Genomic DNA, 56,879 nt, shown 5'->3' on the forward strand with positions numbered 1-56,879 from the left:
ATGAGAGTCTCTGTGAAGTCATATGAAGATATGAAAAGCAACAGCGATCAGTAAACAAAATACTGGCAAGACAGAAAGCTAACTGATCAAAAGAAGTAAGAGTAAATGGTCAAAACATAAAATGACAGCGAGAATGAGATGCAGTTTCCTTTAAAATGTGACCGATCTAATCATATGGAACTTTTATAACCTTAAAAAGTGTCATACAACATATTTACCTGCTTAATTATTGACTCAAAGTCAAGTATCCCATACATTATGACATTATGAAATGAGAGAATAAATAATTAAATGTAAATTGTTAAACTGTTTAAGACACAGTTAGAGCAGACTGAGCTGCACAAACACAAAAACTACACAATAAACTAGTTTGCAGATCCAAAAGCAGTGCAATAATAAAAGAGCACAATTTTAAAAAGTGTCTAAATCAAATAAAGATACTTAAGGATCTAGATACAGGTGAAGCCATAGGTAAAAACTATAGGTGTATATAGATAAGCATCAAATATTATCTTGTATTTGTACATAATATAAGTATGCACAGATATATATATTTTTTTCTGCTCCTTAAATTCTGCAAATAAAATACTGAACCATTAAAGTTTATTATTATTAAAGCTTTCATACAGGCTCCTTGTCATCACGAAGTCCATCACTGTGGCCAAACAAGGGTTATAACCAGCTTCCAAATTATGGCATGCAAAGTCTTTTGTGACATTGTTAAAGTGATTAATCTAGATGTGAACTGAATTGGAGCAAAAACCGATGTGTGCAATCAGGCAGTGTGGGATTTTCCTGCATCAGATGTCCTGATAGTGGCTAAAAACAACATTGTAGGTGATGTGATGAATTGGTAAAGCTATTCCTGGTACAGACATTTGTAATTTCCACTTGTCCTTTCAACAGTGAAAATCCCCTGTTGAATGGCATTTACTTTTGAGTGACATTTCCTCATGAGGGATTTAATTAGCGTGTGTATGAAAAGATTTCCATTTCAATCTCACAGAAATATGATAATATTTCCCAATCAAGCATATAGTACATTTGAATCTACGTCATTAAAGGTAATTTGTGAAGCTCCCTGCATTTAGAGACTTCTCATCCATCTGTCTCTCCTTTCTCAACTCATCGGCGGCTATTTAGGGGCAGAACTTTGTCCTTGTAACCATTTATGCAGACAGACGTAAAAGCATAGCTGAAATAGCTGACATTTTCCCCAAATCTTGTTTGATTACGTGAGAAGGGTTCTAATGAGAGACTTGTTTTCCAGTCCTCCTTGTGCATGTCCAACACTCCGTCCAGGACCCATCAGGCCCATTCCTCCTGCCGGTCTTTGATGCCAGTGCAGAGCAATCAGACTAATTGTCCATGGCAATGCTGATCAAACATTTCAGAAGGGAGAAAAAGGAAACACAGGCTTGGAAAACTGAATCAATATCATTAATCACAGGCAGGAATCTGCATTAATGGTGTCTGTTTTCGATTAGGTGCCGAACACAGACATGAGCTGTTCAGAGGGATGGGGATTATCTGGCTGGTGCTGTGACCCCAGCTGTCCTCGGCATGACCAGACAGCAGAGTTCATAGCAGACAGCACAGCAGTCCCCCCAAAAAGAAAAATAAACCATACACCTGCTGGTGCAACTGCACAGGGCGTTGGTGAGAGAACTTAGAGGGTTGTAAGATTCACTTCCTGTACAATATAATATGCAGAAGGAAAACATGTGTGTGTATGTTTGTGCATTAGACACAGCAGATGGGCTGACTTTGAAGGACAGAAGATATGAGCGTCTCTTATATTCAAAACAGATAATCATACTTCCAAGGCTGTCTGGACAGTTGTTAGTATTGTTCTCCTTTTCTTTTTTCTTTAATCAGTTAAGTCTGTAAAAACAAAAGCCATTTCTTTTTTATTGCACCATATTAGACTTTGCATACAGTAATGAAAAACCAAAGAATAAGCACCGTGTCTTGTCGAGAATGGAAGAGGTGCTAAAAAGAGCCTGATGTTAAAGTAGGAGATCAGTAAAAAAGGACCTTTCAAGACTGCCAGGGACTTTATGAGAGCCCAGTAGACCAGGATGGCAGCCTGGACTGCAGTGACACATACAGACCATGGTGGCTGTCCCATCAGGAGCGATCCATCCACCAGAAACAGACATTCCTTCAGAACCAAAAGAGAATAGTGAGAGAACTACCTCAAGTGGAAAGTTTGTTATGCTAATGTGCAGTGGGACTGCAGGGAGAAGTGTCAAGAGTGAAGGGTGTATGGCTGTGGAGGCTAAATAGTTAGGCTGCCTTCCCAGCTCATAGCTCCAGTGCTGGTGCACCCGGGCAGTGCGTGCCTGTGACTCGCCAGAGGGTGTGAAGGTGGAGCGGGGTGCACAGGAGCAGTACGAGCCGTACCCCTCCTTCCTTTCAGTCACTTTCTCTGTCCCTCTCCTCCCTCTGCAACCCCTGACTTTGATGTAGCGCTGCTGCTTATGCCATATTTTTCTTGGCTTTTGAATCTGAATGGAAAATACAATGTAACAAAGTTCTCAATGCTGCCCAAGTGCATAGATTTAACTTTTTATGTGACTTTAAAAGATGGAGGAACTATTTGGAGGTGACACTGGCACTCTAATTCCCCCCTAATCCCTAACTCAACACAGAGCTCTTTTGCAAATGAGAAGTCTCTTCCACACTCTATTTAATACTGGAGCTCTCCTTTGTATGGACGTAGTGACATCATCACTACAAGACGTGTCCATTATCAGCCACCTGATGACATGTGGGCAAGTTGAGTTTGTTGTCATGGAGACAGAAACACTACTGTATATACAATGCATAGCTCTGTGTGTAGAGCAGCAGCGTTCACTGGTGGGGTGATTTTACATATGTATGACAGCCGCCAGAAGAGAACAAATACTTTGCTACTGTTTGTAACTAGACTTTTCAGGTATCTGTACTGAAGAGTTTTGATTTTTATTTTATTTTTGGACAACTTTTCACTTTTTCCAGGAGCAATTTTAGTATATAGCAACATTATTAATGCCAGACCTTCACCAGGGTCATCTTATCACTTTTATATTTTAGCACAAAAATACTGTACTTTCATTCCCTTTCCATTTAAACAGGCTTTTTACTCAATTTTAATGTATTTGAAGTGCATTTTTATGTTTATTTTATGTTGTTGTACACCTGTGTGTATACATAAATATGTAACGACAAAACAGAATTTTGCATCAGTTTTGTTGTTGACACTAGAAAATGATTTACAGTGATGACAGTGCTCATTCATTCATTCATTCATTTATTCATTCATTCATTCATTTATTCATTCATTCATTCATTTTCTGAATGGTTTATTCCTTGAGAGGGTTGTGGGTGTACAGGAGACAATCTATGAACAGGCCAGTTCATCACAGATCTGACACATATAGAATGACAGCCATTCACTCTTGCGTTCATATCTGTGAGTGATTTAGATCAGAGAATTAGAACTAGAATATCACTCGGAGAGTGCAGACCTCCACCAAGGCAGATCAGTGCCCCCCCCCACGATCACCACCAAAATTTAATCATTTGTTCCTTGTGCCAGTATCAACATTTCCTGAAATTTTCATCCAAATCCGTCCATAACTTTTGAGTTATTTTGCACATGGACAGACAGACAGACAGACAGACAGACCAATGTCAGCAAAAACACAGCCTCCTTGGCGGAGATAATTAACCTATTAAGGTGCATGTCATTGAATGGTGGGAGGAAGCCAGAGTACCTGAAGACAAGTCACATAGACATGGGGAGAACATGCAAACTCCACACAGAAAGGCCCACACCAACCGGTGCTGGAATTAAACCCTTCTTGCTGTGAGGTGACAGTGCTAACCACAGCACCACCTGCCACCTGTTAGCACTCATTACTTTCACAATATTGTTTTTTTTTAGTTGAAGTGAGAATAGTCCTCATAGAGAGCAGATGTCCTGCCCCTTCCACTGAGCCCCATGACACCTAACTCAAGAAAAAATATTAATGGGAGTGAATGGGAAGAGACACAGAACTTTTTTTTATTTTTATTTATTTATTTTTTTTTACAAAATTCTGTTAGAACTGTACCACCATGTGCACGTATGATGTTTGTCAATTGAAAACTATTTTATGACCCTAGAAAGTTGCAGCTTGGAGCAAAGATAATATAGAAACATGTAGTTTTGTGTTAAGCAGCTAAAATGACTGCATATCTTATGTCTCTCTATGTCCTGGAACATTCTAGTCTTTGAGAATGAGATTAAAAAAGAAAAAAATCAGTATTAAAAGTGGTGAAAATCACTACAAGTCTGATCATGGTGAAGTTGTGCAGATGTCTTAAGTGACTATGAACAGATTGTGGAGAGAGTCACAGTGACTCTCTTGTAACTTTCTTGACTTGCAAATTTATCTTTTGAATTGTCAAATATCACATGTATAAATAAATTTTGGCATAATTCAAGCAGGAAGAAAAAAAATTACTTGTTTCTCTGCATTTATTATGGCTTTTTTTCCCCTGAAAAACGGTACCATGGGGCACAACCAGAAGGGGCAGGACTTGTGTATATTTATATGATGTGCTTTGGTCAACTTTCCACAAGAACAGCCAGTGGGAATGCCTTCAACCAGCTACTTTTTACATTTATACTTTGATTGCTTTTCAGAGCTTGTATTTTTTTATATTTATTTGAGCAAAACACTTGGAACAGTATTTTTTTGTACGTGTACTTGAGAAAAGAATGTGTGAACTTCTGCCACTTCTGAGTGCCACAGGGTGAATTTATTACAGATGCCTGTATGTAAGATTAGATGCTTATTGGCTAAACTATATGTAATGATAACAGTTGACAAAACAATCTCAAGAATAGCTAAATCACATCAACAGTAGTACAACACTACTTCTTATTAACCTGATTAATCTGAGCCAGAGGTAAAACAGTTGTTCAGTAACAACTTTACATGTGTATCCAAGAGCAACATGTTTCTGCCCGTTCTGTTACTGTTTCCCATCAGTGAATCACACACATATTAAGCACTATTTATGTTTGCACTCCTTCCACAGTGATTACTTATGTTGTCAAATTTATAATAGGCTTTGGACTGGCATGCCATAGTAGGCGCTGGGGTCACTCTAGGTGTAATCTACAGCCTGTGTTAGTAAATGTATCTGTGCACTGGGGATTCTAGGGGTAGCACACCCCCAAATGGGGATTTACAGTCACACTGAGACCCTCAGGACCCCAGTTATGGTTCTGTTTGGACCCACGAGAATCTCTTTCCAGGCAGCTGTCGGTCTGGCCGGTGGCTCCTGACAGCAGTGGGACTATAACCCTGGATTCAACGCAGGGGAGACCAAGTCAGCTGCCAGGGTTTACATGACACTGCCAATGGAAAGAGGGAGCGTTTAAAATACATCAGTGGAAAGACCTTCAATGAAACCAACTTTCCCATACTGATAAAAGAAGCTACTGACCAAAAGACTTGAACAAAAATGAGATGAGTATTCTTTAGTTCATTGTAAAGCCAGTAAAGGCAATGAAATTCCTTGCCATTAAAGTTTCAATATGTAAGATTTTTGTGAGTCTGTTTAGTGCAGGAACTGGTTATTTGATGTCAGATAACTCCTTATGCATGTGAACAAATATCTTTGGTTGCATACAACACATCTGTAATAATAGCCTGCTGACTGATTTCTATATAGACGACTGGGATTGTTTTGTTTTGTTTTGTTTTTTTGGGAGGGGGTTGGCAAAAACCCTTACTCTTGCTCCTGAATTCATAATTTAATCTTCTTAATCTTTAATGCTCCTCTACGGTGACAGAGGCACATTCTAATGTTACATATTGCATATGTACAAACCTCTCATGTGCAAAAATGTCAAAAATGTCTCCAATGAAGCCATAACATTCTTTTTATATTGGCAATGGTCAGGTATTTGTTAGTAATTTTTATTATCACACCTGATTTCAAGCGTGAAGTAATGATGAACAAATAGGGAGGAAATGTTTCTACAGTATGAGTAACAACTTGCAAGACACATGGTTTATGTATTATTTTCTATTTTTATTAGCAGTGTCAGCTAATGAAGTGTTCCTGCTGGCATAGGCGGTAATTTTAAAGGCTCTGTTTGTACGGTTGGCTTTCTGTCTGTCTACACTTCAAAGACTCGTATGTCTCAGATACGGGGACCGGTCCAGGTTTCTTAGGGGGTGCAGACAAGGTCAACAACATGTGCTGTGACTACCAACCAGCCCCCTGCGGCTCCAGACTGCATCTGTTACATTCCTCGCAAAACAGAACAAAATGCGGTCACCCCGTTTGTTTTGGTAACCCAGAGCATGAAAACACATTAGTGCCTACATCAGGGGGCTTTGAATGCAAAGGTTAGGGTACCTCAGTGTGGTTTGTAACGCAGTGACTGTGCCACTTCACAGCCTTCACTTCAGAGTGCATTACAAACTTAATAGGTCCCACTTCTTCTCCATACACACTCAGCTAACTATACCTTGATCTTTCCTTTGTCACCACCCCCTCATATTCACGAATCATCGTAATCTCCTTTGCCTGCTCTTTGTTTACCCTCCTGTCTGCTCCCATTACTCCACAGCCATCCTGTTTCTTCCTCCATCTCTCTCTCCCACATTCATCTTTCTCAATGCTATTTATTCCACTCTGCCTTTATTCCAGTCTGCCTCTGTGACTTTCTGCCCTGTGTGTTAAATTGGAGCACGGAAACAGATTCCCTGAAGTACCTGCTCTGGAATCTCCTTCACGATGATAACTCCAGACCCTTTCCATACAGAACTGGGAAACTAGTCAGACTAAACTCGGATTGTCAGAGGGGAAAGAAAAAAACACAAGCCATTAAAGTGTTTTTGCAACCTTTGAAATATAAATTATTGTCATTGATGGGGTCACCTCTTCACACAAAGCATTTGTCAGAATATTTATGAGCATGTAAACTTGGAAAGCACTCTTTTGTGTATGGTTCAAATGGGAGTGCTCATAAATTACCCTAAGCTGCCGTAGCAGGAGACAGATGAGCTGTTGTCACCCAGATTTTCTCTATGCCACATTACTGCTCTGTCAGAGCTTGTTTTTTTGCACTATCCTGCATTGAAATAGTTGTGCACATCTGGTCCCAGCCATTTTGGTGCTGACACTTGGATTACACTTGTGCCCATCTCCACTGGTGAGTGAGACTTCTGCAAACGATGGATGTCCCAAAAACTGGAGGGTGGGCTGAACATAATGCCACCTGGATTTTTCATTATTATTTTTCATACAGTAGGCAATATGTCTGTAAAGTTTATGTACGCTTAAATAGCTGCACCTCATTAATCCTGAGAACAAGTGACTGATATATTGAGCTCTGTCTATATGTGTGTGTATGTGTGTGTGTGTGTGTGTGTGTGTGTATAGGCATGTGATGTGTATTTGTAAGAATGAGTGACACACACCAATGGGAGAAGACCGGTTTGGTCCCAAGTGAACCTACTGCGGCTGCGTCACTGGATCATCACAACCCAATGAGGCTTTCCACGGTTTACCTCAGTCTATTCCCTGCAGCACCATCAGTGTGTAATATGTTTTCTGAGACAGTATGGGAAAATGGGATGTTCCTGTATTCACGTTCTGGTTATTGGTCTTCAACATTTTTGCTGTTTCGACACAAGCAGCTAAGAAAAAAAAAAAAAAAGCCTCATTCTCCTTCTCACTTAAATTCATATTATTCAGCTTCATATCCCTAAAGGGGCTTGTACTCATCTGTATATTTTGCCTGTCTGTTGTACTGTGTATGTTGTGACTGTCTCTGTGTCTAATGGAAAGACTGCACTGTTGCAGACAAGCGTCCTTGGGGGATGCTGGAGGCTTGCTCACAATACAAGGCAAACAACATCTAAACCTGTGAGATGATAGACTTTCCATCTGTCCTCTGTGTCCAGTGTAACGCTTTTCCTTAGCCTCTGTTTGTGTATCACCAGTGGCACTTAACAACCACTTCCTTTCACTTATTAAAAGAGCATATATGGATGCAACCAATTGTATTTATGGAAAGTCAGAGTGAGGTGATGAAAATGAGGCTAGGTAAGAGGATTGTCTTTTGTTCTCACTATCTCAGAAGACAAAAGAGTTATCTAAAGTGCTCATTTTCCACGTGGTATTTTCAGTGGCAAAGAGGTGGTTAAGTTTAGACAGAGCTCAGGCGGTGTTTCAGCTTTCAAAAGGGCCCTTAAAAGTGACAAAGCTGCTACAATTGCCTTTTGATGTTCTGGTCCAACTATTATCATGTGGTTAGACACAGTGTATTACTTTATCACTTGGCAAAATGCAATTAATCTGTTTGATGACAAGTGCAGAGATGGAGAACAATGCTACTGATGAAATGCACTTTCAGTTGATATCCTGTCAACGTCAAGGCAGTGAAAAACACCTACATGCAGGTTTTCAAGACAGTCAGTGATACAAAACTCACCCACGAGTGAGTAACACATGACACGCAAACGGCGTAATGAAATGCTTTTATTAAAACGCATATTGCCCTCCTTGTTGCGTAGCCATTGAAATTTCCATGATTGTTGAAGACACACAGGTCTCCACCCTTGAGCAGATTTATTTTCACACATGCTGGGTGAGGTGTCTGCAAGTCCTCCCCACCCTGTCATTGTTTGTTCTGCTGTTAAGTGTGAATATGAGCAGAGACCAGGCAGAAATATAGCCTCGTTTAAGGCCTTCTCTTGCTCCACTGAGCGTCGTTTGTTGATGTCACCAATCCAACAGCTTTCCAGACGTCTGTAGTCCACCGTGTCCATCAGTGGGGTGAGAACCAACCATTGAGGCTCTGCAGTCATCCTCGGAGTCAGAACATTAAGCAGTATGATGTAAAAATGCAGAAATGGCATGCATTATTCTCCCTGTCTCCAGCCCGACATATTCATGCATGCATAATGCACAACAAGAATCTAGACAGGTTTCAGAGAAGTACATCGGTGTTAATAGGTTAATAGTAGAATGCATTAAGTCTTTTTCTGTGTTGTGTTACACTAAATTGCAAATGACGTGTGTGACAATGTTCTATGAAGTCATAGCTGTGTTTTCTTGTACTGGTCTGTCTCGCTAATTACTCTTGTGCTCATGTCTGATTTTTGCACACATACCATTTGTCTAAATGTGGGCAACTCAGAACAGCAGCCCTTTGATCACCTGGACGTACACCAATGACAATATGTTGAGATGAATGCAGACTTTCCAATATGTGCTCCATATTGACTTCAAACAGATGCACATGGGACAGAATTCCTTGTCCAGACAGTGAAGCATGCAGGGAAGGAAATGGGAACTTCTATCAAGTGCAATACGACATCATCTAAAAGAAAAAAAAAAAAGAAAATAGACACAGACATACAGTCTGCAAATGCACAAAACAAATAATACCTCAATTTCTCATAACACTTATGCACACAAGCATACCCATACGAGCCGTGGTGTGTCCCCACATGCGGAAACACACACACACACACACCTCCCAAATGAATCACCCTCCCAAGTGCTTAGCATCATCAGCATTCCCTGAATCAGCCGTGACTACAGAACACAACTGAATGACATGAGAGTCTCAGGGGTCAAATGAAATGCACACTTTAAGTGCCACTTCATCTTCAAGGCATAACGGTGAGCAGCAGCTCAAGAGCAAATGCAAATAACTCCGGGTTGTGTCGACTTTTGTGCCTCTCTTTCCAGTTAATAAGCCTCCATGATAGTTCATTGTGAACCCCAGTCCTTTCGCACTTCTATGCAGCCACGCATGACTTCTCCCCAAACGGGCTCTCCTCCAGCGCCTACTGTCTGTTTATGCAGACTACCACCAGGGCGGCATGGAATGCACCTCCAACACGCTCTGCTCACAGGCATCTCTGAAACGAGGAGTCTGCCTCAACCTGCTGATATGAGCTGTTTGTGTTTTACTTTTACACTGTGGTAAATGTTTTGATTAAAAGGCCGTTACTATTTTGCTAGTCACAATGGCTTTGTAGTGGAGGGGTTTGCTGCCGTGCTGATGGATGGACAGCCGCTCCCTGCCTCCTGTGAGCAGTTGAATGAGAGAAGAGCTGTCATCACCCGGCTGCCGACACTGTTGCGTGAAGAGAGAGGAAGGCAGAGGGCCGGCAAAGAGAGCAGGAAATGGATGGAAAGCCAACGACGGACAATGTGTTGAAGTGGGAGAAAATGTCAGGGGTAAGAGTAGGCCTAGAGAAAGAAAGGGGAGTCCATGTGTTATGGAAGGGAAGAGGTCAATATTGGGTGCAGCTCACCTCACACTCCTATCCCAGAAGGCTTCAGCACTGCAAAGAGGGAGTCTGCATTACGTAAACAGGGAGAGCAGGTGGTACTGTGAAACACACAAAGCCTCTCTACGAAGCCTCTGATCAAGAGTCCTGGTCCACAGTTAAATGCTCCAGTGACTTTGGGGTCCCACGACATGATGAAAAGCTTCAGTAATGGGGAGAGTATGACACTGTTTGCTTTGCGCTGTACTCACCAGCCACGTCAGCAGATGACAAAATGCCATAAATCTCTAGAACAAAAGGAGTAAACGAATGAAGCAGCATCTCTCCAAAGGGACGGAGGGGGAATTAATGGGCTATATTACAGATGAGAGTCGCATACTCGTAAACAGGGATCAGTGCTGATCCACTCTTCCAGTGACATCAGCTGTATTGGTCTTTCTGGCATAAGATCTGTTCACTTTTGTTAGGCTTTATTTTTTATGTGTCACAAAGATGAGCCATAAAATCACATGTTTATCCTCCAACAAGCCTAATTACTAGTCCCAAATATATTGATGTAGCACAAAAAACCCGATCTTCCCTGATGCAGATATTAAAACTTGCAGAGCAGGATAAACACTGCTAATGAGTTCACACCAAACCAGATTCTTTAAGGGGCAGTAAAAGGTGTGTTGTAGCATGCTGCTCTAATTATGCTGGTGGCTGGCTGCAGGTCATTGGTTTCTAAAACAGGCTCACAGTGCCTCCCATTGGCCTTTCCTGCATGGTGCACTTGGTTTTAGTCTGCAGTTAATTCCGATTGATGAAAGTATAAGTAGTAAGATGTAAGAGTTAAATCATCTTGAACACCAGTAACTGTAAATACCAGAAATAAATACAATTCTTAAGTATTAAAAGTCTAAAGTTAATCAGGGTGTGCTACTTATGGCATCATTGTAGCAGAGCTGTGGTTACTTATGAAAATAATGCAGATGTTACACCGGACAAACAGGATGGGTGAGATACTGAGCATGTTTTTTGCTCTCTTCAGAGGTAGTTCCCAGCCTGGACTCCGTACCCCCTCCCCTCAAGAGGGCGCAAAAGATCACAGGGGTACAAATGGCTTTGTTCAGCTTTTTCTGTATTGAGAATGTGAGGTTGTCAAAGTTAGATCTGCACATGCTCAGTAAAATCATAAATACTCACTCACTAGGTAATCAAAATTCTGTTTATAAAACTAGTCGAAAGTAATTGAGCTATGTTCAAAATGGAGACTAAAGTGTCCGTCGCTCTTTTTGGCTCTTTTTATGACTCCGGTCAGTTCAAACAGAACAAATCACATAGAATCTGAACTGTTCCCTTTTGATTTCCAGCTCCATACAGTATGTGGAGCAAAATCACATACTGGTCTCATTTTTTTACAATGTGACCTTTGTCTTAAGAGTCTAATTATAATTTGTGCGACTTCTACACTAGATCGGCATTTATTATGACTATGTGATAGTAGGAGTTGTTCAGTGAATCATCATCCTCATTCTTGTTCTCATCTGCTCATGCATTTGCTTCCACTGCATGCCAACTTAAACATGAAACTGACCACCGTGACCTTCATTTTTACATCAGTACAGAAGCACCTGATATTTGTCCAGTTAAAAAACAATGTGAACAGACAATCAAAAAAAAAAAAAAAAAAAAAAAGAAGTGAGGAATAAATCTGAATGGAGTACTAAGTCTTATAGCGTGAACAGCCCCTCTAAAGTCTTGAGTGTGTTAGCTAAACAGAGATAATCAGGACAAAACAAAGAAAAAAGGAGTGTAGGGTGGCTCCCAAAGAACAAAATGCTCTAAAGAATTTATTACCATGCATTGTCACTAACTGGGAGTTAACGTACTGCAAACCTGTTCCTCTGACTTCACAGTCAGATAAAATGTCCTATTGTCTGCAGTTTCTCTGACTGCACAGAAATGTAGATAATCTCTCTCAGTATCATAATGCACTCAAGGATAAGTCAGGTCACCTGTTGAGGACTTTACTTGAGGTAATGACAGTGCAGATTGCAGAGGTCTGGTGGAAAGCTTTGAGTAGTGCTAGGATAATTGTCTGACATCTGTCGCAATTCACAATGAGCAGCTAGAGACACTGTAATCCTGTACCTCAAAAGGACAAATCACACAGTGGCAGTGAGCAGCATAGAGAGTGCAGCTGACGGTTGTTGTTGACAAAGATCAGGCTATTTCAGTGTCTAACAGGGCATGTGCACAGCTGCTTTAGTATTATTTTGTTGTAGTGTTTGGCGGAAACAAGACAGAGGTAGTAGACACATGAGAAAAGCAGTGACAAGGCTGCCTGTCATGGGTCTAAAACCTGACACCAACACAGCTTTTGACAGAGTAACACACATTACCAGTGTGACGAGTGGATGAATCAAACACCTACTGCTTCCACTTTATACTTTGAAGGTGTGACATAAAACAGCTCCCTCTGTGCTGTATCACATAACATTCCTTTCACAGTTCACACAGTATATACTGTATGTGCTATTAGACAGGAGAATGAGGGCTGTGTGTGAGACTGGGGTATTTTCACATATTCCTTATAAACACAAACATCAGTCATTTTATTATGTTTAAATATCATGAACTCTATATTAACTATGTTGTCTTGTACCACATGCACATTGGAAATGATATAAAATATCAATACAGTAAATATATCATATTGCTTCCCCTTGCTGATACACTGGCTGTATATATATATATATATATATATATATATATATATATATATATATATATATATATATATATATATAATTTTTTTTTTTATCAAAGCATGCATGGTCTACATTGACTTCCCTTCCAATTTCATTTACAAGAGGCCCTTCTTGGAATATTGGCATACATGGACATCTGAATGGACATGGACATTTTTCATCTCATTTGTCAGTTCTGTTAAACTGACTCTAGACCTTTTGACTTTTAAGGGTATTTTTCTTTAAGGATCCTGTCATATCATTACTATGACAGTATCATATAGTGAGATACTCTGTGATTCTACCATTGTGATTGTCAGACTTTCTAAATCAGGGGTGCCCAATCCTGGTCCTCGAGAGCTACGATCCTGCATGTTTTAGATGTTTCCCTCATCCAGCACAACTGATGGTTGTTAAAAGGCTTCTGCAGAGCTTCATGATTGTCTTATAATTTGAATCAGGTGTGTTGGAAGAGGGACACGTCTAAAACATGCAGGGTAGTAGATCTTGAGGACCAGGATTGGACACCTCTGTTCTAAATTATATGTTAGATTACTTCAGAATGGTGAAACTGATGCTGTTTAATGTTGAACATATCAAAAAATGTGTGTATGTGATTCTCTAAATGGTACTAAATGGCACTATTCTGGTTCCATATGTAATTGTGTTGGGGGATAAATTACATATTTTGTCTGAACACTGTCTTGTATTATCTAGGTGTGTGGACTGATTGCATAATTATGGCTGAAGTATATCCAGTATAGAAGTCATAGTTGTTTCACACAATACATAATTTCTGGTGAGGTCAGTATATACCAATAAACGTCACTTGAAATGATGTCTAAAAGTGCTGTAAAAATTTTGGATCAGCCTCCTCTGATGGATCAGTAAAACTGTGGAACTTATAACCGACTGAGTTGAAAACATAACACCATTTTCATTTTAACATTTATCAAATCTTAAATAACTACAACCTTTTGAGCTGGGAATTTTTTTAAATAAAAATGTTCAATCTTTGTTTGGTTTTAATACTGACAAAAATACACTGATATACTACTACTACTACTACTACTACTACTACTACTACTAATATACTAATACTAATAATAGTACTGATCCTCTTCCACTTTAGGTCTTTAATTCGCAAACATTTTACTCTCAAATGACCAGAGGAGACTGTATAATTCTCGGAAGAAAAAGTGATTTTAGCTAATATACATTCTCAGTAATTTTTAAAATGTATTTATTTAAACTTTATTTAACCAGGCAAGACAGATTAAGGACACATTCTTATTTAAAACAGTGGCTTGGCATTACATAACAGTATTAATTTTATTTTATTTTATTTTATTTAACCAGGAAGTCCCATTGAGATTAGGAATCTCTTTTGTAAGGGAAACCTGGCCAAGGTAGCAGCCATACAAAGTCTAAACAACAAAACACATACATGATACACAATTAACAATAAAACACAATAAAAACTATTCAACCATAATGTATCCACAGAATGGTTCACATCAGAGTAATGAACAGTTACTGTTCTTTTGCTCTGTAGCTGAAATTGTGGCTTATAAACAACCAATTTCTTTTTTTCAGCCCTGAAATGCATCATCACACACATGCATTTCTCAGTGTTTGTAGCAATATCTGTACAACTGGGATATACAGTGAATAAGTAAACAATACTACAAACAAAAATGTATTTCAGAAAAAAAAAAAAAAAAAAGAATATTGTAGAAGCTATATGGGACCATCTAGATGAAAAAAAGAATGAAAGACCATGACAGCCTCTAGGATATTGTAAAGGTGTACAATGAAACATCCAGACAGCCAACCTAAGGGAGTTGAAGATTAACTGAAGACTTACCTGCAAAAGCTATTTAATTCTGACATTCTTTTGTGTGTGTCTGTGTGTTTCCATACTGTGCACATATTTATGCACGTCTTGTTAGAAATAAATTTTCCATTTCCATGTTGTGTCCAAGCACAGTACTATATATAGTAAGAAGTGATGCCTGTTACATCGTACTGTATTTTATTATATTATATTTCCATTGCTTCATTAATGAATCCATTTTTGTAAATAAAACAATGCATGAAATGACACAAAATGAAACTCCCACCTCTTTATATTATTTTAATACTTAAAGCCTCTACTGGAGAGTGAGAACATCACTGAAACTGAAAAATGTCAGTCCAGTTTGGGTCTCAGTAGAGGAAAAACAATTAGCTGATTGTGACCTGAGACCTGATTTGCACTTTCCTGTAGCTCCTGCAGCTGAATTAGCTCCTTAAACCCCACACCATCAGCTGTTCGGCGGCTGATCCTGCCCTGGTCATGCAGACCGGTGAGTCGCTCCCCGATCACACCGATGGATAAATCCCAGGAATAATAGTCGAGCGCAGATGAGAGCAGAGGTGAGATGGAATATGGCTCTCTCCAGAGGTTTGAGATGCTGTCAAAGGGTTTTCTCCTGGATACCTGTGCTTATAATAACCTCCGTGGTGTTGTGGTCGTACTACGCCTACGTGTTTGAGCTATGTCTTTGTAAGTATGAGAAATGGTGCTCGTTTGTTGTGATTTTGGCCGTTTTTTTTTTTTTACCGGAGACATCGCAGATTGCCGCACAGCAGTGTTGACAAAATTACCGTTATGGGCAAAGCATAAGCTAGCATACAAGGCGGAAGTGATTTGGGTGTGTGATTTCCTTTTCTTTTTTTAATTGCTCAGTATAATATTTTGCCTTTAAATGCAACACATACACCTGTTTATGTTGCCACTGAGGAGTCAGCATTATCTCTGTATTCATACAAAGACTAGCTATTGTTATCTTAGCTAACTACAACCTGTCAATCTGGCTAGGAATGTTAGCCGATTCATTGTCTTCCAATAGGGAAAAACAAAACTAATGCTTCCAGGAATGTGTTGCTTCACTTTTGCGAGTTACTGTCAGATTTATTAGAATTATTCTTGTTTTTCAGTTACTATCCCCAACACATTTGAAAAAGGTGAGTTTTCAGTTCATGTGCTACTAGCGTTATACACTGTGAATACATCAAATGGGTTGACATCATGGATTGCGGTTGTTTTGCATTTGCAGTGGCCTATCTACTTGTGTTTCATGTTTGCTTTGTGATGTTCTCATGGACCTACTGGAAGTCAATATTTACTCCTCCCGCCACTCCATGCAAAAAGGTATTATGAACATATTGTGGCTAATGTATTTTATCATACAGTGGGTCTGCTGAATGGGGCAAGTCTTGTATTATCTTTGACATGTGTTTGTTGCACTAGTTCCAGCTCTCATACTCTGACAAGCAGAGATATGAAATGGAGGAGAGGCCTGATGCTCAGAAACAGATCCTTGTTGAGATTGCAAAGAAGCTACCCATCTTTACCCGAGCTCAATCTGGTGGTAAACATTTTCTTTGTAAATCTATTTCTGTGTTTTTGTGGGATTATTGACTTGTTTGTAAAATGTGGGAAAAAAACCTGAGGTAACAGCACGGGCACATCAGCCACAGTTCATCATCTTGCACATAATCTGTGTGTGTTGAAAACAAGTAAGGTTGTGTGTGTGTGTACTCATGAGCATCCCCATTCAGAGTAATCAGCCAATGTATCTCTTTCATTAGTGCTGATTGCTGAGACTGAGTTCTAGCCTGCAGGAAATAAGTGAAGGGTAAGCTCGGCTCAAATGTCGTTCATTCAACTGGTCATCCTCTTGTCTCCAGCTATCAGGTTCTGCGACCGCTGCCAGGTACTGAAGCCTGACCGCTGTCACCACTGCTCGGTTTGTGAAACGTAAGTCACCCTTTCCTGCCCAATCCATTCATCTAGTGAGATTGCTCTAGGCAAGGAGATATTTGTTGGCCGGGAGCTGTTGTGATAATTAGAAGGTGTTTGTTGGCACACTTTGCTCAGAAAGAATAACCTAATGATCAATCAGAGCAGCTTTTTATCACACACAAAGAGAAATCAGCAGACTGCTCTCAGAATAAATGTAAAGCCAACTCTATTAAAAGTTGCGCTGGCTGTCACATGAACTAATTTTACTGTGCAAGTATCCCCCTTGCTTAATTTTTTTTGTTTTTTGCTTTAGCATTAAGTTTTTTTTGTAAGCAAACACGTAATTTTTCTGTTTTTCTTTCCAAGATGTGTCTTGAAGATGGACCATCACTGTCCCTGGTAAATATAACTCAGCCTCTTTGTTCCTGCTACAAGGAATTTATGCATTTATTTTATTCTGATTCTAGATTTGCTTTGTCTTTTAGGGTGAACAACTGTGTGGGCTTTTCCAACTACAAGTTTTTTCTTCTGTTTCTTTCCTACTCCATGCTATACTGCATATTCATTGCAGCAACAGTTTTTCAGTATTTCCTCAAATTCTGGGTGGTGAGTGTTACGAGTCAAAATTTTCATCACCATCTTACAATAACCTCATTTCACAAGTATGAATTGAACATAGTAAGCACTTCTGCCACATTATGAAATGGAAAACCAATCACTGTGTTATCAATTACAACATTTTAATCTAACCATTTTTTTCTCAAGCTGTGCTTCTCCTGTTTCTTTCTCCCAGGGGGACTTGCCAAATGGGTCCGCCAAGTTCCATGTCCTCTTCCTCATGTTTGTGGCGCTCATGTTCTTTGTCAGTCTCATGTTCCTCTTTGGCTATCACTGTTGGTTGGTGGCCAAAAACAGATCCACTTTAGGTGAGGCTTCACATATTTATAGGAAAACCCTTTTTCTCTTCATCCTCCTCCCCCCTCACTGTACAAATGGTAAGAGAGGTATTTGTATGATTAGTTACCTGTAACTTGTAAATCTTCTGTAAAGATGTGGACAGCACTCTATTTTTGCATTTCTAGAGGCCTTTTCAGCACCAGTTTTTGTCAGTGGACCTGACAGAAATGGCTTCAATGTTGGTGTACGCAAAAACCTGCAACAGGTATTTGGAGAGAATAGGAGACTGTGGTTCATCCCTGTCTTCACAAGGTGCGTCTGGAGGCATATTAGTAGTACATAATAAACTGACTCCCTGCTCTTAACAGTGCTGCTTACTTAGCTTTTTTTAATGTACATGTTCACTGAATTTTCTCACTTTTGAACTCCTATTAATTCTGGGTACTGGATAGAATGAACATTACAGAGTTGGAGCTGGAAAATGTGTTTGCATGAAGCAATATTTGAGCTGAATAAAATGTCAAATGAGCGGCAAGATCACATTTGGTAATAGTCTTAGATCCTAACAAACTTCCTTCTTTTTTGCACTGTGTACTTGTCAGCCAAGGGAATGGCCACTTCTTCCCCTTGAAGAATAGAAGTGAGTCCCGGAACCCCTTATTAGCTAATGAGGAGATGTGGGAGGAGTCAGAAGACTGCTCTGAGGAAGGGAGCCTGGGTAAGTGACATTGCCTCAAATGTATTCACATGATAGTGTAAAAAGTTTGCCTTTAAGGCTTTCTAAAAGAAAAGCTGTAAAATTTGTGGTGAGTTACTGTAAAGAGCGGAGAAGGTCTGCAGCGGGAGGAGGTGGTGGTGAATGACTGGTCAAACATAGGACTATCATCTAGGTGGGGTTTTATGTGGAACCACAAGTCAGTTTTGATAGTTAGTAAATCTAAACGTAATTAACTTAGATTTGAAATTATAAACCAGTTAATCAATTGGTCACTTGCCTGGAATTTAATCAGTGATCAGCAATGTTGTGAGCTGTTTGTCTAAATCACTTTTTACATATAAAAGTCTACCTTGCTGGTCAGAATATCACTTTGGCTTCTGTGACTGTGTGATAGACATTTTCCCTTGTACACACTACAAAGCAAAAATAAAATGTATGACAGTGATAATCATTATTTCTAGACAAAACTAATATGAAAATATCAAAAAGGATTGTAATTTAATAAAGTATTTTTCATAGAAGGAATCAGATATTTTTTTCCTAAAACCTTAATATTTAGTTAATTGCCACATTTATTTGGGACAATTTTCACATCTCCAATTGCTTGGCACTTTGTACCTTGTGGTGAGGCTGTGAAATGAAAATGAAATGTAGCGGTCTCTTCATTGTGGGTGACTGTGGCTCAGGAGGTGGAGCTGGTTGTCCACAAAGCAGAAAGTTGCTGGTTTGATCCTCGGCTCCTCCTGTCTAAGTGTCCTTGGGCAAGACACTGAAGGCCCAACTTTCATCATTGGCTGTTTTCCTGCTGTGAGTTTGTGTGTGCGAATGGATGGATGAGACCCATTCTAAAGCACTCTTGAGTGACATTAAGGTAGAAAAGCACTATATTGTATAAATACTGTCAATTTACCATTTACCTTTGAGGTTTGACAAATTCTCTGCAAAATAAAGATTGCTCTGTCCTTAATGTAAATAGGAATAGGAATATTAGAAGCCAGTTGTGTATTGGCTGTTGTTAATGATGAGATTCTTTGAAAGTTCTTTTTTTTTCTTATTACAGAGAGGACTGTGATCCCGGTCTTTAGTGCAACATCAGCGGCTATTATTGTTATTTCACTAAGCAATCACAGAGGGCACAAGGTTTTGAAACAAGTGTCTTATGTTAAAAAAAAGCTGTTGTCTTAAAAATGCTCTGGCTGACTGTTGTCAGACTGCACCAAAAAACTGCACATGTGGTTGTGGCTGATCTGGAGACATCAGTCTCACCCTGTTACACTCTGCTACCACCTGGTGGACATGTGCGACACACTGGGACTACTGTGTTAGATGAGTCACTAACTATGAAAAACCCTGTGAAAATTATTCCTTTTTTCCATCTTGATTTTTTTTTCTTTTCATTCCAGTTGAGGACCAAGACCCTTCTGTTACCATAGAGATGGAAGAATAGTCATTTAATGTAAGGACAATTTACACATGTACAGAGGATGTACATTAGTATTGCACACACTGTGTACCACGAGGCAGATTAATATCAAATCTTGTGGATGTTCAGACAAAATTTATGAAGGGGGCCAAACGTGTGGACGATACCTGCATTTGGACTGTGATTTCCACTTTGATCCTGTGTGATGGTGAATAGGAAAATTTGACGCACAACAAGCAGCATCACCTACCCCTTATGAATGGATGAACAAACGTTTTAGCTTGATTTGGGATAAATATTACCTCATTACAATTAGCCATGGGTTGATTATTCCTTAATGTACTGGCCTCTGTGGGATTATGAATTACTGTTAATTGGGAAGCTTCTACTTAGGCACTGTTCTATTTTATATGATACTGTTGGAGCATTGGGTTGTGAGTTCAGTGTGTAGAGTGTTGCACCTTATTGCTCTGACAGTGAAGGGTGGAAGCTACTTCAGTTACACCCAAAATGCTCCCCAGATCACTTAAAGCGAGTCTGCTGACTGTCCTCAAAAAGTATATTAAAACAATTTTTTTAATCACCTGACCTAACTTGGGCCTTACATATATACATATATAAATATATTCCTGTGCTGTGGGAGATTTCTCTTAAGAATGTATCCAGCTTGTGAGTTGGCTGTCTTCATATATTTTTTAAACAGCTCATCAAATGCTTTAATGCAGTATTTCAGCATTAAAATGTCGGGTCATTCTGGGTAACAAAAAAAAAAATCACAACTGTCATGAATTTGCAGTTTTAGTTCACAGCTACAGCTCATTATTTCTGGAATGAATGCTGAAAATCTCCCCCCCTAGTACTAGGGTATGTGTGAAGGTAAACAAATTGACTTTCATGTTCAGAGTATTTCAATTAAACCATATCCTGAGTAGCACACTGTATGAGTTGCTGGAACTTCAAGTAAAGTTGCAGTGATTTATTTGGTATGTGCATAGGAAACATACTGTAATAAACATTAAAAAAAGAAAAAAAAACATGTTTTCTATCATATCATCCATTACTTGTTACGACACCGAGTGTTATCACATGCAACCTGATATGAAAGTGAGGTTTAATCATAGGCATGCATTTTTTGTCTATTTTCTGTTTTTCTTGTGCTTTTTTTTTTTTTTTTGCACTTTTTAAACATGCAGGTATCTGTACATATAACATATTCAACATCTGATCCTCATCCACTGGTTGGTCGAGGTAAACTGTTTTCAGTATATATTTTTTTCTACCTGTGTTTATGTATCATGACAAGTGTAATACCATATTCAGAAACATATTATCCTTATTCACTGTTCATGGACTTGAAAGTATTCTCACAGGGTGTTGCTGGTATACTAAACCATTTCTGTTCAACTATGAAAAATTATTTTTTGTATGGGGGTGTCAAAACCTTGAGGGTGTTTGATCATGACTCTTGACTTGCTTCATTGAACTTGTTTTTCTACTTTGTCGGGTAAGCCAAATCAAATGCTGCTCATGTTTGGGAAATGCATAACGTCACTGATTAATTAAAAATGTATGTTGTTTTTATCTGAAGAATGAGTCAGTGTTTGAACGCATGTAGAATCATTAGGAAAGATTTGGATGTTGAGTGTTTCATGTTGTCTTGTGTCTATTTATTGTTCTACTGTTCGGCTTTCTTCTTGTGCATTGAGTTTACTGATTCATGCTGTAACTGCTGCAGGCAGTGTCTGTATCATTTGCTCCATCGAGTGACACTTAACTATTGAAGTAATGTGGTTTTAATTGACCTTTAGGAAATGCATTAATACAAAATGGTGACAAATTATACCCAGTCAATGTTATATGACAGATTCGCAGACATCAGCTCTGTATTGTTAGAACATACACTATATGGTCCCGTTTCTGAATTGTCTTTGGAGTATGTGATTGTGGCGCTTCCCTTTTTCAGTATGTCTGAACCACTAAAAAAACCACTCATACTGCTTCATTTGCTCTTCTGTCAGTTAACAAATATAAATCCTTTATTGATCCATCAGTTGTTGTAACATGCAAAATAAAATGATCCACTGTTTAACTCTTTACATGTTTAAGTGTGGTTCTGCATCTATAACATGAGTATACACAGCAAAAAAGGAAAAAAAGAAAAAAAAACAACCACAAACAAGAAAAAAAAAACTTGATTTTTTTTTTTTTTTTAAATCATTTTAGGACCTTTGGAAATAAAGTGGCAGTATTTGGCACAACAAGGAGAACATGAAATACATTTAAATAAACAAGACCAAGTATGCTCAAGACAATTTGCAGATCATGTCCCTCAGGTTGCCCTTTGTTTAATCGGTGCCGAAGTACCTCTGTCCAAAATGTGTTGGAGCCACTGGATGAACCTCTGTAGTTAAAATGGTGATATCTGGGAACTCCTGGATTATAGATTTGGCTCCTGGGAAAGGTGTAAAAGACATCATATATAAAACATGAGTATACGACCACAGTACCACCGGTGTTGGGAATAAGTTAAACCACTTGCTGACAAACCTAAACAATACTGACCAAAGTTACAAATACCTACATATTGTCTGCGGAACATGCTAGAACTTGAAAAAGCTGACAGCACTCATCTTAAAGGCAATGACCAATTACCGCTACTCAGTTTACCCAGTAGCGGTAATTGCAGTGGTAAACTGCAGCTCACAGTGTGATGCCTTGAGCATAATAAGATGCTAACACCTTGTCAGTGAGCTAACGCTGCAGCTGCTTTTACAAGATACCAAGGCCTACATATTGTATATAAAAATAAAAATGGCTTTAAAAAAATAATTGACTTTCATGTGAAGGTCGTGTCATTGAACTGGAGTTAGAGAAAAAAAAGCCTTTATTCCATAAGCATTGTTAAAGAGCTAATAGCATTTTATGGCAGCGTGACCACAAGTAGAGGTTCTTGAAAGTATGATTATATGATCAGTCTTAATGTCACATGGGTTTATAAATGTATCAGTCACTTAAAGGCTTTATTAGTAAGACCTTTCACTGTAAGTAGCATATGTATAGTCCCAACTAGAGGTAGGTTTTATGTAGGAATACAAGAATTCAAGTGAATTTGGTTGATCTACATTTTCTCAACGGGTAAGTGTCAATGTAGTGAAAAAAGACAGTATGAAGGTTTGTAGCATCAGATATGTGGACACTTAAATGCTTCACTCACTTGTATAAATGTAATTAGATATAACTGTTTTTGGCAATTAATGGGAATGTCAGGTTATTTAATGACATCAAAAGTTTAATATTTATAAAACTAAAATGAATACATTAAAACTTTAAAGAACTGCAGATGTTCTGTGGCAAACTGGACACAACTGCTATCCAGAAGTAAAGTCATTCTCGCGATTAATTCATAAATCTCATCTGTTCACGCCTCAGAACAATCAACAGTACAGCTATAAAGCAATCATCAGTTCAAAGTAAACAGTAGCGTATGAGCAGGGGTGGGTGTGGGGGGTGATGAGCTGCAGCGGCAGTAAGCCGGTTGCTGTGGCTTACCATGAGGCGTGGAGAAGAGGCTGAGAAGGATAATATGTCTGGGCTGGACTCCGTGCTCTATCAGCACCCTCACTGCCTCAATCACAGTGTTTCCTGTACCTGCAGACACACACAGAAAGAATGCAGCTTCAGCTACAGAAACAAAAAGGTGCTGATTTAAAAGTGACCCTCTTATTTTACAATGATTCAGCTTAAAAAAAAAAAAACATAAGCAAAACATTTCTGTTGTCTCAAACAGATACCGATGAGTGGGCTGACTGGTGTAGCCATGAGCTTTAGCATCTGGCAGGCTTTAATTTCCAAAACCTGTTAGCGTGCATCAATGTAACCATATACTCCATCCCTCTGACATTATAAAGTATACCGTTGACCTGGCTTGGATGCCATCATTATTCAAAAGCACAAAAATGCTGCTTTGTGACACTAGGAAACCAGGACTATTAAGATACTATTTTTGTTGGCCCTCATTATGCTATTCAGCAGCTTGGTGGCTATCTCCCCGGCAGTGTATAATTTCCCCCATGAGAGCTATAATTATCAGAACAGTGTGAATGGGCCTGTATGATGTGGAAATGCAGACTCGGTGAAGGTCAACTCAAGGGAGATTTCTCCAAACGAATAAATGCAGGAAACTGTTTCATTTGCACAAAAATGGATATCTCTTGACATTTATGTGTGACTGAGGGTATAAACTGGAATCAGGAGGATAAACTACAGCACTACACACACCGTGCTGTGCCTCCATGCACGCGGTTTACTTACTAAGGATGGGATACATGAGCAGCACTTTCCTCCGGTACACATCTGGAGGGAACTTGGCATAATAGACCTTGGCTTTCTGTGTCTCTTCGTCACTCTGGATGAGGATCTTGCCGATTCGGATGGAGCGGCAGCAGTCCCTGAGACCCTGCTCCATGGCCTCACCTGTGTGGCCGCAAAGAAGTCTGTACTCAAATTACCCTCTTACTGCATATGTCCATCAGTTAATACCGTTGTATACTGCACATATCTGAACACTAAGCCTTTTGTTTCAGTCTGCACCAACTTCAATGTGTGACATTTCCCATACTGCATGCTTGTCTCATTAAATTAGTAGGAGAGGATACATGAAAACTTCATCTGAATGCCCTCAGAGGACATGTTCTGCAAAAGCACAGAAAACCTGTCACAAATAGCCATGCAACACGGTTCTATTGTATTTTTTGGTACTTAAATGCTCAATCAATTTCACTGGGATAATAGAACTGACTGCTGATAAACCGCGTATGGTCCAGCTCACATAATAACCTGGCCTGATGAATGAGGCCTGAATAGGCTGTACAGAACAAGTGCACAGCTGGCACAAATCATATATGCATGAAAGACATAATACACGGAGACACTCATTTGGTAGGTGACTTACCACTCCTCATAATGCTGACTCCACAGTTGCCTCTTTCAAACTTGACACCTTCATACTTGTACCCTGAGGGAACATGAAGTAGGAACAGTTACCATTGTAGCTTTTCTGAACAAGCCCACTCAGTTATATCACACACTGTGGGCTTGTAGACTTGTACTTATTTATGCTTTCCTATTATTTTCAGCACTATCCAGCTTGGTCTGCACTGCAGGGACTTTACATGTTAGACCTGCTATTTAATGCAAGTGTTGTACTTCAGACCTGAACCTGTTTGTGTGCCTTACCTGTCGGTGTGGTCACAGTGCACTCTGAATAGGGGAGCTGATTCAGACCCTCCTCAACAACTAGCCTGATCTGTAGTTGGAAAAAAACAGCACACTGTGTAATTTAAAAGTGGATACATAACCAATGTGTGGTTAAACTGTGGTCTTACCAGTCGGTCAGCACAAAACACAAAATCGCCTCTGCTGGTCGTCCTGGAAATTTTAATAAAACATTAGTAATGAAGTCATTCTTGACTGTAGAAAAGTACAACAGGAAATAGACTTTTTTTTCTTTCAGGGTATCTGTAGGTTTGAAGAAACCAACTGTAAGAATTTTTAAGACATCTTTCAAGGTGTCTTTGGCTAAATGTAAGACCTTACATTCACAAAATAACAGTGCAACAGACCTCATTGTTATTGCCAGTCTAAACCAGGTTGCAATCCAGCTCACATTACATTTACATTTCTGCATGACTAATGTTTCTGATACTGACGTTCAAGCTGCTAAAGCTCATACCTGAACCCCTCTACCCATGAATGACTGTTGGTGACTCATTCCCATATTAGTTATGCTCAAATACTAAACATTAATTAAAAATTCTTTACAAAGATTTCCAAAACAAAATAGAAATTTCATTTATTCTGTCAGTGGAATTTTTAAGACCTTTGAGACCAGATTTGAGGATTGATTATCAATTTTAAAGATAATTAAGGCCTTAATTTAGGACAAATATATTACTTTTTAGGGATACCCAGACACCCTTTTCTTTATTCTTGTCAAGCTGAAACATACTGCAGCCCTTTTCACCTGATATCAATAAAACTAACAGCTAACAGAGTGTGGATTTAAGAGCAACACTCCTTAAGATAAAGGGTGGAAATCATAGTAACTAAAGACTATAGTGTCATGATGCATTGCACACAATGCACACACAATAGCATCGTGATAAAGCGATATTATAAGCCAATCATCTATGGTGCATTTTACAAAGTCTGAACAACCAATGAAGACAAATGTACACTGTTGCCTGAAAATTTTGAATAATTTTGTTTTCAGACACATTCCTCTTCTATACACATCATTAATCAACTTTGACCAGGTGTAATGATTACAGACATACCAGATACACATTATCTATCAAGAATAAATCACATTAGAGGTTAAATATTTTATTCTAACTTTATGGGCAACAGTGTACAGGGTGTCCACAAGTCTCTTTACAATTTAAAAATGTATTACAAAAGCAATTGATGACATATGATAATCGGATTTGTTCTATGTACTCAGTGGTTGTCAAAGTTTTTAATCACATTGTGGGATGATGTGCAATTGAATCAATGGTCCACTTTTCTTCAATGAGAGATCAATTACCGCAAATGTTTACCTTTACTTTTTGACTGAATATGTAGCACCACAACTGGATGACCTTCATCCAACCATCATTTTCCAGGTAGATGTTGCACCACCACATTGGGGACTGCATGTTGGTGGGTTCCTAAATCAAACATTTCCAGACTGGTGGACTGGAAGGGATGGCCCAATTCCCTGGACACCTAGTGCACCAAATATCACTCCCTTGGATTTGTTTCTTTAGGGTTATGTTAAAGATATCGTTTATCAAATAAAGATATGGGACATCAATGACCTGAAGCAAAAGACCACACCATTGATGACTCTATGATACAGCCAACATGGCCAGACATCCAGTACCGTCTTGAAATGCTTCGTGCAACTAATGGTGCCCATATAGAGGTGTACTAAATGGGTAAAAAAAAAAACAAAAAAAAACAACAACTTCAATATCTACTTTTCATTTTCTAATAATTTCCATAGATTTGTCTATTCATTTGCTTATGTAATACATTTGTTAAATTGTAACTGACATTATACAACACTGTGCTTTAATTAAAATATTGATATTTCATGCTAATATACTGGTAACACATTGCAAGCATACAGTAAGTAGTCTCTGTGTGTTTTGTCCTAGAATATTATTAGTATAGCACAGTATTTTGTACTTAAGTCAATTTCAATATGTTTTTTTTTTTTTTTTTTTTTACCAGAAGTATGTTTGGGGCCAGCAGCACTATTGGACTTAGATTGCTGTTCTTGGGTGATGTAAGCAAACAAAACATCGACCTTAATAGAATAATGACTTTGACTTAATCCTTTGGTATTGTTCAATGTGAGCAACAACTCCTAGATGTCCTGTTTTTTTGGCTTTGAAACACAATCACACCCACTAAGACTGTCTGTGCCGTTGTGTACACGCAGAAAGAGAAAAACAGGGACTCACTTGTCTCTGATGATAGTCTGTAACTCTCGGATCTGGTCGTTGAGAGGCAGCAGTTTGAGCTGAGGTCCCAGGTTTTCTTGGTTACTAACGGTCTGTCTACTGGCATCACTTGGCTCATTGTCGGACACTACTGCGGACACACTGCTGCTGTTACTACTGTTGCTGTTAGCAAACCGTACCTGCTTCATCGGGTGCTCCTGGCCACTGCTGATATTGTTTAGTTGTTGGTTGTGGCATGGCATCCTGAGCACAAGTTACCGAGCTACCCACGCAGTAACGGTGACCTACTATCTGACAAAGAGGAGCAGCCAGACAACGTGTTCTTCTATTTAGCTTCGACTGGTGCTAAAATTTACACTTCACTCACTCGCCGCGTGAAATATCTGGACAGCATTTACAAACCTGAAAAGAGCCGATCACGTTGTGTTAAAATCAAAGCAATCGCTGATATTTCCTCAAAAAAATGTAGTGTCACGTAAAGCTTCTTGTTTGCTAGCTTTGACACTGACGGCGTTGATGAAGACCGGATGTGACGTAGCCGGTGTGTTGATTTACCGCCTTCCTCTTTCGTCAACATGGCGCCGATGTTAGTACCTCTGAAATGCGGCTTTCACTTTCAAAGACGAAAATTAGCGCTTCTCCTTCGACAGACGAGCTCATATCATGTTTGGAATAAAAGCCGGAATGACAACGGGGCAGACCGCAAACGACAAAGTTCATATGTGGTGAGTGGGGACACGACGTGTGTGGAGAGGACACAGTGTTTTTGGTGTGACAGTGACCACGCAAGGACAGATATTGAAAGTGTTTCGAACTTACTTTGTTGATAAGTTTCACGACCCCCAGAGTTAAGTTGTATAAGTTGGGCAGCATTTTCCTGCGTTAGTAATACATGTAACTGTCAAATTACAATGTAAGTTAACAAGCTGTTTACCAAGTTAGCTAGCTTATAGGCTAATTTAACCGGCTGTGTTATCTATATCATGACGTTGTGTGTTGTAACACGTCCGGGACATTCGAGCCTGTTTTTATCGTCAGACCTCACCTCATGTTGGGTCAACTGATTCTAAGTCAACAGTCTGAGTGACAACAGTACATGCCGGCGTTACTGTCTTAAGGCTGTGTCTGTCAGTGGTATCAGTCACGTGTTCAAACATCAGCACCGACTGACAAGAGAGTCAGTAAATGTTAGATAAGGCTGTCTGTCTGTTTGTCCCACCCGGTGTACTCCATGTTTGTACTGAATGATGTAACTTTCAGCACGTGTCAGCAACCTGTACAGGCCGTGCAATAAAGCGTTTATGACTGTTTTGGAAAAAACTGTGTCTTTGTGTACCTAAACTGTCATCTGAATTTATTTAATGCAGCAAATACACCTTTTATCATTTCAGGTCAGCTTTCGGTTTCTGCTCTATAACACCTTCTTTTTTATTATGTAATAATTGAACTTAGAAACTGAGCTGATCACTGCAGCTCTAGTAAATACTCCACTCTTTTGCTGTATATAATGTTTAGAATTGTTATCTTTATTAAGCCTGGTAACAACATATCGAGTATGCAAGTGACTGGGATGTACTGATATGGCACCAGCAATGAGATAAAAAACATCTAATCATTTCCCACTCATATGGAAACTGAAAACATATTTTGTAAGAGTGTAGTAGCAACATTGGCCTAAAAGTGGCTTGTGACAGAAGGGGTGCCAGTTTGATCCTCTGGACTGGCAGAGAAATTGTTGGCTGATGTGCTCTTGAACAAGACACTTAACCTCCCATGATGGGATAAATCTGAGGGTCAGTTACAGTGTGTGTTGGATGTGCGCATATACAATATATAGCTATTGACAACTAATAAAAGATTCTTCTAATGTAATTGCACAACAGGTTAAAGTTTTAGCTCTGTGTGTGTACCCAAAACCACCCACTGTCTATGTTGGGTTATCGAGCTTTCACCCTGTGTGTGTGTGTGTGTGTGTTTGTAGGCTTCATCCTTAAAAGAAAACACACTCTTTAAAATGTCCTTATTTTTACTTATTAAAAATCATGTATACAGTTGTGAGTTCATTTCACAAGCTTCCAGGTGATGACCCTGTAGTTCAACAGATTGCTTAAACCCCAGTTGAACTAATGTCTCAAATAAATATTGATGTTTTGTTGTAGGGGAAAATACGTCAAATGTTAGTGTTGGTTATTATTTATTTTACTAATCAATTAACTTTCTTGAACCTCTGTCAGTATTTTCAGACACATATTTTCACTGTGATAAATATGGCTGAATATCCTGCTGTTTTTATTTGATTCTTTCATGGTAGTTGGATAAGGTATGCTTGGCTACTGACCCCAGCACACAGTTGAGTAATCAGAAAATGCATAATGTTTAAGCTCTGACTGTGGTAACTTATTAAACTGTGAGCTGTTTTGTTAAAAAGGAAATTCTTAATTTTTTTGTATATATTAGAATCAAACTTGTATGTGGTTATTTATGCTCTATGTGTGTGGAAGTTTTAATTGAGTTGTTTCTGTTTTATTTCAAGTGCAATATGTTGTATGTTTCAGTTGAGTTCCTCTCCAAACTTAAGAACAGCTACATGGATTACAAACAGAAGCCCAAACAGTCACCAGATTTTGGAGGCAGCAAAAGTAAGTGTGGCTATAATATGTTTCAGATAGTGCAGAAAATTTACAATGTATTGTCGAAGTCCTATAAACATCAATGTATAATGGTTCCACAGCATTTGCAGATAGTCGACAAACGAACTTGTTGGCATGGACACGCTGGTGGAGGTTTAAGTTCAGATCCAAAGAATGTGGTGAGTACTCTACTTTAGCATTTACTGCAATTATTTAAGCTTTAAGATTTACATACACACTAAACAATAGTCAGTATGCAGCCACAGCTTTTGTAAACTGATATCATGACTTTAGAAACATTATATTGGCTGTCTGTCAACCGGGGGCACATATGCCTCCCTTCAGAGCCAGTATCCTTTGTCTTGATATTATTATTAAATCTTAATAATCAGTCAACACTATTTCACAAGTCTGGCATCTCTTTGGGAGAAATTTCCAAATATTATACAGTACTGTTCACCTGTAGAATAACTAGTACACAAATATAAACACCACAGGATGGCACAGTAAGGAGACATGTACTGACTCCCAGACATGAAGATATATAGGTGGAATAAGAAGAGCAAAAAGCATTCCAGGAAAACTGGTAAAAAAGTAACTGGTACATATATCTTAATTTACAATAAAGAGAAGGCTGCATGGAAGAAGGCACTACTCCCAAACTGGCAGAAAAAAGCAACATTAAAGTTTGCAAACAAGTACTGTGACAAAGATCTTGCCTTCTGGTTCTGAAGGACTGGCTCAAAAATACATCTGTTTGTTGATAATGATAAACATTATGTAGATTGGAAGAAAGGTAGGGCTTATAAAGGTCAGAACACCATCCCAACTGTAAAGTGCAGGTGGGTGAGGCTCATTTTGTGGGTTTGCTTTGCTGCAAGAGGGACTACAAGACTTAGACTTAGACTTGGACTTGAACTGAAAGCATCAACCTGGATGCTACACCATGAACAGAAGTAGATCTTTCTGTATTTTCCCAAAATTATCCCAACACAGTTTCAGGTAAAAAAAAGTACACATTTTAAGAGGCCATCACACAGTCCTGACCTTAATAGGAAAAAAATTAGGGAGGGCTAAAGTGCATGAGTTCTGCGTAAAGGAATCGGTTTAAATTCTAGTGCTGGCATCTCCCACATAATTTTAAGGCAGTAGTGGTCATTACTTTTGACAGTTTGTCAGTTCAGTTTTTTTCAGGTTGAAGGGTAGTTATTGATATTTACATTAACGTGTTTATCTAAGAAAATTAAAGTCACTGGAAGAAAGTCCATTATCTTGGCTATTCATACGATCCAAAAGGATAACTACAGTGGTCTGTAGTTGAGTGGTTACTCCCAGTGACAGTAAATGGTACCATACCCAGTTTAGTTGTTGGTCTCGGTGACTGTGTTATGTAATCCTGCTGTCTTTATGTCCTTGTTTTTATTTCTTCTCTGTATCGTCAATCATAAATAAGTGGAACAAATGATCTTTTTTACCTAAACTTACACAATAGCTGCAGCAGCACCAATATTTGGCAAACTCAAAACTCGGTCTTGAGCAACAAAACCCTTGGGGAAACTTTGACTAATTGCCTTGTTTCCTTATCATTAAAATCCTATAGCATAAACATCACAACCCAAACTTTGCATTAAATGGGAAATCTTTAATATATACTGTACACCTGACCATCTACTCATTTTGCTATAATTTGCTCGAGTGAATGAAACTGCTGTGTCTGATATTTTTTAGATGACAGACAAAACAGTTTCCCTGTATTTTCCATGAGCATATCTTCTCTACATATGGCACAGAGGCCTTTACTGCTGCATTAACTGTTAATTCTCTCGTCACCAGTGTCACATATTGCTTGATTGTATTTGATTATAGGCAGGTGTTGGGCACAATTTCACTGTAATTTGTTTGGAGGTGTTGCCATCTACCAATGCTGTAACACGGTGCCACCATATTGAGCGGATTAGAGGAATTACTGCATATTCTTTGGCCCATGGAGAGCCCAAGTGGCAGGTGCGTGGTGGAGTGAGGGTAAACAGCCATGTTGGCACCAGTGGGCTCTCTACCTCAGCTGGGATGACAGCCCAGGTGTCTCCTGGGACTTGTAGTGTCAGGCCGGATCCCCAAGTCCACCTGGAAACTCTGCTGTTGCTGCTGCTCCCAGATCTCCCAAAGGACCTCTGTTGACATTTGATGTTCCACGTGTCTGCCCTCCCCCTCCAGAAAAAAATGTCTTTAGGTTACTGTGATTGTCACATGTGAAACCCTAGTTGCCAATATTGCCGGACTTTTCAACTTTATGATAAATAATTCTAAATAATTAATTCTAATAGATTTCTTTAAGTATGTGACCTGTATTTTATAACATAAACCTGTTTATGGAATTGGTGATGTGGAAAAGAATTGATTTTTCTTTCCTTTTATTAGCTCAAGGAGGTGAATTCAGCCAAGATTCTGTCTGCGATGCTGTCTTACGTTTGGCCCAAGGACAGACCAGACCTGCGGGCCCGTGTTGCCATCTCTCTGGGTTTGCTGGCTGGAGCCAAGGTATGTTTATCTCGCTGACACTTTTCCTGACATTCTTGAGTGTTTCAGGTTAAAACTGTGAACTCTTCAGAAGAATTAAACCCAGTCAGACAGTGTAGTCATGAGTTGAGCTGATGTCATGTGTCTGAGCATCACTAAGTTTGTGGTGATTCAAATAACACTCTTACAAGTAGCAATCTATTCTTTCAGTTTTAGGATCATCTTCATCACTGTGAGCATTTATGTACAAACTGCTCATGCTAGATGGATTACTCATTTATAGTGATTGTGTGACTGTAAGAAGGAGAGAGCAAGAAAAATACAATGCCATAGTGAGTCTCATGCTGCTTGCTTTAAAAAATTGTCTTTGTGGTTTAGGTCTTTACCACATCCCGTGTAGAACAAATTGATGTATTGCCCAGCCCTATTTTAGATTATGTATGTCAGTGTGAGAGCATTTTGATTAACTAATTGTTCATCATACAGACTGACTTTAACAATGGAAAGAAACCTATGCAAACCTAAAAATTGTTTGCATTTTAAAACAGGCAGCATTTAAAAAAACTCAGCAAACATCAATCAGTTGGTGATGTATTTCCTCTTCCTTTGTTGATGGTCTCTAATTTACACCCTGCAAAACAATCACAAATTCACAGCTCCTAAATAAGCATGTCCTGCTGCTGCTCAGCATGGCTCCCTCTAGTGTGTGTAAAGGAGGAGAGAACACACATGCAATCCAATCTCTCTCCCTATTTTCCTGCTTGGCTGGAGTTAGCCTCAATTTCTCTACTTTGTCTGTCTGAACTGAGACCACCAGCAGTGTAGAGGCAATTTTTAAATCAGCTGAATAATTATGTAGTTACAGTGTATCTCACCTCTGCGCTTCACATTATCAGTGACATTTTCATTTCAAATAACTGATTATATAGAACCTCTTGTACTTGTTTGGCCTCAAAAGCTGCCTTCCCTGACTGTCTGTGTCAATGTATCATATTTGACTGTATGTTTAGACTATTTCTTGATCATCTGAAGCTTGTTGTAATAGGGTTGCACATTTAATTGAATCACAGTCAAGCAGTGAAGTTATATTACTGCAAAACCCTGGAATTTAAAGTTCCTCATTTCGGAGGATTTAAGAAAATGAACCCAATGTGTTTTATATGGTGATTTTATAGATTTAGTGCCCCCTAAGAAGAAACATCGTATAAAAGACACAAAATGAAAGTTACTAGACTTTTTTGTGATTATTGAGTTTATGTTTGTTTTTTTTGTGTTGGCTCAAAGTTTTCATGGATTGTTGTGTAAAATTAACTTTTTTTTTAAGTAATCTGTGCATTTTCCTTGATAACCAAGCAGATACACGCAACTGCATTCATAAATTTCAGTTTTGCCCGCAATAATCACAATATGACTTTTTTTTTTTTTTTACCTTATCATGCAGCTCTAGCTTGACACTGTATCTCTACAATGAGATGAAATATCTTTAGATACAAAATGAAACAGCATTGAGTTAATTCTGAGTGTTGGTTGTCTGTGGATTAAAAGAACGCATCCAACCATATGCTTATCATTATGGGGAAAACAGAAGACAATTTTGGACCTGCTTTAATAGCTTAGGCTATTTTTGTGTCATGTTCAGTTGTCTTGGTAGCAAAGTAGCAGATAATGTTTTTCTTGAACATCTCGGAGGACTTTTAATGTCTGAGTATAATACCCACATGCATAAAGAGAACCCTGGAGATCCTTGCATTTGCTACATAAATAGTGCATGAGGTGTCCTTTTAGAACAGGAAGTTGTTGTTTTTTAGCACTGTTTTACACGTTTGTTGTTTGCCTAATCAAAATTATACAATGCGGAATTTGAGGGAGTAAAATGACAGAAAGAGAAAAATGCTCTGCACTGTGTTTGGGGTTGAGAGGTTCAGATGAAATGGGTTTCCAATGAAACGCTTTGCTGTATGCTGCTGTGTTCTCTGGATGTCCTAATGCGCCGTGGACTGCCTAGCCTGAGTCACACAGCTGTCCCTGTGCTTTTAATTAGCCCTAATAACCATTTCAATTCCATTAGCAGGAAGCACCAGCCACCTCACCCGCACTAGCAAAACCAGTCAACAAGAATAACATGGATGCATATAGCTTACCCTATATACATACAAATCCATGAATGGAGCTGAAAAAGTATGTGGTGTGTACAGTTCAACTAGGCCTTCACAGATCAAGAGGCACTACAGAGGACTAGAAAAATGGCACCGAGCTATATTGAGCATATGTCTGACTAATAGGCTGTTTTACTCTCTCTTTTTTTTCTCCTCCTCTGACTGTTTCCTCCCTCCTTCTCTGCCCTCCCAGATCACCAATGTGATTGTGCCCTTCATGTTTAAGTATGCAGTGGACGAGCTTAACCAGATGTCGGGACACATGCTGAACCTGAATGACGCGCCAAGCACTGTGGCTACCATGGCAACGGCCGTGCTGATTGGCTGTGAGTCCCGGGCTTGTATTGCACTGGCAGGTTCTGTGCTCATCAGAGGGGACTGTGGGACTGCCTATTATCTGCAGGATGACCTTTCCCAACACATTCATATCAATACTGCTCCGCAACCTCCGCCTCTGACTCACATTATTTACATTATGCGCTTCGTTCTGCGTCTGAGTTCACGTCTATTAATCCAGACGAGCCTCTCATGAGTGCCGATGACTGTTCAGTATGATACCCCTGTGCTCCCAAGGCAAACAGAGGCGGATACATTTCTAAAGCAGTGGGAAAGAAATTACTAATGTCTTTGAAAAGTGGTTTTGATGTTTTTTGTCTAATGCAGGAACCAAAGATGTTATTCACTTTATCCTTCACTTTATCCCTTGAGTGCACCACCCTTTTTTTCTTCTCTTTGTCCAAATAGGCTTTATGAATACGCAAGGGGGTAAAGGTGAGGTACTATGTGAATTGTGGTTTTCTCACGGGTGCTGAAAAGTAAAAATTGCAAACCTAAGACCCACTGCAAGTCACTCTGGCCTTGAGTGAGAATAGCTCGTATGCAATGTACACTTAGCCTTGTAGCCATTTATTTTAATGAGTACACTTAGATCTTGCACACTAATGCTCCTTGTTGAATAATTGGAGCACATGAGAGTACATGAACAGGACTCAAGATAGCATGAATTAGGGTGACAAGGAAGAATGAAGAGTTGCTCTTAACAGAAGGAATTATCTTTTTCGTGCCCTTTTTTGGCGCTATACTTGGGACCAGATACTTGGAGCCTGCAGTGACGTGTGTAATTTGGCTGAAAAGGTTGCTCAGTGCTCATCCTACCTTGTCAGATGTGGACACATTGTTCATTAGATGAGCATTCCTATTTAACGCCACATTACAGCCCCATGAAGACCAACAGACAGAGCGATTATTACCCTGACTTTGGTCTATATAGACAAGTCATGTATTCCCACAACTCAGTGAAATTGCCACAGGAAGGCCACATGTCCTTCACAGACTAATATTAATTTATGACAGTCATGCAAGTCATTTGTTTGTATAACAGTTAATAAAAGTGTACATGATCAAAAAATGGATGTACTGAGGATTAGACCACTGATTTTAGGAGACCGAAACTGTTACACACTTACTTTCTTTTCTGGTTATCCACTTCTTTTCCTTTACATAATCTCACATTATGCTGCAATTTTGAGTACACCAAAGTAAAGCAGTTTACCTCACATTCTAACTCTTCTCACTGATCAGCTAAAAATGTGTAGGTTCAGCCAATGGTGAAAATAAATTTGTTCACTGTCAGCTCAAAGTAACTTATTTCCATGACATTCCTTTTAAAACCTACTCCCCTCCATCTTGTATTTTGCTCATGCAAGTAGCTCACTGTCTGACACACACATGCTGAAAGCACTTGTGTACACTTGGATAACCTCCCTCCCTTTAGTCTGCAGTGCACTGGCCTGCCATAGTAGTGAGGTTTCAGACGGTATCCTGCTCTGTAATTACAGAGGCTTGGTGAGGCTGCTCCTGTAGCACTGCAGGGCTTGCAGACCAGAGATGATGCAAATGAATTGACCTCTCCACCTCATGCAAGCCTTCACTGCTCCCATCTTATCTATTGGCAACTTCCTTAATACTATATGCTTATATCTTCCAGGACAGGAGGGAGGACAGAAATGCACAGGTCACATAGTTGTCTCACCCTTCAGAGCTACTTTTTTTTTTTTGATTTGAGGATAATTTCTTACTTGATAGCACCCAGTCCTGTTGGACCCTCCCTTTTCACAGCAGGTGTGCTAAAGTCTCCTTTTCTCCACTATTCCAGATGGTGTGTCACGGGCTTGTGCAGCTCTCTTCAATGAGCTAAGGAACATTGTGTTCGGTAAAGTGGCTCAGAGCTCTATCCGACGCATTGCCAAGAATGTATTCCTCCACTTGCACAACCTGGATCTGGGTTTCCATCTCAGCCGCCAGACTGGAGCACTGTCCAAAGCTATCGACCGTGGCACACGGGGCATCTCTTTTGTCCTTAGTGCGCTCATCTTCAATCTAGGACCTACAGTCTTCGAGATGGGCCTTGTCAGCGCCATCCTGGTGAGTGCCTCTGTGAAATACAGATACGACTCTTGAACTTTGAGCTGTTTTCACTACTACTAGAACACACTGCTTGCATTTTTCTGTCTTGTTAGCTCAGGACCTTCCATCACCTTGATACTCTTCATGGCAGATTGTCCGGAAATTAATTTCCCGGGATATTTCCTCATTTACATTCTAAATGAGATATGAATCCTCATGAACTTTTGGTGGCAACATGGAGCCCATTAGTGTCAATGATGAATCCCAAAGCTTTGTAGCAGCTTAATGTCCTCCTGTGGAGTATGCCCAGAACAGCTGCCCCCCTTCTTGGCCACCACTGAAAGAAGCTCATCTATAGCTTTGTGCTATTATTCCATTCCAGACCATAATGTCAGCTTGTCTGTAATGAGGGCAGACTCCATTGCCTAAATAGCTAGAGCATTAGCACGATTAGTTCCTTTAGTTTCCTCTCCATTTGTAACACTCAATTTCATAGGGGAATAGTCAAAAACAAGTGAATATCATGTGACAGCATCATTGAAGCTCAGTGCTCTGATGTGGTTCTTTGACTTTTTATCACAAAGCAAAGGTAAATGATGTTTTGCGTTGACCGAGCTTTTCTCCACAGTATTACAAGTGTGGTGGACAGTTTGCAGCAGCGGCCCTGGGTACCTTATCGGCATACACTGCTTTCACCATTCTCGTCACTCAGTGGAGGTAACAATGATCTATGCAATGTTTCTGCATCTGTCTGCACTAAAGATTTGTGCATCACGCTGTGTCTGTAAAATGTTTATGAACAGTGTGTCCATTAATATATTTTATGTACTTGTACAAAGTGTTTCTTCAGAAAATGTCACATTTGATTTTGCTTTTTTAAACACTTCAAGTGTTTTTTCCTCCTTTTTTCTATTGTAGTAATAATGCACTTAATGGAGTTGGTACCTTTTGTTGAATAGTGAAACTAAAATTGAACTCACATGACTGATTATATGGCTAATCTTCAGTGTTTTTGCAGATATTCCCATAAAGCACTGAAACATGCCTGGTAGAATCCAAGGCTAGTGTGGACTAGTGATTAAATTATTCCTTGGTCTCATCCATTAAAAAAAAAAATCACAGACATTTTAGATGGAAAACAGACACTATTCTACTCAGATTATTGCCACTATGCAAAATATACCCTACCTACCTATGTAAACTACACACCTGTTTTCTGTTTTTTACATGTTCTAAATTTCACTTCAAATTCACTTGTCATTTTATGGAAACATGGCGACTGATTGGCCTGAAGATGTGTTTGAACAAGACCTCATGGTTTTTGTCATTGTGTTTCTGCACACAGGACTCAATTCCGTATACAAATGAATAAAGCTGACAATGAAGCTGGCAATGCAGCTATTGACTCTCTTCTGAACTATGAGACTGTTAAGGTGAGATCATACCTGGTTTGTACTTTTCAGTTTGTGAAGGCACTCTGACTAACCCTAAAATCTAGAATTTTATACTTTAACTTTCAAAGAGCTCATCCTACACAGATGAATTAACACCTTTCATAAAGAATCATTATTCTCAAGGTCTAAAATCAATTCGGTCCTCACAAAGCTAGAGAGACACACAGCCTACACTTAACACCCCACCCCTCCTTTCTGATCAATCCTCCCTTTTATCTTCTCCTTTCTATTTCACTTCTTCTCTTCACTTAAGCAGGCATATTGGCATGAACAAATATTTACTCCTCTGTAATAATAATGTTTCATAGGTATTATTGCCACTGTCAGAATTAGCCTTTTAATCAAAGAAAAGCTCAGTTTCTTTCTCTGACTCAGAACCAGTCAGAACAAGTTAAACTCTGTTGACAGGTGAAAATGTCTTTTGGAACAAGAGGAGTCATAAACTAAAAGGTCATTGCCACTTTTCACATGTAATTGGATTTCTATATATTACGTTATCAAATAGAAGTGTCACATCAATGGGAGTGGTATGGAAACCATTTTGTAATGCACTTTTGTAATGCATTCAATATTTTGTGATATTTCGAATGTTTCTATTAATTGGTAAAATTCCTTTCAGTGATGGTCAGTAAACACTAAGGTTGTAAATATGCTGCTTTCATATGCTTTGTGTGTAAGACCTTTGCCTATCTGAACAACAGTAAAGCACCAGTCAGCAACATTATTGTAAATGTATCTAGTCTGCTACATTTCACAATGAATATACTGAACTGATTAATTCACAAGTAAGCTTTGAACCTCAGTATTAATTGAAATCAATTGAAATATGGCCAGGATGTCAATAACACTAGTTATGGTGTGGTCATACTGTGACCATGTTCCCATGGTGAAACTTTAAGCTGCAGTGAAAAACACCGCAGCGGTCATGTAATTTTTAGCACTGGAATAAATGTAGTTTCATTTTCAGTTAAAACTTATTGTTAAATGACAGGTAAATCTGTCATTGAGTCCTAAACACTGAATTTTTTTATTTTCATGTCAAATAATTAAGAAGATGGAACTCAGTTTAGATAAATTAGCTCAATGATTAATCAGTGATCAAATAGATGACTGAACCTGATATTCGCACAACCAGACAACACCCTCATTGACTTCTTTTCCTGTGTGAAAAGGTTCACCCTTTTTTGTAAATGTCACTCAGTTGCTACAGACAATGAGTCATTTATCACTGGACCTGGAACCATTATCCTGATTTAATCAATGAGGAATCTCAGTTACAGTTTGGGGTTGAACTATGTGGTCCTCTGTCAGTGGAAGCTTTATTTTGAATGAAAATGTCTGAGGAGGGTCAGGGTGTGCTGACACAGTCCCAGCGCTGATGCAATGTGGTGTCACTGTAAACACTGCTTTCTATTTGTATTGGTGAAATGTTTATCCTGCATCTTTAATTTTGCTGTTTTAAGCATCTTTCTTGGTAACCTCATTGTACACAGTGCACATACATAATCACCACTCAGTTTCGGGTGCTTTGTTGGGTGTTCCAGATATATTTTGGTCCTCATGTTGTTTTCTATGCTGTATTATGTTGCATCCTGTTTTTCTTAACGTTTTGTTCTGTGTTATTTTGTGTCATCTGTGTCAATGCGGCCGGATTTAGCATTACTCTGAGCTGTGAGTGTGCATATGTAATTAGATCTCCGCCCACTCAGAAATCCGTTCCACTTTCACAAAGGGCTAGATGAGAACCTGAACGCAGTGCCTTGCACTGCTTCAGTTTGTCCTCTGTGTGCTACTTTTTTCTCTCTCTCTCCGAATTCCTGCATTTCCTTATATGCAAATCAATGGTAAGTCAGTAGTAGCACAGCAGCACCACTGCCGTAAGCAACAGAAGCAAATCGCCCACTTAACCAGAGCAGAGAAACAATAGTGCAAACTAAACAAACATCAGTATTAGGTAATTGGCATCAGAGTTTAGGAGGGTCGTTGTTATGATTATGCTGTAGTTTGTGTCTGAATTGAATAGACGTACTTAGGGCTGATTCACACAGCTTTTTCCTCTAAATGATAACTGCACATCTTATTTTAAATTAGTGCTGTTTGTGTGGTGTAACACTTAGGAGAGCTATCCTTATTTTGTTGGTGTCTGTTTAAGCTGCTACCCACATAAATACAGGAGTAGACACCAGTACCTATGAAAGATGTCCTGTAGTAATTCCTGTTTAATTTGCTGTTATGTTTATGTTTTTAAAACTGTACCTTTATCTAATTGATGACTAAATGTTCTTATAATGTTGCTTTAATCACTGTCGTCAGTCAAACGTCAGCTTCACAATCTGCTCAATAAAGCAGAATCTGAATATTGTTCTGTTGCTCACCATGTCCTTGTAGATCTGAAGACTCAGAGACATGAAAACACACTTTAGAAGCCAACTCATACTCAGACTATGCCCCAGAGCGGTCATTGAGAACAAATGCAGCCTTGAGGCAGGCTGTGCTAAAGTGTCTTTACTGACACTGCACTCTTTGCTTCCTTAACCTTTAACCTAAACCATATTTTGTGTCTGTTCTCCTTTCTCTCTCTTGACCCACACTTTCCTTTCTTTTCTAAATCCTTTCTCTGTGCCCTGTGCCCCCTGCTCTCTTCACTCTGCATATTCCACATCTCAACTGCAGTACTTCAACAATGAAAAATATGAAGCTGAAAGGTATGATGGTTTCCTAAAGATCTACGAGTCATCTTCTTTAAAAACCACATCCACACTCGCCATGCTAAACTTTGGTCAAAGTGCCATCTTCAGTGTCGGTTTGACTGCGATCATGTTGTTGGCGAGCAAGGGCATTTCAGCAGGTGAGTGAACCAGATTTCTTTTTGTGTGTGTGTGTGTGTGTGTGCAAAGGAGAAAGGATTTTCCAGCTTTTGTCAATTCACTCTGTCATGTTGATAGCATCCAGGTGTGGAAGTGCAGAATACATCACCTCACCTCTTTGCTCAAATTATTATTGGCTACAGCACAATTTTAAAAAGTTCATTTGGGAAAACAGAAAGCTTAAAGGTTTACAAAACAAAATTAAATTGACAGAAAGGAAAGTGCAAGTAAACTCATAACTAAACTGAATAATAGAAACTAAATGCCAGCAAAACAGCAAGGATAAAAAGTGGTATGAATAGGAAGTAAAACAGCCTTGATGCAGAAAATGAAATCACAGTGGGAAAAGAGAGAGAGTTAGTGTTGCATGTTTTGTTGGATTTCAAAGTAAGAACAGTAAAAAAAAAAAAAAAAATTCCAGATGTCCTATATGATTCAATAGGTGATTATATTATAATAGAGCTTGATTGTGTGCATTTCTGTAAGTTATTTGTTGATGTTTTTTAGGTACAATGACAGTGGGAGACCTGGTGATGGTGAACGGCCTGCTCTTTCAGCTCTCCCTCCCCCTCAACTTTCTGGGTACAGTTTACAGAGAGACGAGGCAGGCGCTAATAGACATGAACACACTGTTCACCCTGCTTGCCGTCGACACCAAGATCAAGGTAATTTATGTACCAGATGTGCACTTTTCCATTTTTGACAAGTAATTCATATTTTCTTAAAATCAAACAGAATATAGGATTCAATGTACATAATTTGCTTCAGATTTCAAAAATACCGTCCCCCAGTTTTTTCTTGCATGATGACACATCCATAGATTATTGCACAGCAAGATTCAAACACAACACTGTGTTATTATTACTTTAGTGGCATAACAAGGGTGCGCCCATGTGCTGTAAATAAGTGATACGTTTCAGTCAAACATAGTAATTACATGCTAGTGCATGCTTGATGTTACTCATGTGTTTCCTGATCTGTTGCCACTTGTTGTGTATGTATTGAAGCAGTGTTATGTCTAGAGGGATAATATGGAGCTAAGGAGTGATGTTGTTTGATTATTTATTTAGAGCTTTTCAACCACTTTTCATCATTTTCATTTGCGCTCATTCCAACCACTCTTTGCAGTTTTCAGCTTTATAGAATTATCAGTTTCTTTTGTTCATCTTACATCGGGCTTGCAGGTTACACAACATCTTGTTAAGGTTTTCCAGTTTTTTATTTTGTTTCACAAGGTAATATAAAAGGTTTAAAATGATAAATCCAGCTATGATAATATAGAGCAAGACAATGTATGGAATTAATTTGATTATTCAAGTTTCTGCTTTCTAAAAATGGTGAAAAATGCCTCATTCTTCTAGAGGCCTTTATGCCAAACAAAAATTCAAAATGCAATTTGTTTGCTTGTTGTAATATGTTAATTGAATGTGTATGTCTAGTCACATATGACGTGTAGTTTGGTAAAGACAAAGTATTTTTTTAATCACACTTTGGTTATGTTTATATGTAGCTGAGTATCTTTGAAAACAGAGATTTCCCCCTCTCCATTTAAAACAAACAAAAAAAAAAAAACCTTGTGCAGACGTGATCATTTTTGGAAAACTCAGCGTTTATACAGTGCCGTATGTCTATACCGTCAAGAGCATGCCAGGCCTGTAGATGGCAGTGTAGTGGGACGATTGAGTACCATTACCCAATCACAATCCTGAAAAGAATCACAACAAAATGTTACTTCCGCTATGAACCTATGGAGATATAGTTTTCCTTGTTCCGCGTTTGAGACATGTAACCAATGCAATGCAGATGGATGAGCCGGTGACTTTTTTTTTTTTACAATCACAAACTGCTTTTCTGATGTTACATAGGCGATGAAAAAAGGTTTGAACTCTCAGTCAAACCATGTTAGTTCTGTAGTTGTTAACAGCTGCGTCTGTTTTTCAGTCATGTTTTGTCTTTAGTTCGTGGAGACCGGTGTGCACGGACATAAATGATGACTTCATTGACCCTCTACTGAACTGGACAGAACAGAGAAAGGATAAACAAATAAAATAAACAAAATATGAAGTAGGACAATGTGGAAACACCTCATTAAAGTCTTATTTTATATCAAGTAAATACACGAAGATCCTGTTAAGCAGATGTAGTGGCGCTAATTTGCTGAGATGCTAATATTCACTACCAAACTTACTTATTTTCTCATTTAATCCTTGTAACTTCACTTATCAGCTCCATCCTCTTCATCTAAACTGGATCATCACATGTGAACTTGATAGAGTATTTCCTTCATCTGTCTGTTTTCATGTCTCCCTCTGCTTACATGCAAACACGAAAACGGAGATTTGGTGAAATCTCCACTTTGGCGGGAGTTTTTAGTAACCTTCATTTTTGGTGCGCATCATTGTTGTGTAAATGATAGAAACAAATGCAGAGAAAAGTGTCCATTTTCAACAATCCCTGGTTACGTGTAAACAACCTCTTTGTCTTCAGTGCATGTAGCCAAAAAAGCATCAGTTAAAATCTGAAATTGTCCTCAATGTTGGAAAAAATCTGTTAGATTTTTTGCCCCTATTGCCCAGCTCTATGGTAATATAGAAGTTTATTTGTTTTGTTATGTTGGTGGTAGGACTATACAGTATGACAATATCCATGATTTATCTTTAGAAAAATACACTTTCTTGTGTTAGACCTAGATGTTGCTTATCTATGTGGCAACAATATAGGGAGGAAAATGTACTCAAGTATCAAATAAGAAAAGACAATCAAATATAATGAAGCAAAGTATGGTTATTTTAATTATTTTTAATTGACTTTCTAGAGCTTCATGCCATGGTATAAAATGACCTATTCTGAGATTTTACATAACCAGCCTATAGTTTGTGCACACACTCAGTTGCAGTGCAGTAAGTGACTGAATGCTGTTACGTTGTAGTATTTAGTTCAAAACATAGCCCTGAACTTGTCTGTACCTCTGCAACCTTGAAGCTGTTATGTTCTGTGTGTTGTACAGCCACACAGATCTGATCAGGGACATGGTATGGTAGTTTTTCTCTACCTTTACTTAATGAAGACTGATTTTGTGTAAAGGAAAAAAGAAGTGAAATTATGAGAAATGCATCAGCCTCATTGGCTGTGTGTACAGGGCACTGATTCAGACTGACTGCTTGTTTTTGGTAGCCTCTAAGATTTTCTGTAAAACTTTTCCACATAGTGTTTTTACCATTAACGCCATTCTTCAAGTGGCTGCACTTGTGTGTACTTGTGAATCATCTATGGGCGACCACGTTAACAGTGAAATTTACAGTTATCACTGGTGGTTTCTTTTTGTGTATAAGAGCAGATGGTAAGTTACTTTAGCTGAAGCTCATGGGGTAGAAGGTGAGTCACTGGTCAGTCGTGGGAGCGGCGATGGCAGCTTGCTGTGAGCCTGCTGGTTTTAGCTGTAAATGATTTTGTTTCCTTCAATTATTAATATATTGTTGTTGAACTACCTGAGATTCATTTTTGCATCAGCTTCATTTGCATAAACATCACTCTGCCTGGGATGCAGCGCTATTTAATAAAACCCTTCAGCTCTCTAATGGGACTCAGTAACATCTACCACCCATAAATAAACCTGTGATACTTCCCCAGCAGTTCTGTTGTTGCCACCAAATGTCCAACAGTAGAATAAAATCATAAGTCTTGCTAGAGTTATAGCATGCTCCCATCATTTGTATCGTTTGGTGTAAGGTGGTTGTAAAACTCAGTCCAAAATGTCTTTTTCTTCTTATGACTTTCCAACAAAATCTGACTTGTTTTTGCTAGCATTTTGAGTTTTTAGTCTTGGCTCCTGCAAATCGTGAAGCTCAATGATGTCGCCAACAAATAGGTGCGGCCTCCACAGCAATTAACAAGAAGCAGCAAACCATGAGAAATTATGGTACAACTAAGAGCTTTATGCTTTTCTTCTTTACACTTCCCAAACATATTTGAAACCAACATAGTAATAAATTGAATTCCCAGTGTTAAATTTAAACGGAGATTTCAGTTCAAGGTGCAGTACATTTGCAAAATTGATATTGTAGTGAAGTTGAGGATACTGGAACAGAAACCATATTATAGTCCATTTTTCACCTCCTCCTCAGAGGTTGACATAAAAGACATCCAAGTACAGTTGTATGGTCCTGATTATTTTAATATTTGCATTATTTTAATGATGAATAATGATAATAATGAATAATGATGATAATGATAGTAATCATAATGAATAAAAACACATGTTCAGAGGGAATCTAGTCTTGCAAATACTGATTCTGTGAGACCCATAGTCTTTGCAAACTCTTGTAGTCTGTAACTAAGAGCTCTCTGGCGTATGACACACTGCCTTTATCTGTTCTAGGATGTCAGACTTTGAAAAGACCTAAGTCTTCCAGTGTAGTGTTAGGCAGTGCAAATGTGCGCCTGCCACCTAACAATATGAATGCCTTTCCCATCTCCAGTCTGTAATTACAGCAGGAAAAATGAATCCGTCCATTTATTTTCCACTCTTCAGAACTCGTCAGTGAACAGGCTCAGCAGAGTAAAAGTATAAGAAATGCCTTAACCTCACTGGCTGTCTGCACTGGGCAGTGATTCAGATTGATGACCAGTGACTGCTTGTTTTTGGCAGTCTATGAGCATTTTCTATGAGCCTTTTCCAGAAAGGGTGTTTTGCAGTTAATGGCATTAATAAAGTTGCACTTGTGTGTGCTTGTAAATAAACTGTGATTGTCCACAGTAACAGAGAGGAATCTGCAATCATCACTTTTGTTTCTCATTGTGTATAAGAGCAGATGGTAAGTTACTTTAGCTGAGGCTCAGAGGGTAAAAGGCGAGTCACTGGTCAGTCGTGGGAGAGGAGATGGCAGCTTGCTGTGAGCCTGCTTGTTTTAGCTGTAAATGTTTTTTTTTTCCACAGTTGTTGAGTTGTTTTTTTTTTTAACTACTTCAAGTTTGCTTTTTGCTTTTGCTTCAATTGAATAAACATCACTCTGCCTGCAATGCTGCAGTCTTTTACATCTTTGAGTTCTTTAATGGTACCCAACATCTCCTGTCTCAATATGAAACTGTGACACGTATGAGTTGTATTAGTAAGACATGTCATTGCTTTAATTTTTTTTTTTTTTTTTACACAACTCGATTGCCCTTCTTCATCGACACACTTAAGTGCAAATGTGTGTCTGCCACCTAACAATATGAATGCCATTCCCATCTCCAGCCTGTAATTACAGCTGGAAAAATGAATCTGTCCAGTTATTTTTCACTCATCAGTAATACTCCTCTCCATTGTGATTCTGAGTGGAATAGCACTGCCCAGCAGGCCATTACTGTCTGACTGCTTTTTTTCTTTTTTTTTCTTTTTTTTTAATAAATCAAACACATCGGCCTATTATGTAGATGTAAAATAATTTAAAACTCCCCCTCACTTGAAACTGCTCCACAAAATAAATTCCAAAAAAAAAAAAATCTTTTTTTTTCATGTTGGGGGACAGGGGATGTGAAATTATCATCTGGTTATACTAATGGACTGTGAGTTATTTGTATTAATTGGCTGAGGTGGATTGTGGGTGATTATGTTGCTATTAGGTAGTATAGAAATAGAGCAGAACAGGCTTTTACTGTCAGGGTAAGAACGGTGCTTTATTCACTGCTGACCTTGGCTGCATGGCAGCACCGTGCTTGAGCTCAGTATGTACTGAAAGTTTTCACGCCTATTGATCCTTCAGTCACCATGAAGGGCAGCGTGTGAAGACTCAGACAGCCTTTTGAAACAACCTCCCAAATTTGCTCTCTGTGCCTCTGCTGTATGCAGTCTGTGTAGGCTGTGTGTTCCAGCATTAACCCCCTTTACAAGGTGTTGGAGTAACATTGCATCATGCCCGGCCTCATCTGCCAATGGCTGTTCTGTATCCGTCTTCTCTCTTTCCGTTTCGCTTGTCTAAACTCTCTGATGGTTTTCTCTAGGAGAAGGATCTTGCACCAGTCTTAACCATCACACCACAGGAGGCTACCATTCGCTTTGAGGATGTCTACTTTGAATACCTGGAGGGCCAGAAAGTCTTGAATGGAGTGTCATTTGAAGTACCTGCTGGGAAGAAGGTGGCTATAGTTGGAGGCAGCGGGTCAGGGTAGGTAACGTTGGCTCATTTGTATGTGCAGCCAGTGATATCACCAGATATCATCAGTAGTAGACTGGGGGGGTGCAGTACACAGACAGAGTGATGCTGACGATTTGTTCCATGTCTGGTTGCAGGAAGAGCACCATTGTGCGGCTCTTGTTCCGCTTCTATGAGCCCCAGCGGGGGAACATCTACATAGCAGGGCAAAATATTCGAGACGTCAGCCTTGAGAGCCTGAGGAAGGCTTTAGGAGTCGTCCCACAGGTCTGTGATTCAGCAACACAATAAGATAAATAAAAAAAAGATGAATAAAAGCCAAACATTAAAAAGTCCTTTGATCAACATCACATAGATTATTTTTATATTTGGACATCTTTATTACAAATATGGAATGTGCATATGTGCAAATTTAAGAAGTAAGTAGGATATGTTTGGTAGTGGTTTTTGGTAATTACATACAAGGACACAATATAGAACAACGTAACAATAGTTAACAACAGCATTTGAAATAAGCTAAATTCAGTAAAGCTTTCACTGCAGTGAGCATACAGGCTGATCTGAACAGATGGTACATGAACTGTATTTTTGTCATTTGCGTTCGCTCTCTTTCTCCCTCCTACCCTTGTCTTTTTTATCTGCAGTCCTCTGTTTCTGTCTGTGCTGCAATAAAAATATTCTCTGAAGCCTCATTTTTTTCTCTGTGTTGTTGTCAGGATGCCGTTCTGTTCCACAACACCATCTTCTACAACCTGCAGTACGGTAACATCAACGCTACACCAGAGGAGGTGTACCAAGTGGCACGTCTAGCAGGCATCCATGATGCTATCCTCAGGATGCCTCATGGCTATAACACCCAAGTTGGGGAACGGGGCCTCAAGCTGTCAGGTTTGTTCCAACATTATGTCGACTGTTTAAATATGGTCTCCTCTGCACAAGCAAGTAAAAGAGCTGTGTGTTTTGTGTATTTGTTTGGATTGTGTACTAAACAAAAACCATTATAGCTCACAACCTGGAACCACGGTGCTTGGTTCCTTTACCTAATAAATGATTCTTAAAATGATCAAAATCTGTAACTCCATAGCAACCTGACAGACTGGAAGATACTGTGAAAGACATAAAGTGAGACTTAAAGGTGGGGTCCGAGATGTTTTCCTGGAGCATTTTTTACTATATTGCTTAAAATCCCCTTCACACCCCAATTACAACCAATTAATTAAATGCTCTAACACAAAAATGAAAAAATGTAGTCACCTGTGGAATGGAAAGGACTGAAAAAACACCATCCAATCATTTTGAGCGCCCACTCAAAATGATTGAACGGTGATTTGTCTATCAAACTCAACTGCCATTTGTCCATTCCCCCTCAACCCTCTGCGTGTACCCCTCTTCGAGCATGAATCATGCGTTTTCAGAGGCGTGGAGCAACTGTACAGGAAACGAAGCCAGAGCTTGGCTATATTAGTTATATTAGGGTGGAAACTTCACCGGCAAACTGTTTTGTCACTAATATAAATCAGTAGGAAATGTAACCTTAGCCAGATAGGTATGAACTGGTGCTGTTCTGTTCTGTAAGAGCGGGGGTGTTGGAGGAGACTGAATGAGGTATGCATGGATCCGCGGGCCGGGGCTGTAGCTGGTGTCGGAGCCCGAGCCGGGGCTGGGGCCGGAGCCGGAGCCGGAGCCGGAGCCCAAGCCTCAGCTGGGGTCGGAGCCGGAGCTGGGTCCGTAGCCGGAGCCAGAGACTGAGCCAAAGCTGGGTCTGTACAGGCTGGAGCCGGAGGCTCAGCCGGCGAATTGTTGCTGTGCAGTGCTCGTGAACCCTTGGGAACAAGTGTTACGCGTTCCAGTGCTTTGGAGGGATGTCTGAAGAAAGGGGTTTGGACTATTGAATTGAGTATTTTCAAAATGTAGCTATTTTGTTTTTCTCTTTGTAATGCATGGAGGTTTTAATGGTATTTTGCTTTACAGTTCAAGTCTTGATTTTTTTATTATTACAAAAGACTGAATAGTATTTCACTTGTATCATCGCTCTGCAACTCATTTAACCCACGTAAACACACAGTGTGAGCACTTTCACTCAGCATTCAAGATGCAATTACAGGCAGCGCAGATTTCTTTATGTGGAGTGACTGTGTGAGTGAGAGAATGGACAACATAAAGACATGACTAACTTCCCATTCATTTTGCTGCTGCTGTGCATGACAGCTACCAATGAATTTGTGAGAGGAGTGGTTGGAGGGGGTGGGAACAGCCTAGGGGTCCATGAGGCCCCTGACTTCCTTCAGTGCTGCTTTTTCCATGGCTGACAATACTTACATCTGCTGAACACCAGTTACTTTCAAGAAGTCACAGGTAGCTGATGTAATGAGGGCCAAGCCAGTCACAATGTGAGAGATGTTTGTGTCATGGTTTTTCTCCACAATTAAATAAACAGTCTCTTACCTGCTTAAAGGTTGTTGCATTGGTACCGTCACACAGTGTTTCATGCAGCTATCAATTGAGAGGCCAAGGAGAGAACCTGTCGTCACATTTCAAACCTTTGACTTTGGTCTGGTTTGCTTTCATTCATGGTGTCTTTTTTGTTTTAGGTGGTGAGAAGCAACGTGTTGCCATCGCCCGAGCAATATTAAAAAACCCACCCATCCTGCTGTACGACGAAGCAACGTCTTCCCTTGACTCCATCACAGAGGAGGTGTGGCTTACAGTTCATAAACACATACACCCTGGTGGAAATGGGCATGCATATGTAACATACGCTCAAATGCCCATTCTTGGCTACACATACCACCTCACTGTGCCTTCATGCACATTTAACAGAACAAACACCCACTCAGTCACCTGCTGTAGGTGCACAATAATTCCACTCTCTACTGCATCACATACCTGCTGTGACATACACTACACCCCCCAAACACACACACACCTCCCCCATGTTCTCCTTTGCCACCTGCCGCTGTTTTCTCCAACCTAATCTCCAGCTCAGCTTAAAACCCTGTCTTTGTAAATGTTACATTTAATGAAAAAGTTCGGCATGCCCTCTCTGAACTTCAGGAAAAACAGTTGGGCAGTTGATGTGGTTGTTGATGAGGTTTTATGTTGCTTCTTATCATGATAGTGTCTCTTAATCATCATATGTAAACAGTAGAAAGAAAAGCATATGAAGGCGGATGTTGCTGAGCAACATTGTGTTGACTTACTGTAGCTCCTTCAAATCAAAGGTTTAGAGTACATTTCATATATATCCTGTCATTCATATTGTTTTTTCTTCTTATTTGTGCCAACTCCCATTATTGCAAACCTTAGAAACTATTTTCACTTGGATTAAGGGATCCTGTTGTAAAGTTTATTTGTCCTTTTGTTCTTCTAGAACATTCTGAGTTCAATGAAGGAGATGGTGAAGGACAGGACATCGGTGTTTATTGCCCACAGGCTTTCTACAATTGTAGATGCAGACGAGATCATAGTGCTCAATGAGGTAAGAAGCCGTCCACTTAGTTTTTACTTGATCTCTCACCTTCCCTGATCAGAGCTTCTAGCTGTAATGTCAATTTAGTAAGATGCAGATTATATGATGGTTGTCGCGGCATAAACACATACAGTGTTAATTGCCAGTCCAATTAGACAATTTTGCACTGAGGAGAAGGATGGTGACCCGCCCTCTGGATGACCCACAGCGCTCTGTCTGGCAGCAACAAGAATTTAGCAAGTAGCTCCAGTTTCATTTATTTTCAGTTACCTTTCTTGAATGTACGTGATGAAAACACACTTTGTTTAGCTTTTCTCATTAACTTTAACAACAACAGGGCACTGTTGGTAGAAGTGGATGTATTATTTTCTCCATAAGGGCTCATTAAAGCAGTCAGACTCGACTGGCTGTTTTGGTCAGATGGCGTGTCTTGTTTGTCTCAGTGACTAATAATGTATGGGCCAGCTTCCCAGACACTGATGAGGCCTTATGCAGGACTGAACATGTCTTTCAATGGAGATCTTCATTCAAATGATTTTTCGATGTTGTTTCTGGTCAAAGTTAGTTAAGTTGGGTTGACGGTGCCATGGAGACACAGACAAGTTTAACAGTGAAAGAGTATAAATATCCATGCATATGTAATATGCAGGGGTTGAACACCGAGGCACAAATAGATTGAGTGAAGTCTGTTATTAGATGGAGAGGACAGTTAATATGAAATGTAACGCAGGTGAAGTGACATTTTCCACCACTGCTTGACTCAGATATAATAAAATAAGAAGAGGTTCCTTTGAACTGCGCCAAGTGAGCATGTGCCATTCCATGTTTCTACAGTCAGATGGCAGGGATCAGAGGGTCGTGGCGAGGAGGCATGTTTGCGTGTAATGTCGCCATGGCGTTTGCTGGTGTCACCAGCAGAGGACTGCCTGGGGTGCTCATTAAAATAACGAGCGGAAGCAGTCACATGCTCATCTTGGGTGCACTAAAGATGATGCCAACACCTCTGCATGCTCATGGGAGGTGGGGGGAGGGGGCGCCTTCATTTGTGTTTGACTGTGTGGGAGGGATGTGTATTCAGTGTGTGTGGATGTGCGTGTGTGTCTGTGAGTCGTGTTTTTTGCAAGAGCAATGCAACAGTTGTTGGGGAGGCGGCAGGGTTTGTAGTGGGGAGCTGACTCTCTGCAGAGAGTGTGGTCAGTGTTGTGTGATCATCAAGTGACGCTAACTATATATAACTTCTTGCCCCATCATTTCTATCTTTTTGCCAGTTTTTGACTCCTTTTTTTCCTAAATGCTTTGCTTCGTTGCCAGGGTAAAGTGGCAGAGCGCGGCAATCACCTCACCCTTGTCAGCACCCCTGGCAGCTTATACGCAGACTTGTGGAACACCCAGAACAGCAAAATCGTGAACAACAGCACGAGCTTGCTGGAGCCGCCGGCTGAGCGCCTGTCCCAGAAGGAGGAGGAGAGGAAGAAACTGCAGGAGGAGATCCTCAACAGTGTGAAGGGCTGTGGGAACTGCTCCTGCTGAGAGAAGCTGCCACCTCCATCTCTTTTCTTCCCGCACAGATGGCCTACACTGGAATCCCTGGTTTGTGGGAAGGAGGGGGAACATCCCCGTAACCCACTCCCACTCCGGCCAAGCCTCCACCCATGTGACTATCTCTCCTCCTCCTGTTAATAAAGGCCATTGCTCGCCAAAGTGAAGGAGGAGGAGCAGAACAGGGAGCAAGTGTGTTTAGCACTGGCTGGTGTCCAGAGATAGAGCTTCTATGCCAGTTGCCTCAGCTGAAGCCAAGCATAAGAGACCTCGTATATCACATACGTGTGTGAAAGACATCTGTTAGTCAACATGGTTGCCCCCTCCTCCTCATTTTTGACATCAGGTTTATTGACATTTTCTATTGCACTGGGAACAGATGAGAGTACACGTAATGACTTACGCATGCCTTGATGTGGCCACAAAATTTGTATTGATTTAATTTTTTTAATGATTTTCAACAATTGAACCACTAGCTTCTTTTTATAATGAATGTGCACATTGTTATATTGTGCAACCAGTTTATCACATTTAAAATGTGGAATTATAAATTCAGTACATTTTCTCACAACACTTTTTTGCCAAAGCTGAGATTTTAGTGTTTTGGTTGTGATGTACACATATCCATAACATGACTTTTAAACAGTGTTTTAAAATAAACCTCTGAAGTCCTCTTGCTGAATCACAAATGATGTGGATATTTGGATTCATGAACATACACAACAGCTCCCCAGTGAATTAAGAGTATGTTACAGTCATGGAAGTATAACACTGACAGAGTTACTAATAAATCATGAATGGTTTTCACCACAAATGGAGCCACAGTGCGAGACGACTTGAAAGCCTCCTTTGGGAGCGTTTTCCTGTCATATCATTTTGCTTTGTTTGACGGGTCTCTTCTAATGAAAAGTTATGTTTGGCGTTTTAACAATGCTAAGACAGGTTTTTGGGTTGTCTGATCAGACTGTGTAGACCTCTCCCTGAAGCTTACATGTAAATGTTAATATTTAAAGACCAACACTGCGAGTTAGTCCTCATTTTCCGAGGACTGATTTGGCTGTGATACGCACATTTTGGTAGAAATCTTGCTATATTATATCTGTATATGAAAAGAATATTAGTTGTCAACACACTATGTTCAGCCTGTTTGATATGTCATGTTCTGATACATGTTGACTGTGTGGTTTAATTGAAGCCTAATTAATAAACACTGGCTTTTGTCTAAGCAAAGAGGTTTCTTTATTCTCTTTTTCATAAATATGGTTAGACTTGGTGGTGTTTGACAACGTAAATTAAAAAACAACTTAAGATATATTAATCATCTGCTCTGAAGAAAACTATTTCATTTAGTCAGATACTTTAAAGTATAAATTACACATGATCATGTCAGAAATTGAGTGTGAAAAGCTGACCTGATTTCTGCGTCTTCCACTGAACAAATTTAACTTCTATTACTGAGGCTGAAGTGTCAAAGCCACAAATATAATAATGATCATCTCAGACTCTCATTGTGTCCATTCTTTAGTGGACTGAATGACAGCAAATTCCCCTCAAAACCCTCTGCAGGTGCCTGGACCGTCCTCTGGGACCACGTACATGAGACAACACTCTGTGAGGCCTTTCTGCAGGATTATAATTGAAGCTGACAATAACAAAAACATTCGCATAACGTGACAGACCAAGCCCTGCTGTGCTGCATAGTGAAGCCTCCACCACCTCCTGAGGAAGTCACACATTATAGATGAAAGTAGACTTTGATAGAGGCCTGCTTAAAAGGAAACCAACTGGATGATTACTGGGTGGATGGGCCTCCTTTCATGCGTCAGATGTCCAAGCAGATGAGTTGATGTTAATGGCGTCCTTCTAATCTAACCTAGGAAGAGATTATGAGACTATTCATTAGTGATTCCCAACAACGTTCAGCTGCTGCCCCTAACGGGTTATTCGCTAATTATGCAGAGAACATAATTCACTATGATCAGCTCAGGTTCTGCAAAAAAAAAAAAAAAAAAAACCTCAGATACTGCACAGAGCAGTCTGCTTTTTTTCCCTTCTTTATACTGAGGCAAAGCTTGTGTGTGTGTGTTGAGACATTCAAGGACATAACTATTGAAGTACTGAAGTTAGAACATTTCACACAAACCTATACAATGAGGATATTTTCTTTCTCTCTTATAATGTGTAAAACAGAATGACGCAATTGTTTGTCTACCCTTAATTGTTCTGTAAATACTGCATGTGACTCTTTCTGCTGTGAGATGTTTGTATTTCTTTAGGAGGTAATGAGGAAGCCTTCTCGCTGGTTGCCATGCAGCTATCAAACAACAGACACACAAAGGCCTCTAATAACGCCCTTAATATGGACCGCAGCAGGAGGGCCAGCCTTAATGCAAACCACCACTTTCTACTGCAGGAAAGATTTCCAAAGAAAACGCTGCTGATGTGCAGAGAGGATGATGTCTTCCTGTTTAGCGCCTACTCGTTCTGACTATATTATGATCATATTCAGTTTGGTTTTAATATGCAGATCCTGCCTGAGGTGCTGCATCTATGGTCCCATGACATCTATTGAGAGGGTACAGGTGATAAGAGGGGTTCAGCCACACACGTCAATTCCCCACTGACCCTCCCGTGGCCTGTTGCTGAAGTTTGCCAAGCTCTTTTTTATCATGATAACAAGCAGAGCAGGCTGAGACTCAGGGCGATCCACTGCACCAGACAGCCAGCTCACTCCTACCTCACTACAATGGAACTAGTATGTGGCCAAGGGCGTCTACGCCTTGATAAATATGCATCGGTGCCTCAGAGAAGATGTAGTTATTTCCACCGTTTTGTGTGGGAGTGTAAATTTATGTGTGTAATCCCTGTGTACTATATCAGTGCTCCTAGTCAAAATGAGAATGAATATTCACACATGCATCAACTTGCACACACGCGAACACATGATCTTTGAATAAACTCAACGCCAACATACAGGTAGTTAGTATTACTATCCCTGTACATGCACAATTCAGCAGATGATGCAACCTCTGAATAGAGCTCAGATGATCCAGGCCGCAGTACGCCTGCTGCAGATACAACTTGTGGATCTCTTATGCATTTAAATGTGTCTTATGCTCACAGGCAGAGGTCATCTTTTCTTTAGTACAATGAACACAGCTGAACAATTTCAACATATGCTCATGTTTTTTTTGTTTTTTTTGGGGAAAATGTATACAATAAGTTTCGAAAAGTTGCATCTTAACAGGTTTGCAAACGATAAACTAGTAATTTGTCTTAACAACGTACCAAACAATAAAACAAAGGAAAATTAAACCTGTTGGACATGAGAAGGTGTTAAAGGAGTTTAGGACAGACTCATCAGGGGGAATCCACCCACAACATATTTTACTGAGCACATTAGTGAAGTAGATGATGCACAGTTGAAGGTGGACATTAGAGCAAAGAGGCATGTCAAAGGTCAGTAGATTAGTGACTGACTGTGTGGTTGTGTATAAATGTCTGTCAATTTACTGTCAAGTAGAAAATGTCCCAGTAGCTGCCGTCACCGAATCCCACAGGAGTTGATCCATTATTCACTGTCTGCAGAGTGATGACATTATCATCACTGTCGATCTTACTGGTGTGGACATTATCAGGCCTTAATCAAGAAGTAATCCAATTAAAAACTGTGTAGCACAGCATGAGAGTTACTTTCAGATTAAAATGGACTGTTTTTGATTTGATGACTGCTTTCTGAAATAACTGTGTTTTTGCAGTGTGGAAAAAAAACAAAAACAAAACTGTACATACTAGTGTCTACAGGGTTTCCAGAATTTTACACTGACCTTTCTGTAAATTAATCACAACAATTTATTGTAATTAGAAAGTATGGGAAAATACTGTGTTTTTAACAACACATTTATTTACCACAAGCACATTTTGCAGTTCAATACTACAATTTCTACAGCAAATTAACATCTTACTTTTCATGTATGTGAAGGTAATATGTAAAAAACGGCTTATCTGGTATATTTAGTTAATTGCTGAATTAAAGGCCTACTTACAGCTGAAATAAAACTACCACCTGCATAAGGTTTGGGATCTGCCTTATAATGCTTAGATTATATATTCATTACTTAAAATCTATCCAAATAAGGGCAATGTCTGGAAAAAAATTGACCCAAATGTACTTAATATATAGTTTTTCCTACACATCCATATACCATGACAGTTTGACAAACAGTAGAAAAACACATTTACTGATGATATACCAACACTTTACCAGACTTTAGAAACTGCTTTGTGTCCTGATTCATCAGAGTCCAAGGAGTGTCTGGAAATGTATACAAGAAA

At 39.5% G+C, this 56,879-nt stretch overlaps 3 protein-coding genes across 4 annotated transcripts; 2 read left to right on the plus strand and 1 right to left on the minus strand.

The window, feature by feature from the left end:
- Window positions 1–15,418: 15,418 nt before the first annotated feature.
- On the plus strand, window positions 15,419–21,839 carry zdhhc15b (zDHHC palmitoyltransferase 15b). 2 transcript variants are annotated; one of them, XM_030144781.1, is made up of 11 exons: window positions 15,419–15,581; window positions 16,016–16,042; window positions 16,135–16,229; window positions 16,329–16,449; window positions 16,769–16,838; window positions 17,190–17,222; window positions 17,309–17,429; window positions 17,617–17,749; window positions 17,906–18,032; window positions 18,323–18,438; window positions 19,499–21,839. In XM_030144781.1, exons 1-11 carry the CDS (start codon window positions 15,440–15,442, stop codon window positions 19,621–19,623), a joined length of 1,110 nt encoding a protein of 369 aa, XP_030000641.1. In that variant the 5' UTR covers window positions 15,419–15,439; the 3' UTR covers window positions 19,624–21,839. The 2 variants fall into 2 exon arrangements, with proteins under 2 accessions (XP_030000641.1, XP_030000642.1); XM_030144782.1 differs by having other exon boundaries at window positions 15,420–15,581; window positions 19,842–21,839.
- Window positions 21,840–22,064: 225 nt separating this feature from the next.
- uprt (uracil phosphoribosyltransferase (FUR1) homolog (S. cerevisiae)) lies at window positions 22,065–27,913 on the minus strand. The gene is made up of 7 exons (XM_030144783.1): window positions 27,373–27,913; window positions 25,246–25,288; window positions 25,097–25,166; window positions 24,813–24,875; window positions 24,173–24,334; window positions 23,411–23,509; window positions 22,065–22,313 (listed from the first exon to the last, which is right to left on the minus strand). Exons 1-7 carry the CDS (start codon window positions 27,612–27,614, stop codon window positions 22,207–22,209), a joined length of 786 nt encoding a protein of 261 aa, XP_030000643.1. The 5' UTR covers window positions 27,615–27,913; the 3' UTR covers window positions 22,065–22,206.
- Window positions 27,914–27,947: 34 nt separating this feature from the next.
- abcb7 (ATP-binding cassette, sub-family B (MDR/TAP), member 7) lies at window positions 27,948–53,774 on the plus strand. Its single transcript, XM_030144780.1, has 16 exons — window positions 27,948–28,097; window positions 29,928–30,011; window positions 30,104–30,181; window positions 32,421–32,540; window positions 34,869–35,001; window positions 36,831–37,099; window positions 37,710–37,798; window positions 38,427–38,514; window positions 41,209–41,383; window positions 41,910–42,067; window positions 47,385–47,548; window positions 47,674–47,803; window positions 48,253–48,424; window positions 50,128–50,231; window positions 50,907–51,014; window positions 52,317–53,774. Exons 1-16 carry the CDS (start codon window positions 27,948–27,950, stop codon window positions 52,533–52,535), a joined length of 2,241 nt encoding a protein of 746 aa, XP_030000640.1. The 3' UTR covers window positions 52,536–53,774.
- The last annotated feature ends 3,105 nt before the right edge of the window (window positions 53,775–56,879 follow it).

The sequence above is a fragment of the Sphaeramia orbicularis genome, chromosome 10 (assembly GCF_902148855.1).
Source record: "Sphaeramia orbicularis chromosome 10, fSphaOr1.1, whole genome shotgun sequence".
Classification (NCBI taxonomy): Eukaryota; Metazoa; Chordata; class Actinopteri; order Kurtiformes; family Apogonidae; genus Sphaeramia; species Sphaeramia orbicularis.

Excerpts from the sequence above, each read along its gene's own strand:
- zdhhc15b (XM_030144781.1), top strand. The coding sequence starts at position 15,440 with ATGAGAGCAGAGGTGAGATGGAATATGGCTCTCTCCAGAGGTTTGAGA. Across the intron at positions 16,230-16,328 it reads CCGCCACTCCATGCAAAAAG|TTCCAGCTCTCATACTCTGA; the intron begins GTATTATGAACA and ends TTGTTGCACTAG. Across the intron at positions 16,450-16,768 it reads TACCCGAGCTCAATCTGGTG|CTATCAGGTTCTGCGACCGC; the intron begins GTAAACATTTTC and ends TCTTGTCTCCAG.
- uprt (XM_030144783.1), bottom strand. The coding sequence starts at position 27,614 with ATGCCATGCCACAACCAACAACTAAACAATATCAGCAGTGGCCAGGAG. Across the intron at positions 25,167-25,245 it reads TGTTTTGTGCTGACCGACTG|ATCAGGCTAGTTGTTGAGGA; the intron begins GTAAGACCACAG and ends TTCCAACTACAG. Across the intron at positions 23,510-24,172 it reads GCTCATGTATCCCATCCTTA|GTACAGGAAACACTGTGATT; the intron begins GTAAGTAAACCG and ends GTGTGTCTGCAG.
- abcb7 (XM_030144780.1), top strand. The coding sequence starts at position 27,948 with ATGGCGCCGATGTTAGTACCTCTGAAATGCGGCTTTCACTTTCAAAGA. Across the intron at positions 37,799-38,426 it reads ATTCTCGTCACTCAGTGGAG|GACTCAATTCCGTATACAAA; the intron begins GTAACAATGATC and ends TTCTGCACACAG. Across the intron at positions 41,384-41,909 it reads GAGCAAGGGCATTTCAGCAG|GTACAATGACAGTGGGAGAC; the intron begins GTGAGTGAACCA and ends GATGTTTTTTAG.